This window comes from Hylaeus anthracinus, unplaced genomic scaffold, assembly GCF_026225885.1.
Source record: "Hylaeus anthracinus isolate JK02 unplaced genomic scaffold, UHH_iyHylAnth1.0_haploid 12000, whole genome shotgun sequence".
Taxonomy (NCBI): domain Eukaryota; kingdom Metazoa; phylum Arthropoda; class Insecta; order Hymenoptera; family Colletidae; genus Hylaeus; species Hylaeus anthracinus.
Window position 1 is genome coordinate 4911626 of NW_026534347.1, and position 72089 is coordinate 4983714.

The 72089-nt window shown below is 38.9% G+C and overlaps 1 protein-coding gene across 1 annotated transcript; it reads left to right on the forward strand.

Annotated features, from left to right (window-relative positions):
• Window positions 1–50209: 50209 nt before the first annotated feature.
• Window positions 50210–56404, forward strand: LOC128890380 (uncharacterized). Its single transcript, XM_054148819.1, has 5 exons — window positions 50210–50712; window positions 51430–52230; window positions 52450–52883; window positions 53238–54598; window positions 55079–56404. The coding sequence occupies exons 1-5, from the start codon at window positions 50210–50212 to the stop codon at window positions 55502–55504; spliced, it is 3525 nt and encodes a 1174-aa protein (XP_054004794.1). The 3' UTR covers window positions 55505–56404.
• Window positions 56405–72089: the final 15685 nt, after the last annotated feature.

Sequence of the window (72089 nt, forward strand, 5' to 3'; positions counted from 1 at the left end):
GCAGTGCACCGAAAAGGTTAAGATTACTTTACACTGTAAAAGAGGACTAAGTAGAACTATTATTATACACAATACTATTCTTATTCTATAATATCTCCACCTCAGCACCACCGTGTCCAAATTTTGCCAAATCTTACTTTTTATTTAAATATTATACGGTGAATTTGACTAGGTGATCCACCTAGTGTGGTCTAACACAAACAAAAACAATCCGTAGCACCACACGGAACATATGGTACGAATGTAAGGTGGATAGCTTCAGTGGTTCCAGTCGTGATAGTCAGACGTATGATACATACATACGCACTAACGTTTTTACATATTAACACATCTCGTTTCATGCATTATTCAATTTAGTACATGAAATATTTTTGCATTCGATTAAAAAAACTGTCTTTAAACTTGTCATTTGTTCGTATATCGAAACGTCGGTAGGTACAATCTTAAGAGAACATTGAAACTCCTACCAGATAAATATAAAACTTTGATTTCCAATCCACGGCAGTTGAAACGCATTTAATAATTCATTCTTTATTCGCCTACGTAAAGTAACCGTCGCTCAGTTCAAGGTGTCAATCGCTCACCAGGGTGCGATGTCGGGCCACGTCGAGGCACAATGTTGTCGAGGTTTTTCCGAAAGGTGAAATGGTGGAGCGACATAAGCAGCTTAGAAAAGCTGTACCCAACGGTAAACGGGTTATAGCTCGCGGTGCGAGCCGACTTTCGCGGTGCAGCGAACTCTCCTCACGTTCCCGTGGCACGAGCACGCCGGCCCTTAGCATGCAAAGGTTGCAAGCACGGGGAAGGAAGCGGCCACGAGTCGCTCGTATATTTCGCTAGCGCCAGCTTTCGTGCCGTTACGTTACCCCATTCGTGCCCGGCCGCGGTTGCGAAGCTGGATAACTGGTGGTTCCCGAGAAAATAGCTCCTTGCCTGTCTCTGACCGGACGGAATGCACACGAGCTGCTCTTCTTATCAGGGCTGCAATCTATTCGCGCTGGCCCACTTTCTTACACGTCCCTCGCTGTCTCTCCACCACCCTTTATCTTTGTTTCGGGCTCTGCCAGCGAGCTTTTCACTTTTCACTGCTTTTTCACCCCAGCTTCCTATTGTCCTTTATTTTACAGTCGAAGATGGACGACTGTTTGCTATACCCTCGACTCGTCTGGGAGAAACGGCTCTGAATCGCCGCGTTTACTAACGTTCGACACTGAAAATTGTGATATACGTAGCGGACGAATATAAAAGTTACTTTTGGTGAATTTACAAATATACAAGGGCGAATGAAAAATATTTGTAATTGGCATGTGTGATGTACGAGTTACGGTAACTCAAAATATATCCATCCATCGATTTGTTTCTCCGATTCTGGTCTTCGATATCGTGGACAAGGTAGCGTTCGTATAACAATGAAGCTACGTAAATTACGTGGAGCGTGATTTCTAGAAGAAATGACAAAGGTCGGTAACTACCTCCCGGTAACTGCATTCTCCGCCCCCAAAGGACGACGGATAGTCCGCCGTGCTTGAAATTCTAATTTTAATAGGGTTCCAAAGAACGATGGCAGGAAGTACTGTCATTATTTCTCGAAAGAATTCTACTTTAAGGTACGGATAACTTGCAATTCCAATGGAAGCGAATAAATGCGATAAGGATAGTTCGTTTTCCGGCATCCGACAAATGCTATTTTGCTGTTGCACGTGCTCCTATAAACATTTTCTTACGACTACTTCCGTAGATAGAATAGAATCACGGTGTAGTTGTTCTGCATGTTCTTCTCGCGAATAGTGCAATCTCTTCGCAGCGACTTAGTTACTACTTTTATACTTTCCTAGAAGGTACGCATTTTAAGAGAATTTTTCTCCTATTCAATAGCGTAATGTGTATTTAGAATGAAATAAATTAGAAATAAATTTTTCCAAGAATGAGAAATCTTGTTTGCAATTAATGAATCCTGTCGGAAGCAGCATGTTTCTTGTAACCGTGTGATTTTGGCTTATTTTAATTAATATTCGAGATTTAATGAAGTAAAATGGATACAATTCGTTTATAAATAACTATATATACAGAATAGAAATTGAGAGAGAAACACATTGTTTAACACATTGTTCAATCCTCCTTCTTTTTAACGAATTCAAGAAAGGATACATCAAATATGTATTCTAAAGGAATATGTATGTATATAAATAAATATAAGATTTGTATAAAAAAATGTTCCCATCATAGATCGTTCATTAACGGGTATTCACATAACAGGGATTCTACCGTATCGCAAAAACCTACTCCAATGCGTTAAACACATTTCTCAATAGAAGTTATAAATTGAGTATAAAAAGCAAAACAATAACAAGTAAAAAGACCTGAATTTATTGGCAATCATAGCGTCAACAGGAGAAACGTATAAGCACAAATGTACTTAAGGAATACAGTGCAAAGTATTACCATAAGAAACACCTAACTTCGTGTGTAATTTCACGTGTATTATTTCAGAGCCTATCAAAATTCTAACGACCTGTAAATTCTTATCGTGCATTCGAGGTACCTTCTTATCAGAGATACCATTTATTCACGCTGGCCCACTTCCTACTCTCGACTTCCCTCGCATTGTCTTGATGTACCCTCAAGCATATCTATGCGCCCCTGTATCTAACGTATCTTCAAGCAGCTCTCTCATATTTTCTATGTATCAGTGGATACAGTTCGCATCAGTTATGTACGATATAAAATATACTACTAAAATATACTACACATTTCTATTTCGTATCATGATTTTAAAATGAAACAAATATATCTTTTAGTATAAAAAAGGATCTCTACACTTCTTTTGCTATTATGAATTTCAACATGGCTTATTTGCGATTAAAATAGGAGCTAGCATGCAGAGTGTATATGTGGATGTTGGTAAACTATGCATGAAAGTTCCAAGTATTAGCTTGTAAACGCATCAAAATTCCTGTTGTCTCGAGGCAGTACATGTGTACGACAGCTATGTTCTGCTAACTGAAAGTACAATTTATTCTCGCTGGCCCATTTCTTCTTCCATTTTCTCATGCTCCACTCTCTGTTGGAAGTAGTTTTTGGGAGTCTATACATTTTACACGTACACTTTTCACCCTGCAACACTGCTTGTTCCTTGCAAGATGTTTAGTCAGAATTTTGAGAAAGTTCCTTGTTCATTTTATTAAGTAGCGGGTTATTGTACTGAGAAGAGCGAAGTATTGTTACGTTTATGGTAGAATATCCAAAGTAGCGAGGAAAATGATTCATGGGAAATAACAACTACTCATTTCACACAATAAACGCTACAGATATCTTTAAAGAGGTACACGTTATTGTCACAGCCAAAATTTGTAATTTTTTTCTCTTGAAGATTCAAATACATATATCTTAATCAATATTTTAATACACAAATTGTATTAAGATATATTTAAAAATGGTCAAGATATAGGTAATCTCCAATAATGTTTCATTCAGTGCTCGCGATGACTTGAGAATATATCATTTGACACAAAATGATGAATGGACGAAAGAATATATTTTTCAATAAAAACATCCTATTTTATTTTTAAAACAGTGATAATTTGGATGTGGTAAAATGAGGGTTGATTTCGAAAATTTCAAAATTCCGAAAAATCCATCCTCCATTTAGCAGACATTTACGTCTTCTAATAAAATAATTTATTTGGTATGTTTCAGGTGATTTGGTGTATCTTGACATAATGTATTTATTAAGTTTAAATTTTCATCCGCATGAAATAATAGAAATCGTTGTAAGTAACCACGTAATCGTACGCTATACGGCACACACGTGCTTTTCAAAATTAAATTTCAAAATGGCGCAATTGTGAAAGGTTAGGAAACGAGTTACACTCGATTTTGATGTCCTTATCGTACTGCTATCTACTTATACGATTATTTCCATGTGCCGCGCCTGCTCCTCTCTTCCGTTCCCGTTTGTTCCTTCGTCTGTAATTTCAGCTCTCTGCAGCATCGCCCGTACTCCTTTTGCATTGCACATAACACCAAATCGGATTTAACGACGCAATGCACACTAGGCGAAATGTAATTTCCAGGTAAACTAGCAGGAAAGGTCCCCTACAGACACGAGCATGATTTTACTATGTAGTATATACAGCCCTACCGTAAAGCTCGCCAGAAAACGAAGCAGATTAATTTAAAACCACACTCCGAGTACATTTATTGCGAAACCGGTTGGGTAACTTTAGTTCCGTCGTTAATAATGTAAAATGATTAAATAATTCAATTCACGTCGGCAAGGAAAGTTAAATAGTATCCATTCACCTCTGTGCCAAACTCTCTACGCGGATTTATATATAATGAATCCTTCAAATATTTGCACGTTAGAAACATTTAATTAAGTTAATTTTACGATCGAAGTAATTGTATCATGCAATCTCCGTGAATAATAATATTTCAGCAGTTTTTTCAATATTTATACGTTAGTAATATTTAATTGAGTTTATATTACGATCGAAATAATTTAAAAATAATGTCTCAACGAAAACTCCTGGGTTAAGAATAATTTTCGCAGTTTTAACGGCAATGCCATCAAACTTTCACGTTTCAGTAAAAATCGTTTCTCGTTCTTGTCAAATCAAACTCCGTCCAGGATATCACGGGACGGGATAAAGGGAAGGAAGACGATCAAAGTCGCGTCTGTTAAGTTCCACCATGGAGTCAATTAAAAGTTCTGGAAACTTGGAACCTTTTCGTCGTGCATACGAATCTTGCCAGCGTAGCACGCGGGAATTTTTCACTCTGCCGGATATTACACTTTACTTGTGCCGAAGGAGCCCCTATACACACAAATCATGACGTGTTAGTGGCGTCTGCGTTTTAAATTTACCCTCTCGAATAATATATTTGCAGAGGTCGGTGATAATATTAAAACGAAATGTGGGTAAAGTAAAAAATTGCTTCAATCTTCCTTCGCGATAAATATCAAACGATGAGAGAAAGATAAGTATGAAACGGGCCGTTGATCTTAAAAGTTGAACGAGTTCATTTTATTTTATTGTCAGATATTTAATAGGTTGCATTTAAAGCAAATTAAAAGAACCACTCGGTTCATCAACATTTGACTTTTGTTTTCAACTTTTTAAAATTTCATATTTTTACCAAGGTCAAGTTCAAGATTCATATATCTTACAAAGTCTTTAATCTATAAGCTTGTCAATTGCACTTAATACACATATCTAGATGAGTTATTATTACATGATTTTTTGACACTAAGAACAAAAATAACTTATACTTCAGTAATACGTAGCCTACTTTCTTCTGTCTTTTAATTTTCCGTATTTATAGTTTTGAGTATAATTAAACGTCAATATAAAAATAAGTAACGTCTAACACTAGTATCGATTTAGAAAGCCATGGAAGTCATAAGAAAATAAGTTATACTTGAATCAGCCAATAATAAACTCAAGAGCTAACAACTCATTCAACTCCGAAAATTCCTGCAACTTTAAAATGAGGTAGTTTGTGTTAGAAGTTAAAGTGTTAGGATAAAAGAAACAGTTTCGGTAACTCGCTAAGGTGAGAATAGAATTACGAAGTACGAAACTGAAGAAGTTTCGACTAACTTTACTGCAAAGCGTCTCAGATAATCACTCTTTAAACTGGGGAACTCACGTTATCAGCGTTGAAAACGCTTGAAAGCAAAGATCATATCGGGGATTAATGACATTATTTTATCTCATAAATGTTTCAAATATCGTTAAATGCATCCTGTTTCTGTAATACTAAGACAAACCTGTGCAAGGGTCCAATTATTGAGGCATGTCTGATTAATCGTACAGCTATACCACTGCAATTCCTAGTAAAACGATTGATGCTTTAGAATGGGAGTCCTGTTCGTATTTTTTCAGATATTTCTACAAGTGGCTAACATATTTCTTGGCAAACAAAAGAAATATTTATTTGCTAGTGGCTATTTTTTTTATATTAAGTTAGTTAGAAAGTTAGTTAGTTTAGGAAGAATCAGTATCAATATAATTAATAGAAGGAAAGAGACAAAGGAAGGGTAATTTCATATTTCATTGAAATCTAAAACAAGGAAAATGATATATTTCACTATATTTTTTATATTTATTATAATAGAACACTTACATCTCCTCTGGAAGGGGATTAAACATTTTAAAAATAGTCATTTGAGTAAATCTCTGTACGTTTCGTCAAATATTTTATTCGTAGTACAAAAAAGCCACAGGAACTGTTTAATGTTACCTGAATTACATCTATCCATCCACCATTTGGGAATATCGTACTAATAGGAAATGCAGTCGTTGGTACAGAAAGAGTATCTTGGTTTGGCAGAGAGCAAAGCGAGTATAGGAGTCGCCAAAGGGGCGTTTGGTACCCAAACGAAATGGTCCGACGAATTTAATAATTTTCCCATTCCGCATCGCCTCAACCGTCCGTTTTTACCCGTCCCGTCCTTTCGTCCCGCGTCACCTTTAGCTGCGCAAAACGAGCATCGTACGCGCAAATTGCAGTACGCTCTGGTAGTCTTTATTAAGCTGGACTCTCAGTAGCGCCCGAGGGACGCGACGTTACTCGAACTCATGAGACGTATATGCACATTTGGATCCTCAATTATTTAACCGGATGGATAAGGTAATTTTTCGAAACACCGGTGAGTAAGGTGCGCTTAGACAGAATTAGATTTATGACCGTGGATTCCTGTAAATACAGGTGAGAGGCTCAAGGGTTGGATGTATTCCAAATATGGGACTTGTGAGTGTTGCCATCCTTGGATGTTGGTGTTTTAAGAGGAGTGCTACTTACCGTACAAAATTAACGAAATCGCTTTTCAGTGATATGGATGCTGAACGCATTATAATATATAAACTAATGTCTATTTCTCTAACTAGGGTTTATCAATAATGACACTGTTGTTTGGTGATGATGCAGAGATGAAATTGTACTTTTATAAGAAATTAGAGGCGATTTCGAAAAAATGCATCGCGAGAAAAAATATACATAATATTCTACACTAGATGATGAGGCATAAGACGCTTGATATTGACTTTTTTAACAATATTAAAAAAAACTTGATTCTTTATTAAACGCTAGTTATATTGAAAAGAAGTTTTTACACTTTCGTATTATTATTTACATTTATTGGCGGAATAATGCATGTCGAAATGGGAATTTAAATTGGGTGTGAATAAGAATTGTTACTCACAAGAAGACAACGACCCAAAGCACGCCACTAAGAAAATGAGGGAATGGTTAATGCATAATAATCCCAAACAGCTGGTTACACCGCTACAGTACTATAAAAAAAAAAATGACAGAATTAATGGAGATGGAACTGAGGAAGGAAAAAAATATCTATTAAAGGAAAAATATCAAAGGAAAAATATCAAAGGAAAAATAATAGGAACTGCATACTTATTGTAATTACTAGATATTATGTATAACTTTAGTAATTATAATCTTTCTACAATAATTGAACCGTTCATTGCACAAAATCGATTAACTCTATAAAACAAAAAGTTGAGAAATGCGATGAAATAATGTTTGTCGTATAATGGTATTAATTTGTATTATTCAGAAAAATTATTATAAGTATAATATGTTATGACTATACCAAGTGCTTTGACACTTAAATTTAAGATTTCTTTAAAACTGGAGTTAACCGATTTGTGCTGCAAACAACTCAATCGTGAGTGTATAAGTTACACGTATATCATATTTATCATTAGATTCACGTGTCATCCACTGCGATCAATAGTGTGTGCCAATCAATCATATCTTCAGCATAAGAAGGTTATAAACGTCACATTAAATTATTTAAACCTGCCAGCAAAGAGAATAATCGGAGAGTACTTAGAATGCGCATACGTTGCTGATATGTAGTACACCAACGCTGAAAGAAAACATATTTTGTTGCGAAGCGTAACATCATATACGTGACGCCAAGCTCACGGCAACCGCGGCCATCGACAGTGACGTCGACACGTGTGTTCGCGTTGGATTTCGAGTCAAAAATAACGCCGTACGACACGTCGTTGTACGTGGCCGCCACTCGAGACCTTTAATGTCAAAAGCACAGGTACGCTTCCGTGTGTATCAGGTAAAGGTAAACGCGTAAACGCCGGTTCACGTCCGCCGACACGGCTCGCCACGCCGAGAGTTTATGAGGCTCAAGAACTACCGACGCCACTTCCCCGATGTATCAAGCGCCGCAAGCTCATTACATGACCCGCTGGATATAATAATTAAGCAGAGTGTCGATTCATTAAAATTGTCGTTTTACGATTATTATTCGTCGCCGAAAAGTGCCCGAGGTTCGAGTGCGACCAGGTAAACGAGGCGAATTACTCTCGTCGCCGCGTCGTCAATTATGCAACGAAGCACTACAGGTGAAGATTTTCGAGCCTTTGTGAACACGTTGATTATTAGAGGACGGAATAATGAGAACGAACGCGTCGCTGGCGGTATTCAATGCGTCCTTTCCGCGGCTCTCGGTTAAAGCGAACATTTATTTTATACCATTTTAATCGTTCCCCGTTTCCGACACGTGTGCATTGAGTGGAACTACCTTTTGAAGATATTTGACGAAATATTCGGATCGAGTGATAGGTGTGTTCAAGTTTCTTTGAAGATTTTATATTTCGAGCATTTTTAATAATAATACTTTCAAATAAATATCTCTCTCGTTACAACGAATTCCACGATTTCAAAATTATACTATTTAATACAACGTGATTCTTGTTTGCACATTGACTATAAATAACTCCAAAAGCAAACAGTTAAAATTATATAACAAATGCTGCAATCTCGTTAAATCCTGATCCTGATCGCACAGGTTACAGTTTTATCATAACCCGTACGCGACTCAAGTACCAATTTATTCGTTGCTCAGCGTTGAAAGCATTAACCGTCGCGCATGCTAGCACCGGGTGCAACTAATTACGCGAACCGATTCCATTATGTAAAGCCTAAAAATGCAATTGAACTAATGAGCGTACAGAAATCGGCTTTCGTTCCGTCGCATTGTTCAATTATGCATCCGGAATTCGGTCCTCCGTCCAATAAAACAGTGGGAGTGGACAATTTCGTCTTCGCGCGCACGCTTACGCTTGTGTACGTACGCGTCGGCTACCTGGTAAAGTCCTTAATTAAAGCTTTCCCTGGTGGGCGAAATCGCTCAAGAGTCGGATTAGTCCCGCGAAATCCCCATTAAACTTAAAATGAATTTCTACCGACTCGTGGATGCACGGAACACAACTGTACGATGGGGACGTGTGCACGGCCACGTAGAGGGTGGTTCTTGCGGAGTGACCGCTGTGATTAACTCCGTAGATTTCGAGTATAAAATTATTTAATTTCAATATTTTAATGAAACAAATTTTTATTTACTCTGGTGGGAAAATGGAAATGGAAGCGTATTATATGGAAGAGTATAAGAGATGCTTTTCTCGGAGTTTTATTAGTATTAAAAATACACGTTACAATATTTCCTGTAGATTGTAATATAAATTGTCGTAATATGAAAGTTGCAAGAAATAATTTTTAAGAAGGACCATTCGTTTTATTCACGTCAAGTTAAATTAATAAACGATGAATTACATTTGAGAATTTGCATGGATTAATAAATTACAATTGTACATAGTTTTTTTTGGAAATTTATCGGTGCACGAATACTTTCTACGCCGACTGTAAATATATTTAAATGTAATGTAAACTTCACACGATGGCCTAAGACTTTTCCAGAATACTGTATAACGCTAACCTGGGACGACACTGCTGTAGATTCCGTCGGTACGAGTATTCCTTAAAGAAATAGGGTTCTATTACCTAATATGTAATAACTCGTCAGCGTTGCCCCCGGCGCGGTATTTCTCTCCCAGAATCAACGTTCCGCCAGAATCGTGAGGGTAAAAGTGTGCAGAAGCATTTTTACGCCCACAGTGAAGAACGAAAGGACGAAGGAAGCAGAATCTCCAGGAGCGGTACATCCTTCCCCTATCCGAAGAAAATCGTGGATGGTGTCGTAAAAAGGAATTTACTGGGCGACTTATGTCCCTCCCTCTATCGAAGAAAGAGCAGCAATAACAGCGACCGGAGGGGGTTAAACCGCGCGACGAGTTTTCCGGTATGGTGTCCGAAACCCTTTAATTAAGGTCACTTGACGTGGCACGTCGTACCGCGTTGAATTTTGCAACCTTTCTAATTAGGGTGGGTGCGTGTTCGGGATACTTTTCTAATTAAAAAACTTTCGACCAGCGAAACACAGACCGTTGTCGTGCCTTCCAGCATTCTTCGCGAATTAATATCGCCGAGCGAATTTGCGGGGTAAACCACAAATTTCCTTGCCGCACTTGGCCGCTATTGTACACCGAGCTACAGGATGTATCACACGTTCATTTTACCTTTACGAAAGTATTCGAGACATTTCGAATTTAATGTTGTGTGCTTGCAAAAATCAGGATACGCGTCGATTTTTAAATAGAAATGCAGAAAAGATTCTGCTGGTCGATTTGTGATCTACTGTAGGTGATGCTTTGGAATTTTAGCTTAAGGAATTTTGTTACGAGGTATTGAACACATACGTCTTTATATTTCAAGAACATACATCATTTATTTTTAATATATATTCTTTTACTTGCATCATCCAGCAACGTTATTGTTAACTAATACAAACAGTGCTAAAACTTATTCGGTATACAAAACGTGCTCTGTTTTAAAATTTGTTTCACCGTCAAATACAAATTGTTACTATACATCTCTATATTCACCATTTTCAACATTTTATTTTATTTGTCTGACCTAAATACATTAAATAGAAATTGAAACATTTCCGAATTTCGTTACTTTTATTCGTGATTTTATTACATACCTATGTTTCAGCAAAATTCAATCGCTTACGCTGGCTTATCTTATTCACGTTTGGTTTCTTTCGAGAAGCTTGGCCTTAAAAATCACCCACTCGGAAAATTCGTCGGCATAATTCAGAATGATCATCTTCCTCTAACCTATGTATGACCACCCTAGGAAGTTTTCAAACTGAAATTTGTGAATCCATTTACGTTTCATAAACAATCGTATTACATTCTGTTTATATTAGTTTTCTTGGTCAACCAGAACAGTTTTTATTTCGGTGAGAATTCTTTAGTTATTGATGTTTGTACAGTGTTATGTATAAGTAGATTTGCTTTTTCTTGACAATTTGCAACATATATTTATTTTCTATTTTGTATGCATATACTATGGACAATAAATTTAAATCTTAAAGAATATCTACACTATTGATTATTGCAAAAGTATGACGATTGATCCTGCCATTGGTTTCATTTTTCCATGTTAAAGTAATGTTTATGTTAAAAATGGTACATCCTTTGAATATATATGATGTTCAAGTTGTATGAAAAATTACTATATTTCCCTTACTATTCATTCAAAAGCCAATTCTCTGTACAGGACAGAAACATTTTCTTTACTTTTCAATGTGGTAAAACGATATTATCTGATTCTATCTTGACTCTAACAATTATTTTAGTAGTTGATACACTACAATACTCATAGATAGTTGATTACTTTTTCAGTTATAATTCCGACGAATTATAGATATGTACTTCTTAAAAAAATCTTGATATCACAAAGATTTCTGTGCAAACTGAATTGAAAAATTACCAAATGTACTTTGTACCAAACCATACCTAAAATATTCTGAAAGTTGAACAAAATCACGGAAAACGCGTAATATTGTGCCTTCTAATGCAGTTTATCTCCTTAAGTGCAAAAGGGTTAATTAACCATTTTTTACCATTCCCCTTTGCAACGATTAACCGAAATTTTCAGTGGCAACACATCCAAAAACAAATTTTAATATCCCCCAAATCTTCCTCTTTACCTTAACGCGGAGTAACAGTTGCTTCAACCAAGGGGTATATCTCCGGCGAATGTAAATTGGCAATTAAGCATGAAAGTTTCGTAACGGCACTTGCGAGTACGTCCATGAAAGGGGTTCGGCTTGCGAAAGAAAGCGGGGAACGACTCCAAGTGACATCTCGAAAGTTTCTCATTCTTGGGACTTAAATTCGCCCTTTCAGGAGGCGGCTGAAGAACGAGGAACGGAGTCTCTTCATCTGTCAAGTGCAACCAGTTATCGAGTTACTTAAAGTGTTCCTTCTTGTAAACGCAACTTGCGATACGCCAACCGCAGTTGCGTCAAAGGGAAAAGTAGCGCGCGGAGGTTCGCGTAATCCGCGTGTAGCTTTTTGTTAACGTCGTTCAAACTGGCTACGCACGTGGGGCTAAACGAGTAACTTTTTAAGTAGTGCACGCCAGCGAGACACGCGAGTGGAGAGCACCTTAATTAAATCTGTGCTCCAATTACTTCTTCCTTGAACGTACTTTACGTCGTAGAAACGTCGAGGTACCACAGGTGTGCGAGACGTTTGACAGCGTGTACGTATGCATGCTTAAGTTCGTGTTAAGGGAGTAGGATTCGTTATGTAAACAAATCATAAAGTCGTGAAATAGTATGTAAATTACGTTGTGTAACCTTTCTTTAATAAATTGTAATGAGTATTAATTCCTTGGCAATGTTTGTTCCACGTGTTATTTATTGTATTAGAAATATCTGGATACAATTTTTATTTTCTTTATGAGGTTGTCACTCGTACCAATTAGCTATTATTCTATTTATTTGCATTAATTTTGAATCGTTCATATAATTCAAACTTGTGTCATTGTGAATGGTTGTCAAAATTTGGGCTTTAGACCAATATAAGGGTAAGATGTAATATGTAAAACATATATAATATACTGAATAATGTTTTAATACCGAGTAATAAATATTCTCGTAAATGTATAGATCGATAATTACACAATTTGTATACAATTTTCGTATCGATCTCAACGCAGCAAATCATATTTCTCTTATTGAAAGTTCAGACGGTATAAATGAGTTCAATTCACGTAACGACATATCGTATAAATTTATTCCACGCCAACAGTTGGACCAAATTCAATTTGCACGAACCAATCTGTCATGTTTTTCCGAGCGCTTGAGATAAGACAACAGCAAGCTGTTCGAAGAATGGAGAGAGCCGAGCATGGCTGCCCGAGGAATCAGCGAAATGGAGTAGGAATATGCCGACTAGCATCAGCCCGTCGGGTGAGAATAGTTTGCAAAGTTAGGAGGCAGTTAGATGGCTGTGGCGTGACGACATTAATAACACCTTATTAGCCCTAGGCGCAACTCGCATACCGTCTGAAGATAGATGAGATTGCAGTCAGCTCTCCCCTAGAGACTGCTTGCGCTGCTATCGAGTCGCAAAACTGGGGGATGCATCGTTTGCAGTACGACGACTTGATTTCGCCTTTTTGGAGCAAAGTTTCAGTCAGAACCAACAATGCCGAGACAGTTGATCATGTTCGCCCGTAAGAAAACTTCTAAATTCACAAAAAATGAATTCGCTAAAATGAAGTTTATTTTCCTCTCGATAGTTGATGAAATAAAAGGAAAAAGATCACGTATTCGTTCTTATTACACCCTATTGTTATCGAAAGATGAATTATGAATCTTGAATATGAATTTTGATTCAATTTGTCACTATGTAATTTATAAGAGTAAGCTTGGGTCTCGGGATTTGATTAATCGTATTTATTTCCTTCTTTAAAGGGGGATTCCAGTGTATCAGGTTCGAAAAGACGATTTCTTTTGTTGCATAGATCAAAGGGACAATGTTTCAAGAATGTGTTCCAAACATACCATCGCAATTAAGATTGAAATAACGAGATTACAATTCATTCCGTGAGACCGGTCAGAGTTCAAATAAATATAACAATATCTGTACATAAAAGAAAAACCTCTGGTTCAGCACTTCCATTTAAATTGACGACTTTACAGATTGTCAGCAATTAATCATTTGTGAAATTATGGCACAGTAGTCATGGCATAATACAGATATATCGAAATTCATAAGACTAGAAGTATATTGAAGATAAGCAGACGAACGAGTCACCGATGGAAGGAAAGTTAACGTCAACTAGAGCTTCCGTAATTCGGGCTAGCATTGATATTTGTAAATGTAAGGTTAGTGCGGATGCACGAATGAAATCTTAGTGAATTTACGACGCGCGTAAAAGGGGTACAGCCAATAGAGAATAGGACTTTATGAAGCTTTTACGAGCGAGCACAAAAAATATAAAATTTATACCGATGGCCATGAAAGGCACAATTTTGTCGCGTGGTGGTTTATGTTGGACTTTACGATTAGAGCCTCGCAGACGTGTATATTAAATTCTACAACATTGATGAGGTTGCGCGTGGCATTGAGAACGTACTTCGAAATCCGTTCTTGCAGTAACACTTGTGACTTGGGATTGTTAACCGAATACAATTAGAGATACCGAAGACAAAAGACAGGAAAAAATAAAGCAACAAAAAATATCCGAGTAACGCATATTATCCTAACGTATCCGTATAAAGAATTAACGTCGTTAACGATAGACTAAAAATAAAAATTAATACTAAAATAAAGTGTTCCTTTAGAAACTTTAAGATTTACAGTTTTAACTGAAACGACAATTAAACTACATTATCTTTCGAATCAAATTACAATCGCGTGCATGTACTCGAATATGAATGGATATACTCCATACCATCTGTGTTTGTATAAATACCAAAATCCCGAAACCCCCTTTCAGTTAACCCTTTATTACGCGTCGTACATATTTGGCAACTCTCCCCTTAATTCAGCCGCACCGTCGAGGATATTAGACGTCGATCGGTAATTACGATTAACGGTCTCCGTAATTCCCTCGGTCGAGGGATGTCCACGAATCGACGTGGAATAGGCGTGGACTTCTCGTTATACGCGGTAGGCACACTCGGCTTGGAAAAGTTCGCGCGAGGTCGTGAAATGGCGCTGGGTGGACAGAATCAAATAACAGAACGCGGTTTGTTTGCAAGCCACCCCCAAACGGCTGGCAGAAACATACAAACCGTTCCCCCTGAAAACAGTGGGTCCGCTCCGCGAGCCCTCCGTTCGCCGCTCACACCACCTGGACTCTCCCCCTTTCACCCCCCCCCCCCTCCGTTTTCACCCCCTTCGAGCTGGGCAGCGCGACGGCAGCAGGACACAGCAATCAGCGCGAACGACAGTGGCAACGCTCACCGCATACAGATATCCACGGTTTTATTTAGGGCTTTCGGTTAGAAGGTATAGGCAAGCACAAACACGGCCACGTAGAGGGAAATACAGCAGTCATACGGGCGTGGGTGTATTTATATGCAAACATAGATAGGCCCACGCGTAACGGGCGATTCTTATCCGGTGATCGATGCGGTTTTCTGTAAAATTTGAGAACACGTGGAATTGAGAGGAATGGTCGGTTGGAACGAAGACATAGTAGAGAGCAACGGTTCTAAACTTTTTTCGCTCGTTGCCTCTATCTGAGCTTTCGATGTCTCTCTATTCTTTGATACTCACAATTGTTGTTACGTTGCAAATTTAATAGTATACTAATTGTTTACGTATAATATAGTAACGAGGAATTAAATTGATGGGAAGTAGAAGTAATGATTAACGATAGGTTTACGGAGATTTCTTATCAGATTTTTAATACCGAAGTAACGCTTTAATAAATAAAGTTAATGTACTGGAATTAACTTTGAGGCTAAGGAATTAACTTTGAGGCTAATGTTATAAGTTCGCTAGTGAATTTACTAAATGCGAAGGACTAAGGGCACGAAAACTTATTATTAAAGTATAAACAGCTTCACCCGCAAGTTCCGTGACGTTGTCGCGTCGCGACGCAAATAGAGCTGCACTTTCCACTTTATGTAAAGTTCGTAACACAGATTATCGTTTTTGTGCCAATTAACGTTACCGTTCCATATTGGTAGCGTTCATCGATCGTCGGCCGGCTTAAAGCGTCGCCCATGAACCCTTGTACGCAGAAATTGCGTTGCGTCTCTTCAGCTCCCTGTACCAACGTCCATACAACGTATTCCACGGGCTACTACCATTGATTAAAGGACAAACAAGTCAATAGACTCCCGAAACTACAGTTCATGGAACTGCAATCAAATGCGACTAATTATTGTAACGATATAACCGAATATGTGACAATCGTATACTTCGGAACAATTGTAGCTGGAGCTAACAGATTTAACAAGACTGGAATGTTAGCTACTTGATATGTCTTTAATAATTTAAATACGTAACCTACGTTTTATTTTCCATTAAATAAATGAGATGTATTCCACGCCACTTGTGTTGCATTAAGAAAAGAAAATCTTAAAGTCCCTTTTAGAGAGCCGTTTGCTATGCATCAGCAATGCTCTTCGTAAGGCGTTTCGTGACGAACGAAGGGGACATCTTCCAGACTGGTCCCTTGGAGCTGATGCAGCAGAGAATAACATCGAGCAAGCGAATTTGTCCAATTTCAAAAAACAGCCTCGGTCGAAGGACTAGGACGGAAGGGTCGAAGAGTTTCGAGCAAGCAGCACCGTGGCCAATTAAACGAGAAACAATTGAGGGAAAGTCTTGGCTCGCGAAGGTAGTGCCGGGCCACCTTCATCCATGATTCTGAAATGGACTTCCTACGGGGTCTCCGGCTATACCCTACAAACCCTGGCCGTAAAATACATCTCTCCAGCGCGCTCGACGGTGGAATCCAAACGGCGCATTTGCGCAATGGGACGTGCAACCAGTGCACGAAGAGTGCTTCGTTCGTATACAGGGTGATTCTACAAACTGGGACAAGTTGTAGCTCATTTTCAAGCGTCGGTACTAAAGTTGATAAAAGAAAATGGTGAAACTCATAATGGACGATCCCTTCGAACGATGTAACCTTTTCCCGAAATTCCGTGGATATTTCCTTGTGCGATGTAAAACCAATTTCGAACCAAAGTATACTCTGGTATAGATAATAGATATTCAGTAGATAATAATAGATATTTGCATGATTTTTAGTAAAAATTTAATTTAATTAATGTTACATTGGTTTTTGAAAATTAAGACGATTAGGCTGTATTGAGAATGGAAGAAAAATTGTTTTTTGAAAAATAAATAATAGGGTAAGAAAAGAGTGAAATATAGGAATTAAAGCTGAGGATTGGGTACATATAAAATCCGTCCCAGTGTCCGGAATCACCCTGTATACTGCGAGGCGAGAAGCCTGCCCGGCCAGTAGCGAGAAAACCATAGGGAGGCAAGGGTTTCTGCGGTGCGCGCAGCCCATGCTGGCCGCGCGTTCCATTTATGGGATTGCATGAAAAATTCCGCACGCATATTCCGCGATGTTTCGTTTCCTTTTGCCAGGGCCGGCCTTGTTATCGTCGGTCGACCGTCTCTAAACCGATTGCTAGCACGCACTCAGCCGTACCCGCGCCACATACAGCCGTATATATGGCTGTATCCTATGGAAACCGTCCCCCTTGGGATCGCATACGTATACGAACCATTCCACCTGAAATCGTATAAAGTCTGAATTTGGATTTCTTACCTCCTACTTTTAAAGCCTCGTGTTTCCTTTGATCATCCAGAAAGATCTTGATTTCCGTAATATTTCAATGTCCGCGTGGGAATAACGCCTGCGGCATTCCGAGTTCGGAGCTAGACAGCTAGACACCATCTAGCTAAAAGATCTCGCGCGTTTCCTTCGTCTTCGCTCTCGGAGACTCGCGGTGGAAAAGAATGAACGATTTCAGGAATGTCGCGATTTTATCGTTTGTTTTGGAAATGAATCGTCCAGTGATTCTATAAAGGGTTTCCTGGAGTGACGACCGATAATTACGCATGCTTTAGGAATTTTTGTCCAAGTCTGTAAAATAAAGAATGATATCAATAATTTTGTATTTAACTTTATAAAATTTATTTGTCGATACAACAGTAATATAGACCCTGTCGATGTGACATACAAAGTTCAAATAGTTTATTCAATTATATGACTGTGGTTATCGTGTGAAGCAGAATAAACTGTTTAGGTGAAAGTATAAAGAAAATGACTCTTGTGTAAATCCAAGTACCCAAATATCCCCTTTTCTCGACTACTTTATATTTAAAAAAAAAAATATGAGCTTTCTAATTTTTATTAGAAAGGTTTCTACCTGACAATATTAAATTTGTTCTTAACTATTCCCCTATTTTGAACTATATGATGGACATTGTTGGGAAAAATGATCCAAAGGACTATTTTCGATAGAAATTTAATCTTCTGCTCCTCTATTTCTACAATTCAGGTAACCAAAACTTTCGAAACTTTCTAGTTTCAAATATAACGAGTTCATTCCAAACAGAAATTCAAATGTCAATCATTAGGAACGGGCGATTTTCAGCGAGGATCTGCGAAAAAAATAAATGTTATTTCATTTTACTGACGTATACAATTTACTTTTCACATCTCCAGTCGTCATTTCGTGAGGCAACGTTGCTTTTTGATTGTTTCTGAACGTTTTCCTATTTTCCTATGTCTCCCCTACGCACGCACCACCCCTGTTCGGCTCTCTCCATTCCACCAAGCTTGGTTTCACGCGCAGGTACCTCGGCATCCTTCCCTTTGGTAACGTCCAACCAATTTAGTCAAACAAATAGCGTTGCCGCAGCCCCGTTTGATCAAACGCACCATTAAGTGAAATAATGAAGCCAGTACCGTTACGAGATAAACGACCAATCGATACTCCTTGCGCTTCGCAAACAATCGTGATTACCATATTTTCAATCGTTTTTATTATGTGTATTGTCCGAGCTTCGCACTCGATCGACTTCTGGAAAATTGAAACGATCCGAAATAAAGCGAAGGTAACAGCCTATTTAGCGCAAAGTAATAACGACGGGCGTTATACAAATTATAATTCCGCGACCGAATATTGGTAATCCACATGAAAATATCTTGTTAATAAATTCTATCCCGGATTAAAATCTCGTCGTTATCCGTTCCTTGATTTATACCATACATTAAATTGATTTATAAATTTATTCGCAACGCGTATTGGTATCTCCGAAATTTGATCGGAGATGGAAAATTGGAAAATCTCGATATTTATGTATATGTTACATTAGGGAGGATATCGGCTATACTCGGTGTTACATTTGTTTAACGAAAGGTTTACAAAGGTTCGAGGTATCCTCGCTGGAAATGTTCGACAAAAAGCAGAATGGATATACGCGCTTCGTTAATAGAATTATCGAGTTATGTATAAACGGATCAAATTAAATTGCAGTTAGCCTTCTAGCCTCCGCGAAACTTGGCTATTCGCAACCCTCGTTTACGTTTATAGGAATGTTGCTGACATAAAACGTCGATAGTGTCACTTTGGAATACCCGCTGAATGGACTCCACGCAAACGAGCTGCAATCCACGCATCTCACGGATTCAACGATCCGCGAATCCCTTTGTCCTTGATTGACAGACGAAGGCAACGCAAGTAGGTTCGTTGGTAATGTTGTCGCTACGCACCACACTGCACTCGAAACTCATGCACTATTCATACACTTAAGCCGAAAGGAAAAATGATGAAATCGTATTACGATTTATGCACAATGTTTTCAACATACGAGTGAGCAGTAGTATCGGTCGACCGCATGCTGCATTATGTTCTCTCATTGTGCCATTCCACCCCTCGGTCGTGCTCTACGAATAATCCTCAACAACATAACGCCATTAATAATCGCCATAAATATTCATTCGTTCGCTGATTTACTGGTCGGCCGGGAGGGGCACGTGCACGATAACGTGGAATTCTACCAAAAAAATTGTTAATACCGCCTCCACGCACTCACATCACCCTTGCTCCAAGGATAACGACTATATTTTACTTTTTAAGAGAAATACAGGAGATGGTAGAAGTCCAAAGAGGGTTCCACACGACCCTCGGTACTTTATGGATCTCGATAATCGGATAATGCTTTTTCTTTTAATAACCACCACCGCCACAATAAATCTTTTCGAGTACCTGAACACTGCATTCGGCTGGTATTACCTTTGCGAGCTTTTCGCCAATCCTGTAGTATGGCTGGATCGTTAAGGTCTGCCTTGAATCTTAATTACGACCCGCGTTAACGTTCGCCTAATGTTTAGTATAATGTTTCGACGTCGGGGAACGAACCATCAGCTTCAGTTTTCGTGTTGGAACTCATTTTTTTGAGGGGGATATATTACTTCAGTACTGCATAAACGTAACTGAACTACGGGGCCAAATAAAATGAATTAATTAAATACAAAAGTCTTTCGGTTTATGGTATTAGGAGCGTGTGCACATTTTTCAATCCTGCTATTTATTCGTGGAAAGTTTCGATTCGTTTCAAGTATTTTTCATGAATAATTAAATACATACGTCGTACTTATTTTATAGCAAATACAAAATGGAGATTAGAATCAAACGTGTTTGAGTATTTAAAAAAACTAAAAGAAAATGAAGAAACTTATCGAGGAGTATCGAGGACGAAAGAAATAGCGAAAAACGAAAGAAATTTGCTTGCCCCCATGAACTTCATGAAAAGTCTCAACTTGGCGCACCACCGTTCTCATTACACGCAATAAAACGTGTCATCCGCGGGAATAAATTCTATTTATTACGGCAATTTGTTGAGACGTATTTTACAAGCTTATGTTAATACGTTCGTCGAATTTTCAGGCTGCGTACAGGGTGAATTATGATCGAAAATCATTATTCGTGATTCAGAAATGAGATGTAAAATGGGATCACGGTAATAGCCGGTGGCCGTCGGCAATACGAAATTCTCGTTATGACTCGACGATGGGAATCGCATCGCGTCAAGTTGGTCAGATTATTTTAATCGTCATATCCGCTGCGTAATTCTGGTTTAAATATACATGGTAATTCGGTTCGATGCGACCGAGAAACGAATGCGCGCCGTGCGAAAATGAATAGCAATCGGTAGCGGTGAACGATAAACCGATGAAATAATAAGGCTGGAATTTAATTCGATCGAAAAATAGAAATACCCTGTTAATTTATAGCAATCGATGAAATCGTAGTGACACTTTCGTAAACTGCAGTCACGTAGCGACTCTCTCTGACCCGGAATTTCGTGTATTTGCGTTGGCACCATCTATCAAACGCGAACAAAGCGGCTCGTGAATTGTTCGATCCAGGATATTTTTGGGCCGTGGCTGGTCTGAAAGCGGCTCGTTATTCTTCCTCCCCTGTCCCGCTCAGCGTATTGTTATTAATGTCATTCGTGTGTTCGTTGCCAGAACTGTATGGAAATTACCGTCATGGATCATCGTTATCCAAAAATCAGATAGTCAACTTGGATTCCATCTAATTACAAACTACCGGAGCTGTGGCGAGTGGTCGTCGATGCCGCGTGGAATCGAAACCACCGGCTTTGAGCTATTGTTGCTTGTGCTTTGTACACATATGCATGTATGTATACAGGGTGTCCCAGAATTGGTGTAAAAATTGGAAATTGGGGGTAGCTGAGAAGATTCTGAACGACAACTTCCTTTGCAAAAATGTCGGATGGTGCTTCGTTTTTTAATCGAAGTTAGTAAGTCGATAGTAAGATCTACTTTTAAAATATATTTTATACACGAATGGCTATAGTTCAATCTATAACACCTGTTTAAATGTGTTTCTTGATTCTCATTCTTTTTAACTCAGCGATTTGTTATCGTTACACGTTTACGCCCAAGTCGCTTACACGCTGTACTTTCATTTTCATGCAGCAAACTGTTCTACAACACTCCAATTTGTACCAGTTAGAGTTTAAAAGCGTAATCCCCTGAAACTTCACTTTCAACAATTAATTCACTCGCGGCCATGACTCTCGCGCAAGGCACCGAATTTCTTTCTAGCAAACCCTCATTTATTTTGATAGGTATGGTCCTGTGCTGCAACATATCTTCATTATAATATAAAGTGCACTCCTTCATATTTCATTGAATGCAGTTGCGAACCTCTTTTCAGCGAAATTACCACATATATAGGGCATTTTTAGTTATAGTCATTATTGTGAAAGTCGCTTATTTAACACTAAACCAACCAACATTTATTTGCAACTATTTCTATCGTGCTGGGACAAATGATTAGTTTTAGAGACACTTTTTTTAATTAAATGCATGAATATTTTACGTGGAACTGAACTGAATAATGCATGAAGCAATTGTATATAATTCATATGTAGCATATAAGAACTGTATACAAAAATTTGTTAAAAAATAGTAGAACGACATTGCAACCGATGTTATTTATTCTATGAATATAGTAACACATGGTAAGATAATATTTTTGTGTGACACTTAGTTTCACTATTTAGAGAAAAAAAAATCATTTTATTTAGCTTCAAGGAACTAATTTCTGAAATTCGTACCACTAATACTGGCCACACGTTTGGTAGAATGATCTCATTTTGCGGTACGATCGACGAGAAATTTATTCGAACACAGAAAATGCATCGCACTGGCGGATCGAAAGCGAACAATTTTTTCAAGATAGAAGCGCGATAGAAGCGAGCACGGTGTTAGGTTGCGTTTATATGTAGCACTGGATTAAAAGTGTCAGCCCCCGCAGGGCCGAGGGATGGGATTAAAAATGGTGGGCGTAAGGCGGATCAGAAAGAAGTCCATAACTCGAAATATCTAGGAGGGCGTATAACGGAAATTTAAAGCCACTTCGGAGCCGCGAAGGTGTCGCCGTATATTTTAAATTTTATCGTGTCTGTGTCCGAATATATACGGTGCTCCATCAGGCCGACGCGCGGAAAAAAATGTTCCGGTTTTGACAGCGTCCCGACATCCCGTCGACCGCCAAAAAATTCCCAGAAATGTACTCTTGATTTCGGGGAAACACTGAAACTGTAAACCGTGCCGGACGAGGGGACCAAACGGATGTACATCGCTGACCATACGAACGTAACGCACGAATTTATTGGAACGAAACGCAGAAACTGTTCTCTAGTGCTTGCACGTGCAGATAATATTGCGCCATTGTCCAGTTTCCTTGAACAGTGTTGTTGAAACTTTGATCTGTAAACTCACAAAACAGAAAAATATTATTTTATATAGTGAATTGAAAAATGCATATTGTATCAGATACAAAACCAGATGTGTTTAACTATTATTCGTTCAAATGAAATTAGCAAATTATCAAAGAATCGAGAATAATCAAGGTAAATTTAATTAATCTGATCATAGTATGTCGCTGATATTCTCACATGTATAACGGATAACGGTACGTCATTGTTCGCGTAAGTGGATAGAAGATCTTGATGCGAAGATCGTAGCGTAGAACAGATAATCTGCGGCGCCCTTCGTTAACCCAGTACGTCGTAATAGGACGCTTGGAGTAATGAGACCCTAAGTACCGTTATTCGATAGTTCGAACGAACATCGTTTGCCATAAGGGTTGTACGCATGCAGCATCGTTTGATTATGGCTCATCAGCACGACGGGATATTCGTGTATCGAACTTCCTCTGAAATAGAAAACTTCTTCTGGAAACAGTAAATAATAATGCGAAGCAAAACAAGATGAACATGTTTTACATACATTTACTTTGTGAAATATATAAAGTTGCTATTCCGCTTATAGTTATTTATTCTACAGAGTATTTTAAAGAATACATAATATTTTATTCGTGGTTATTATTATTCTTTAGAATATTTCTTACAATATGTATTTTAGATTGTGCTACTTAAATATAAAGGATGTTTATAAAATTTCTTTCTATCCTATATTTCTGTCCTCTCTATTAATAAAAATATTTATTTAAATATAATAAGACTATATTTATACGAAGAATGTATAAAATGTAAATATATAAAAGGAAATTTAGTATGAGAGAATATTTTCAACAAATACTAATACGTGAACAGTAAAATAATCGATTAAAGAAAATATATATATTATAGCAGCTTGTACTTTTAATATATTTTCTACGTGATTCAACATAGAAGTATTTTTTGTAATCTTTTTGAAGGCTTTCAATTGTTATATAATATTTCGATATCTTTTATTCAGTAGTGCTTTAAGTAAGGGATGCTATAGTAACATTTCAATTTCTAAGGATCATTATAAAACTTGTCGCATAACGTCTTAAACTCACTTTAACTATGGCTATTGTGCATCGGTGTATTGAAAGGTGAACCGGGCGCCATTATGGCGTGAGATACCATGGCTATTCTATCCATATACCAATTTAATGCGATAGAGTCGCGTTGCGAAGATGATGAGTTACGTGAAAGTAAGAAAAGCTAGGATATTAATATTTATCATAGGTTAATGAGTATTAAATAATATATCATTTCGATTGGATATCTCCAGACAAGCCAATCTAAACAAGTTATTATTTTACCTTTCGAAAGGGACAATTACATTTTACATTCCAATTTTAGTAAATTTGTTTACATGTTTAATAAATTCAACGATTCAAATTTGCGACGTCCAGCTTCCGAATTTTATTATTTTCGTCAGTACGCGGTACTTGAAACGTAAAATATCTGCCGGTCGCGAATGCGTTAATTCACTTAAACATCCTTACTCTAGCCACAAAACACAACTATCCTTTCTTACTTTGTGCACTTCAGAGATGCTTCTGTTTCACTTATCTCAATATCATTAATTTGAAAGTAAATACAACGCGATAAGACGAGACCTCGAAGGAACACAGGAGATTTGCTGACAGCCAACAAAACGCTTTATCGATTTAACGACAACATCGCACACGTTGTGGCGAGACAAGTTGCTCGAAATTAATTACACAGCCCGAGGTGATTTTCCTTGCGCCTCTAATAGAGGAAAAGGAAAGGGGATTGGCAATTTGACGTAATGAAAGAGCGAGCGGGATTCCTTTCTTTCTGACTTCCTTTGAAGAAGGATGCAGGACGAAGTCCTTTAACGGTTGCCCTAACAGGTGATTCTGCCTCCTCGAAGAATTCAATCTCTTTCAACCGCGGCTCCACGGACCAAGCTAACGCTCATTTCCGTTGGATCCTCTTCTCCTTCATGGTCTCCCTTTGCGCCTCCTTCAAAAGCACGTTGCTCGTGACTTCTATTAATTATATGGGGTGGTCCACCATTGACGGTACAACCGAGAAGTTGGTAATTCATCGTGAGAAATATATGTCGAAAAAGCAGACGAGAGATTTTGTAAATAGACCTCTGTTTTCGAAGAAAAGACTCTGTAGATTCATTGAATAAACATGTAATCAACTGCAACTCAATTCTGTGTTCCTTTATACAGTGCTGTTTCTTATATTATTCTTATATCTCTTATATTCTTAGCCTTGGTTCCTGCTATTCATTTATTTAGTAATCTAATGGGAAGTACCTTCTTTGATATAGCATAAGACACACAAAAAAGGAAAAGAGACTAATTTAATTTGGTAAAGTTAATACCTAAAGTTGTAGGATATGTTGAAAATATATTTAGTTATCCTGAAGAATAGTAACATTAATTATTTGTATACTTAATAATCGAAAATTGTATCTCATTTCTGCTGTACAATTTTTACTAACAACTACGTTGGGCCCATCACTACAAATATATACTTTTCTGTATATATTTAAAACATTAAACATTAAACTATATGCCTATGTCTAATCTAACCTAATTTAATCTAATCCTGTCCTAATCATTTAAAATAATTTTCATGCTCTATAGAGTAAAAAAAAATCAATGATACCGCAATGGGTGTACGATTATAAACGACAGTCACCGTAGGTCTAAAATAAGTAAATATCGAGAGCACTTTTGCTAACGTCACTGAGTGCTGACACGAAATAATTCGTTTGTTGTTGCGTAGGATTTCAGAATGTTATCTTCTACCGAGCAACTTTCGTTCATTTACGATCTCCTTTGAGTCAGGATTATTTAATCAATTTAATTGTACCGTTTGGAATTACGACCGCTAGATGACCATCTTAATGTGGGGATTCCAAAGCAGTCTCGAAGAAGGGATTAAGAGGGTTGCTAGTCACGCACCCCTTTAAGTCTGTCATCCCAGAAACTTTATGCTGATACTCAAAATTTGATGGAATTACTAGCGAGACTTCCACGTTTAATTATATCGTTTATACAATCGGTTATTGCTTCTAAAAAAGACACTATTCTTCGCTTTTCGTAATTATCTCGATTCAGTTGAGAATATTTAACCGAATAGTCAGCAAATTGGAAGTGAAACGAGTGTTAGTTGTTTTCTTTCCACGCATTCCTAACGTTCCCCTCAATTTTCCATGTATATTATAAAAGAACAGAGTTTTAAAGAAGGGAAAGGCTCGCACGAACTACAAAGCTTTCAGCAGTCGCCATTAATTTTAGAGTACGAGAATTTATTGAACGTTACAGAGTAGCTTAATTTTAAATTCAGCTATTTAATCGTCTGAATATCCAATAAAAGACCTTGTAAGCTTCGTAAAGATTCGCTAAACACATTAAATTTTAAAAATTCGTAAAGAAAATCTCTCATTTTCTCGAACCGGGCTCCTTCCTTAAAGGAAAAAAAACCGAGGCTAGTTTTCGCCGCGGTGTACGACGAGAGCCAAGATTCTAATAAGAAGGAAACTAAGACAGATCGATTTTCCGGTACCGAGAACCGCGATGTACTGTGCTAGACGCGTTATTACAACCCCTCTTCACACGGCGCTCCCTTTACCGATACTTATCGTATCGCGGAGCTCATGAAGCACTTGCAGTTCCACGACGTCGCTCGTTTTCCCAAGATACGCTCGTGTGGGGACGTCGACGAGCATCCACGACACGGACATGCCGAATTCAAAGATGGCGAGCCTCCTCAGACGGGGCTTAGAGAAAATTTCCGGGCGAGGGAGAGGGCCGGGGTGAAAAAGTGTTGGCGGTCGAAAGAGGAAGTGCAGGATGCCCTTGATGAGGGTGTGAATAAGTATGTCTCAAGTGGCTCGAGTGGCTGCGCTATCAGTCCGGCTCGGCACCATGGGCGAAAATTAATCCCGCGCCCGTGTATCGTGTCTTCTTTGCGGCTCTGTGCACACACGTGCACCTACGGGGGTTGCAGCGATGCGCAACGTTGCGCATAAACGGCTTCGACGGAGTGGAACACCGTTGTCAAAGTTACGTAACATATCTAGAAAAATTACAGACTTCGTGGTAAATACTCGAACGTGTGATTAAAATTACGGTGAATTAAAATTATTTGGTGTAGAAATTTCTTTTCTGCCTCTATATCCGAACATTTATAACTCTAGTTTGAACATGTATCGTCATCCTGATGAAGTAGGTAATAAGGTTCCATGTCCTGATCACTATACAGAAATGTTGGTACGTAATTTAATTACTTTGACAATATTTACGCAAATACGTAATTATTCTGGCAAAGCGTGAATACTTTTTTCTAATTTTTTTAATAAAGACGTTAGAATATCAAGATAAAATTACTTCAATAAATGAATTCTGTCGCAAGTGTCTTAAAACGGTGTAAAATTAATTTCTACGGCTAATAATGTACTGTGTATGTAAAACAAGCGTAACGAAAGCCGATAATGGTACAGGATAGCGTCGATTAATCCGCACAGGAAACAATATGCTGCAAATGAATTTTAGAGGCGTGTAAGACACGAAACCCCCCGGAGCTTTAAATAAGGGGTAATTATTTCTCACTCGATACCGCCGTCGAGTACTACAAGCCCGTGATCTGTCCGTGGTGGACAGATCCAGGATCTCATTACACGGCAGGCCTCTAATTGTCCTCGCAATTCGAATGGACTGATGTACGTATCCTAAAATAGGAGTACAGGACGTGAAATTGATTAACTGGTTGGACAACCTACATTGTACCATGCTAAAACGTACGCAAACCTGTGTAACGTGGCTATGTGTCGTGCATTAGTGTTCATCGATATTCTGTTTCCACGCTTTACACCCTTTTCCTCTACCCTGAGTGGTTGCAAAATTGTCTCGGAGTCGTCCAAGTATTGAACAACTGGATGCACGGTAACGAACTTCTTGTGAACCTTTCAAGCGATAATAGATAGAATGAAATTGTATTTGCAATTAAAAAGAAACACGAATTCATAGTGAAATATGTGTACATTCAAATGTGAAATTATAATGTGAGGAAATTATTCATTTACTGGATAACTTGGATGTCTGGAAGCTCTAGAAAGTTCAGTAATTAATCTTTTTTAAGCAACATTGTCTATATCTACATATATTATCATATGATTAATATAATATCAATGATACATGTACATACATTAGAGCAAACGGACTGTGGATATTATTTTTTCAAATTAGACGAATACATATTTCTTAAAATTGAACGAATGAGATATTGTTGAATGATCTAAAGTGAATATATGGAATTCAATATTGAATTTACATCATAAACGGTTACAAGAATAGAGTAAGAAGTCGAAAACAAAATTTCGACTAGAATAATATTTTTCAAAGCGTCAGCATTAATGGAATTTTAATATTTACGCGAAGGAAAATAACTACGCGAAGGAAAATAACTGCGCGAAGGTTTATTGAATCGAGCTATCGAGATTCTCCGCGAACTCTCTGCCACTCCTGTCGACTGAAGGAGCGACATTTTAAAGGTACAATTGATCAAAGATCGACGCCTTCGCTCTACACTGAAAATCGTTCAGAATTTGATGTAAAATTCCATTTCCAACAATTTTGGGAAATGTAACTTGCTTGCAACGTGAATTTTAAAGGACATGTATCGATAAGAGTTATTTTATACTTGCAGACTTTACACTTCTCCCAAAGAATTATTAGTTGGAATAATTCAAATACTTGAATCACTGCTTGTTAATATTTATAAACACGAAACAGTTTAGGCGTTGCAAGTAGTTTATTTAATATTTATGTTGTTATTAGTGATAGCTATAAATAATTTTTCTAAGGGAGCGTAGAATTTCAAATGAAAGTACCCAACCACGTTGACAAACGTATCGCGTTATTAAAAAACAAACTGCTAAAGCCTCTTTTGAACAACTCCTTATATTACATTACATCAGTACATAACATCGAAAGTAATCATAAATAAAATAATCATTATCTTTTATTTTCTTACAATACCTACATTATTTTAAAATTAAAATCTCAAATTTAAATAATTAAAAATTTTTGTTTCGAGATTATTTATATCCGCTGTAATCGTTCCAGTTTAACTATGTTGCAGTTGCCTTTAAAAATATCTAAAGTATTTATGAATTCCTACGTTATACCTGAAATATGTGTGGTATTCATAACAATGCCCACAAAAATTAAGAGATCTTTCCAAAACAACTCATGGAGGGGAAACCGCCCTTAGCGGTACCTGTCCCTTTCTGCCATTCTCGCGAAATTTATTCCCCGCTGAGAAGGCAAGGCACGAAATTCCATATTCAAGCACAACGGTGCGGCCAGCTTATGACTCCTGAATAATCTGATCGATTTACTGGATATCCGCTAAAGCGCTTTCTAATTCAAAGTTCGATCAGCACATTTCAGGATTACGTTTCCTCGACATCGTCGCGAACGTAATATTCGCGGACTCGATTTTGCTCCGGCAACAGAGATTCCACGGCACGGGGACGTACGTATGTACGTGTGTGTATATTCTTGAGAAACGTCGTAAAGGTACGTAAACGGAGCAGAAAGCTGGTGTCAACATGACGCGGAAGGAAAATCATGGGCCGGTGTTGATTTAGGACCGGTAGACGACAAACCCCGGGAAAGTAGGCTAAGCTTCACCAGACACGTGTTATAAGATCAATAGTTTTTATCACGATAGCCTGCAATGTTTTTCCACGAGCCGAGGGTTAGCAGCTGTGCCCTAAACACCACTATGCCGAAATCGGCTAAAGAAACGTACAGATTCCACGACCAACAATACGGGATTCGAACTCTATGATTTCGTATATAATTCTCGGTATATTTGTTATACCTAGACTACGGATCTTTATGAAAAATAAAATCGCGAACGTGCCTACAAAAATTTAACTTTTTACTTGAAATTTAACTTAATAAATAGGAATTTATTTTATTCTGCTAATATTATAACATGAACTTTACTTTCAATCTTCTGTATATTCTTGCATATTTGTGCGTTTTGTAGTTTCTTGGACATTCAAATTTCCTATAAATACATAAACATCCGCAGTCTAGTTATAATGTAAAATATGGTAAAAATGATGTGTGTTCGAAAAAAGAAATTTGATTTTTTTTATTTTCGGTAGTTTTGTTCGATTTTGTCACGTTCTACATTGAGTTACTATAAAATTATATATGTTGACAATGTACAGTCAGTCCGATAAGTATTCGTACCCTCTATGTTTGTTGAAGAAATTTCTCTAAATTAAATAATAGATTTCATGTTTACAAATAAATGTTTCATTGTAAGTACACGAGTAAACAGTATATATTTATACCGAAACATTTATATTTTCCCATATTTTTACTTGGCATAAATGCGTAAACATTGGCAGTCCAAATACATCGTATACAATAAACTGTGCACGATAATTTGAAAGTGGGTACGTGGTAGGTTCAATGTTAATTATATGAATTTTTCAATCAAATTTAAACTGCGTATTCCTGAAGACACATTTGATTTTAAACAAATTGAACAAATTCGATTTTAGCAGCAAAGTATTGGATTGTAAGTCCATGTCGATTTTTGGTAGGTGGTGCAAGTCTGAATATATCGGAATGGTTGAAAAGAAATAAACTGTATGCATCCCTTAAAAGATGGAAAGGTTATTGAACAAGATGGTACCTATGGAATTCGATAAATATATATAAAAATTTCAATGTGCCTTTGAGTTTTTCTTAAAAATTAGCACGAACTTTTTCAACAACCCAATAGAATCTCTCCTTTAAATGAGACACCTCGACACCCGTTCGCAATGAATCAAGGGTATTCAAAGACCGTAAAGTGTCACGTGGCTGCTTCGAAATCTCCACTTCGGTAAGTACACTTTTAACGGAAACTGGCGTTCACGGATCATTCGATAAAGAAAAGAGAAACTGTGACAGGGGAAGCTGCTTCTTTGCATTTTTCAATTTCCATCTGGCCCCGGACTGCTTTATCGCCGGCCACGGAAAGCTTTTTTATGGGGACAATCGCTGCGAAACATCTGCGGCTCAGACCGCACCGACGCGCCACAATTCCGAGGATTTATACAGGCCGTGCAATTTAATTCATCCCACGTTTAAGTAGCTCGTGGAAATTGATGTCATTCTTGTCGATATGAGGTGTCGTCCTTGTCGATCAATAACGTTATTCCCGATAGAGGGTGTACGCGCGTTCAATTCGAGATAAAGCGAGCCGGGAATGTAACTCGAAATTGGCTCCAATCGAAATGCCGCGACACTTTCTGGTAATTTTCATAGGTATGTTTTTCTATATAATTCGTCAGGATTATCTTAAATATCGTAAGCAACAAATACATAAAAACAATTTCTTTTTTTTTTTAAACCCAGAAAAAAGAATACCACCTTAAACCTGAATCCTAATTTCATACGTTTAGTACACGCTAAATGTCAATCAAAATAAATAAAATAAATACGAATTAAATGAAACTAAATTAAATTAAATTAAATACTAAAGTAAGTATTAAATAAAATTAAACAATTAAACAAATAAATCCCTGCAAAATGGAACAAAGGTACGGTAACAGTAACACGCGTGCACAATCATTCCCAAATGACCCCTGCCTCCCAAAAGACCAAAGGTACACTTAAAGACAAACCGACTAATCGCGCCCCGCGCACGAAAGTAAACATTACAAAGCCTCCGTCCCTTCTCTCCGAAGCGTAAACGATCATTCCGTCGGCGCGGATTAATTAATTCGCCGCTAAGAAGCTTCATTATCGCGGAACAATCGGCCCCGTCTCAGACGTCTCGCGCAGATCCGCGATGCATTAAGCAATTTGGTTACACTCGTCTCCGAGGAATCGCGGAACGAGTTCCTCGAGGACCCCCTCGGCAGAAGCGCCCGCGAGAGAGGGTCGAAGGCCCCCTGAGCTCCTTGCGCGGTGTTCTGAAACGGGGAGACTGTCAAAATTTTGCTCGGGTGACAGGTACAAAGGGGTTGGCCGAAGTTACGAGAGAAAAGGATGGTACCAGCCGGTGCTCGAGGTTCTGCGAGGCCTCGAAATCTTTACACCCTGGTACAAAGGGGTCTACGGTTTGGGAGGTTTAAACCTGCTGCTGGCATTTAATGGCGTCTGTAAGTTATACCTCGAAGAGAAATAGAGGGTGAGGGAGGGGAAGGGAGCGAACTGCGCGGGGATGAAGCACGTAACACACGGACGACTGAGATCGAGGAGTAGAAACGGGAGAAGAGGGTCGAGTGGATGCGAGTTGTAAAGATAGACGACGAGAATAAGACGAAAGAAAAAGGAGAAACGTATGGGAGGGGAGGGCGGGGGATTGGAATAAGGGAGGACGCGAGGTAGAGAGCTGGGAAGGAAAAGACACAGTTGGCGGCTCCCACACAAATTACCTAAGAAAGCGCTTCTTCAAGTATCAGTTAGGGTTTAGTTCTCAATCTCTCGACTGCGCCCGCGACCTCGGTCTTTTTCTGCGAGTAGGGGATAAATTTCGTAACCCGTCAGGTTAAATCTTCTGGTCGAACCGCAAGCCCCGGAAGACTTGACACGTTCTATCAGCGATCCTTTTCCATCCCACCCGCGGAGTCCTCGACGCAAACTTCGTCAAAAGCCGGATCTCTCTGATCGAATTACGCCGGAAAGAAGGGTCCGACTTTTGCCCGCTCGCCGCCCTTGATAAAGATGGCTGACCACGTCGCGGCGTCAAAGAACGAGACGTTTCATTAGGACCGTTGTAATCAAGCCTCCAGATTTTCGGAATTGTTGAGTTAGGGGTTGCTAGGTCGTAAGGTATAGTGGAGTAGAACCAGCAAGTTGGAAGAAAATATTCATTAAAGTACAGTAATTTACCTTCAGTAAAAAAGATATACGAGCTTGTCTCTGGACATATAATATGAACATAGAATAGAATTTAAATAATATATAATAAATAGAAATAAATAGAACAGGTACGGGTAAGTCAGACTTATTTATACTCTATTTTTAAAGCATGCACTAGAAACTAAAACGAAATATTATATATTAACCTTAACTGCAGCAAATACTTTGAATACCAAAATAAACACTCTGTAACTCTTTTATTTTGTAATTCCAAATCAAGAACGATTTATGTAATTTATTAAATACATAATTGCATAATAAAAAAAATCTTTAAAAAGTCCCTATAATCGTTAATTTATTTATGAAAGGGTAATGGTCTCTGATGCTTCCATTATTCAAACTTCGTTTAAATTAATTTTAATCAATGTCTTCACCTTGAGGAACACTATTTCCAGTTATTGATGTAAGAAGGAATCAATAGGTACTTGCCAATAACCGTGTCCCCCAAGAAACTAGAGAAAACCTCTCGGGTCTCGTTGTGTCACTCCATCGATGCGTAACTCTTTCTTTCGCGCGATATCGACACCTTTATTTCGCTTCTTCTTTTCTCCGTCGCATAAAAAGATTCTACATATCCTACCGTATTATTTCCAACGATCCATCGGTGTTCCTCCTGTTGAATTCTCAAGCGACTCGAGAGTATGTCCAGCGCGACACGTCCGGTTCGAATTTAGAGCTACTTCCACTCGAGAAAGGATCGCTGATCAGCAGGATAAAGGACGTTCGGGTAAACAGGAACAGAGTGCTTTTGTGCCATCGAACAAAAGCACGTCGCTCTTCCTTTCCCTGCATTCGAAGATGTGCTGGCATAGAGATGGCCAGTTTTATTTCGATATAATGCCACGTACGGGGCCAACGAAAGTGTTCTGACTACCAAAGGCGCAGGATTGTTCCTTCGGAACGTGACCAAGCGCGTTTTAAAAGCATACGTAATATTAAGTCATCCTACAAGTTCTTGCTGCAAACCGACTCAATATTTAATAAAAAAAGAAAAATACAGAAATTTTATAGTGACTGTACGATGACTATGTTAGAAACGTGGAAAAACAAGATTACTCAATTCGACGTGGCTATATATATTTTTTTTTATGTTTCTGTGGTGGCACCTCCTGTCCTCACCACTAGATGACCTGACTAGAACTGCACCTGACTAGAAATTAGGAATTGTTACATAGGAAGGGACGAAAAATTAATAATAATAAATAAAAGAAGAAATTATATTCCTCTCGAATAGGGAAAAATATTCTCATACTATTTATGGACTGACCTGATGCAAGCATCGAATTTCATTTATTAAATCATTTATCCTAATTAAATCTGAAGTATAAAAGATCCATACCTCGTAAACCCGACCCCACTCAAAGTTACAGACACTATATCTATAAAGTAAGCCACGCTTTACCAAATGGGAACGGCAAAATTCAACGGACTCGAAAGCACGTAATAAAACCAATAACTGGCTTGGCGGGTCCATCCAACCAGGGTCACTTTCGATCCACCCTCGGCGATTCTCTGAATTTCTCTTGGCGCTGCCATTTGGTTTTATCGTTCTCGTGCTTTAAGCTCATCTGGTAAGTGCTGGCCGACTCGCATGGGACGTCAAAAACGTCGATCGAGCCTTTCATTCGGTTCGATCAACGGAACCCCGCCACGACGCAGCCACCCGTCAGCCTCGAGTTTACGACAAAAGGACGGAAAAGGTCTGGGCACGGGGTGGAGAGGAGAGACCTGACTTCCGGTACCCAGCTTTCACCGTCCCCCTTCACCTGCCACGTCTGCTTTCTCAGATGGTGCACGACGGACTCCTTTTGTTCCCAAATTCCCTGATTTTCGAAACTCGCTGTTTAGCTGGAAACTGCTCGGAAACGAGTCGCCAAACAATCTTGGATAGTCGAGCGTTTCCAGTTTCAGGCGCAAACACACCGTACGAGACACTCGGGGTGTCTCGGGTACGGAAAATCGAAATGGTCGCGCGACATGTGATAGCACACTGATTAAAAAGAGAGGAACGCGGCTGGATTGTTATACAATTCGCGACACTTAGTTAAACGTGATATTTTCCCTGTACTATGTTTTACTTGTCCTCAAAATAATACGTTCTGTTCTTGTAAAATAATGGATCCTATTGAAAGAGGTTTAACCCTATAACGGTACTTTTAAAAGGGGTGTATTAAGAAACTTTTTATGTAAAGAACTGTGAGATGGATTGTTTTCGAAATTTCGTTATGTTTTATTGATTGTATACACAAAGAGTATCGGCCTCATAATGTCATTAACGTGAGCACTACAAAAATAATTTCAAGATTTTATGAGCAAATGTTTGTTTCATTGAAGAAAATAAAAATTGAAAACACCAATTTAAGAAAATGCGGCTAGGTCAGGCCATAGAGACGAGTATAATTGTAAAACACAGTATAATTGTACAGTACAGGAATCGAACTTAATAAATTAATTTTTGTATCGTAAGACTTAAGAATATTGGATTGTATTTAAGAATCTTGTTTTGTCCGTATATTTATGCAAAAGTTCCCGTGAAAGATATAACTCTGTCATCTAATTTTATTATGTATAATTTAGCTGTTGCCTGAATGTAAGAATACATACAAAAATGTGAATGTTTATGCTCCGCGAGGACCGTTAACGATAAAGGAAATAAAGAGCAGAGGTAAAGAGCAGTAGACGGGGTGAAAATAATTTCCTCCAACGAGCACGACAATGCTGATGATTCTTAAAGTAATTATCCCACTGGAAAAGGAGACGCAATTAGTAAATTATCAGAGCTGGCACGCTGAAATGATATTAAAACGTCAATACGATAATTTCCGGCTGCGAGGTTCGCACGTACTCGACGGGCCTTTCGAGAGCTTGGAAATCAAGAAAACGCGTGTCCCCTTCCCGACTGGTTTGCTCGAGTGTGGCGCACGAGTGCATACTAAAAAATAAAACGAAAAGAAAAACAGTATGGGAGAAAAAGCAACGCCGCGCCGAAGCTCGCGTCATCGGCGCGTCTGCGACACGACCACGTACCCAGCAAACACGTTAATCATTCCCGACACGCTCCCATGCTCGGACGAGAACGGCATGTCGTCGCATTAACACTCGTAATTAAATTAAAAAATTTAAATAACACGGTCGTCGCCAGACACGAATCAGCTAACCCTCTTACGAGGCACCTTCCAGCGTTCAACCCCATCGGTCCTCTCCTGTCTTCTTTTTCTCCTTTCGCTGGAACGCAACCCTTCGCCAGAGGCTCGTTTCGACGAGCGGACCAGCTCGAAAGGAAACGGACGCCAGTCAGACTTTAGAAAGCCGTAGTCAAAGGGAAACGAAAAATATTTCCAGTTACAGTGGTTTCTTCCGATCGAAGTCTCGACTCGCATGTGATTTAATATTTGTATGGAGCTCCAGCGAGCAACGTTAACTCAAGAAACGGATTTCGTGCGTTTACAGTGCTTCTGAATACGACAAATGTATGACAGGAGTGAAGGTTATATTATTAGGCTACGGATATTCATGCAAATTGAAATTTTTCATAGATAATGGAAAATGATCGAAACTTAAGCGAAAGTATGTTTTATCTACTAATCGATGAACCACGTATAGTATTATTAATATTTTATATATTTTTGCAGTTGCGAACATTGTTAGAGATTTGTACATATTTTCATTTATATTTAGTTTGAATGCATAGACATTTCCAGTGTAGGTATCATAATTATTTATGAAATATACAGGGTCGGCCGAGTAAGTGAAACAATTAAAGGGGAAAGATAAATGGTTTAAAGTGTACTATATTTGTAGTACTTTATTTTTATAATTGCAATGGTGCATGTGTATCAGATAGTTGCATTGCTTTTTAAATGGCAATGTATTTTTTTTGCATACATTAAATCCTTTCAAGTGCACAAGGTTAAATAATCTTAAAGTCAAAGCGGAAATCTCTTTTCGCGATCACATTTGCTTCGAGGCTCGCAAACTATCATCTTCAACATCGTCTTCAATTCTAACAGATACATACTAACATGTCCTGTTCCTCGCGACTCACTTTGTACAGATGCGAGTCACAGAGATCCAACTGTAATTATTTCCTCAGTGCTCGCTGAACCGACAGAACTGTTAGAAAAGGGGTAATGCACTTCACGAAGCTAGATATAAGGAGTACCCGGTCCTCAAAATAATGAAGCAGATATGCAAAACTACTTAGGACGTCTCGTTTGCCCTGGCTCTGCTTCTTGCTCTTCCGGGGACCCGTCCACCCGTTCTCCTCATCGTTTCGTCTCCCTCTGTTCTCTTTTCCAACCTCGCCGCGTTTCGTTCGACCATCTTTCCTCCCGTTTCTTCCTCTCGCAACGAAACGACTCGACTCGACCTTTCGTTTCACCGCCCGGTTGGAATAGAATAAAAGAGGCGTAATGCCTCGCTATTTGCATATTAAATTTTCCCCTTCATCCGTACGGCTCTATTCAAATGATTATATTCTTCATCGTTCGCTTTGGTAGAAAGCGTGGCCGAGACCGTGGAAAGTGCGAGCCCGTGATGCTTCTCTGGAAAAGCTTGAACGGGAACGTTTCAATCTGCCCCGACACCTCGGTCTCTCATCAAGTAATTGCGCGGAAAAGGAAAATTTCACATCCGATTTACGTCGAAAATTCGCAATAAAGCGAGAATCCCGTTGGGAGTATCTCTTACGATCCTCGATGAATTTGTCTTTGAGTGTGTAATTTAGTTAGTGGTTCTATCGAATCATACCACAGATTCGGAAGCATGTAGAGCGAAACGGAATTTCACGATTTAGTTTGAATATTTCATGCATTTTAGAGAGTTTATAATTCATGAATATTCAACGTGTATCTTCAAATACATTTTTTAAGAAACAGTAACTATTATTTACTATCTATTCTAATTCTTCATACAAATAATCCGGTTCCATTTTTTCTAATTGTAATATACGACTTCTTTCGCTGTAATTCCATTACATATACAACAAAATGAAATTTCATAATTTCAATGAATTATCATTTCAAAGGTAATTGTGTAATTCAATAGTAACAGGAAGAATTATTTGGATCTCTGTGCGGTTAACAGTAACTCAGTTCATTTTTTCTGTTTTTGTTACCAATTTCAATACATTTAAACACTGAAGTAGTCAATATGTAAGTAATAGTTTTGTAACGGTAATTTATGATTTTAAATCGTATTAGTGGCAGTAACTTTTCAGTTATTATGAATACCAGCTATCAGCCATGAAAAACAATGCAATCCTTGTAAAATGAGAAGTGAGAAAATTTAATCGCCTCGCGCCAACTGAAAAATATTCCGTGCCATTATCGTAACGACTACTAATAGAGCGAAAACATATCGTCTTTTAATACCAATTACCCGCGATCCAACTTGTTTCGTGAAAACGTAATATGAAGCACGGGAGATTTATGCAAATCGCTGTTACTCGCTATGAAAGTGGCGATTTAGCAACAAAGGCCGCGGGGAATGTAGGTTAACGAGAGTGGTATTAGACCGCGCGAGTCAGACGTAATATCCAGTTAATCTCGAGCCGTTGCCCCTGTTATATATACATGCCATACTTGCAAGGGGTCACGTGTTATTAAATAACGCATGTAAATCTCCGAGGTAAACAACACTGCGATTCACTCGTTATTTTAGGCGATATTTTTAATTCTGTACTTTCTTTCAGTTTAAACTATGCTTAAATTGGCCCCTCGAGAGTTATTCGTTCCTAGAGAATTCATGCTTTATTATTTCGTAAACGATATTACATTTAGTTATGGATTAGTTACTTTATCCACATTATCTTCTCGAATAATATGTATAGATTCGTCGATAATTTTTTGTAATGATTACAATTTGTATATTTATATAATTGTGCCTTGTTTGTCTAGTTAAAGTTATATATTTATTTGTTACTCTTGTATCGTTATAATACTAACATTTTACATTTTTATACTAAATTAAAGGTAGAAACGTTTATGAAATAAGTTGAAGTGTGCTTGATCGGACTGCTTTTGCATCAAGATTTCTACTGAATTGGTGTTAATGAGTGAATTGAAGAATAATATTAAGACTTCGAAAGAAACAACATTAAAATATCTACGTAAGTTAAGTATGCAATAACAATTTAATAATTAATAGAGAGTCGAAATAAAAAGTATAGAACTTGTAATACAGAAGTTCCAGGAACAAGTCAAACTGGTTAAAAATTTGACTCCCTGATCTAATAATATCTAGGTAATTAAAATTAAGTATATATATATAATATAGATAATTTATTAAAACAATAAAATCTAAAGCCCTTTTTGGAAAACACTTTATACCAATTATTCAAATATGTAAACCTGTATATACCTTTCTTTTGTGTAGCTAAATAAGCTTGGAATAAAGCTTGAAGTGCTTAAATAAAAAAAAAACGTATGGCGCAGTCAATATGAATCGCGTACATAAATATTGATCGTACATTAAAGCACAGAACTATATACATATATGCACCGACAACGTTACCGGTAAGATTGAAATAGGATTCAAATATGGAATTCCACGTGTATTATTAGTCAGACTTTCATTCCGCGTTACGTTCGCTATAAATCGGCGTTTTTGAAATACCAAGCACTTATCGCAACAGAGCTCGCGTCGAAACGACACGTGCGAGTTAGTAACAGCGTCTACGAACGCGGGAAAATGGGAGAGAAAAGAGGGAAACTTTGCACCGGTGATGTTAAGGCGTTTCAGTCTCCGTGCCGTCGCGTAATATGAGAAGATCACGCGATAAAGTTTCAGTTCCTTTCCTTCGCTATCGTCGTCGTCGTTGTCGACGCGGTTGTTGTCAAAAGCTCCTTTACCTACTCGACGCAGCTAGAAAACACTGAAGAAGATCGGACGGCGTCGCCTGGTCAGGCTTGAGCACAATTTTTATCTAGATAAAAATGTCAAATAGCGAATGAAAGAAATAAGGGAAAACACACGAAATAAATCGAGGATAATCTGGAAACCGTGAAAACGGAGTAAAAGCTTGTATGTTCCCTCTTTTTATGAGTCATCACTTGCTCGAATAAAACTTGCCTTTATTATTTGGATCTAGCAACCAACAATGCACAAATAATGTTTTACGCTTCTGCCCCTTGCTTTATCTGTTCATGAAACATTTATAACAGAAATCTGTTTGGACATGATCAAACCACATTTATCCAAGCGAATCACGATACAAACTCTCCCATCAGTACCGAAATCGTCGATAAATCAAATTTTATACATAGATACAGCACAGACCACACCTGACAAGGAAGGCTACCGATCGAGAACGTTGCCAAATGTATAGCCGTGGAAAAACTCGCGAAATAAAACTACGTTGTTATAAATCTAAAATAGCTATCTAGGTCTAAATAGGCTAAATAGCTAATTAGGTTTCTATTTTATCATCGTGTCTTTCTTTTTTATGGTTGTCTATTTTTTATTTAGTGAACATTTAATTGTCAATACAAAAGGAATGACTCAGAAATACGAACGAAATCATTACAAAATGAGAAGATTTCATGCATCAGAAGAAGTTTCTGAGAAATTTATTTCTCCCATAATTTTATTGCGATAATTAATGGTACTTTACTGTTGAATCTATATCATCACCGGAATTGTTCCCGTTCACAACCCAGTTTCTTCTTTATTGTAGTATCGTTTCTCCAGATTGAAATAACTAAAGCTTTTGCTCGCGCTTCGGGGTTCCAGGAAGCGAGCAAGAAGCGTCGATATAAATTTCTAAAGCGTGCGCAACGACCGTGTCCTCGTAACGCTGTTCTATGATCCTGGGCAATACTTTCTCCTTAGCGTGGACAAGAAAACCTGCTGTAATGTATGAGCAAACCGTTCGCGGTGCAACCTATGAAATCCGCCCGAAAGGTATTAAATTTCAAAGGATTTCATTTTGTCAGCGCGAACGCGACAAAGCTAACGCTCGAGGGTAACGAACTGGATCATTGCGCAACGCTTGCGCTTACTAATTAGCGGTTCGAATCGTTCGCTCTTTCATCTTGCGCATTATATTATTTTCACGGCGGCCACATTTCTGCGAGCAATAATATTTTACGCGCCTGTCACGTGATTAAATTCGCTGTATTAGATCTGCCATTTTCAATATTGTATTCTTCACCTTAAATTCGAAGTCAGCAACATTGAAAACATTTTTATGTTCGTCCGTATGTAAGAATATGGAAGACTTCTTTGAGAATTAGAAACAGAAAAACTGAATAATTATGAATTATAGAATAAAGAACGTCGGTTAATAAATACGTTTCATATTTCACCCTTTGCGGTCGTATTAAATTTAGACATGGGTGACGTACTGGTTGGAATTAATTTCTAAAGAACGAGCAATGATACATACTATGAAAGATTATGGAGGATAAACAAGATTTATTAATTCTTTAGTGAACTTCAGATACATTTCCAATTTAACGATATATATTACAATAAATGACCATGTATTTAGGTCGACGAATTGTCATGTTATAAATAAAAATATATGAGGTTCCATTAAAAAAAAACTTAATTTCGTCACTTGAATCAGATAACTTTTGTTACTTAATTTTTTTAACAGCTTTATCTCTACGTGAGATATTTAACCCTTCCAATTTCAATGAAACACGTCGTAGACACATTTAAATTCAAAAACTTCTTCGATTTTTGAACTTTTCGACGATCCGGACCACTGTACCTGTCATAAGGTCAATTTCTGACTCGATAAATCAAGTACTTTAACGGGAGAGATTAAGCTCTGGGTTCGTTCAAAATATACGAACTTTAAAACGCGTGTATCGCGATTGGAAAACCGCCAAATTGTTCGGGTTACCCTCAGGAAATCGTCGAATCGTTATGGCCCTCTTACTGCCAAACATATAGAACAATCGCTATACGATAATTGAATATACCTGTTAAATCCGTGTCGCTCAGTCGAAAAAAAAAAATGTTTTCACGATACGCATGAAGCGCGCGCCTTTTTGCACCGCGTCGCACAGTATGATATTTCAGCGATCTAGCGGGACAAATAAAGTTTAGTAATTTTTAATAGAATGTATTGTTCGGCAGAACACGTAAATATTATTCCACAAATTAAGGTATAATTAATTATTAATAGGGTCTGAACTTGGAGCATGCACTATACCAGTATCCTCTAACGACATTTGGCTGGATGTATTAAATTTGTATGTTTTCCAAGATATTTTTACATATTTTGTTTCTTTCAAAGTCGATTTTATTGGCCTTCTAACTTCTGTGACAGTTTTTAACCGCATGTTTTCTGCAGCGACAGATATATAACATACACTCTCGGTACATTTATTTTTGTAGTGAAATGAGAGGTTGAATTATTGTAAACATTCCAAGAATGTGAATGTAAAATCCAGTGGCGAGAGAGCAGCAAAGAGGTAATCAGGTACTCATAGAGTGGAATCGTATCTCAATCTTCGATCTTGGCAACACAGGCGGAACCAGGAACAGAGGGATCGAGAGGAACGGTTCAGCGAACAAATCGCAATACGAGCCGCACGCGTCTCTTGTCCCTCGGATAAAATCTGACCGGTCCCGGTAGACTCCTGCTTTTCCGGGGAGTCCAACACATCGATCACGTGCACGCCTAATAGCAGCACGTGTTGGTGATTACGCTCGAGGGACTGTGGCTAGATCGGGTCTAGGTAATTGCCTGAGCATCGAACTCCCACCCGGGTCTCCGATCTCCATCCACCGTACCAGCAAACCCCCATACACACCGGAATCCCCGCATGTAGGAGCATCGATGGGTACTGCTCTGCTCCGTACGCGATTGATTGGTTAACATGTCTGGCTGGCCTCCAGTCTGGCCTTGATTATCTATCTCTCCACCCTGTCTGCAGCTTACTCACCTCAGTCCACTTTCTCTTACCCCTCTATTCGCTGCACGCCACCACCCCTGCTACCACGACACGCACCGTATCATTCAAATTGCAGTATTAAGCCCCCCCCCCCGCCCCCCCCCCCCTCGCCTGCGCCCCTTTCCTAAAAACTGTCCTCCCAAGGCACGATGAAAATCGCGCGTTTCATCGTGGCACCGCGTAATTGAACTAGCCCCAACGCGCCGAACGAAGAGTCCTCCCCGTCGTTCTATTCGTCCACGATTCTTCCTTTTATATTAATTTAGCGAACCTCCTCCTTCTCGCAACACGCCACTCGTCGCTTTTACGTCCGCTTTGAACGGAACGATCCGGAGAGCTGCGCGACTCCATTTTACGAAATAGAGTCCCTTTAATTTTTAATTAGATTCCGACCCTTTCATCTGGACACTGATATCGTTCTTTTATTTTTTTAATTAATGGGAGAATATTTGTATTCGGTTCGGTGGGATCGGTAGGATAAATCGTAGGGTGAGATAAATAGGTGCGACAGATCGTAACTTTATTCTTAGTGTTGTTAGATTAAAATGTTGAGAGAAGATATTCGCTGGACTACATTTTTTTTTTTTTTTTATAAATGCAATGGTGCATGTAGATTCCATAATAGCATTTTCTTTTTAATGAAAATGCATATTTTTGATCGTATAGATTGTATCTTTTCGTCATACTCCCGCGTTTATAGGTACGTATTTTTTTTTAAATGTAATATTAAAATTGTTTCTATCATTTTTTAAGCGAATGTAACGTACGTGTATAAATTGCGTTTTCAAGAGAGATGTTGGGATTTTGTTTTTCGTGCATTATCGTTCACGTATAGTACTTAGAAATGATTAACAAGGGATTAATATTCTTATTAATCTATAAATAATGTTCTCACTTGATGCAAAAAAATTATTTAGGAAAATAAAGTAAGTTACTTTTCAATCTTTTTTAATACATAAACACAAAGTGAAATCTTCTCCATCAAATAGCGATAGAGGAAGGAAATTGAGTTTCATGTCGAACCTGTTGATTATTCCACCAGTAGAATTCCTGCAGGGATTTACATGCATAAATCAATGGCTATGCATTAAACACGTGGAAATAATAATGGATGTTAAAATTCCTGTACAAGTAATAACATAAAAGTTTGAATAAATTTATGTATGGTAATATACCGTATCGAATATACGCGGTGTTTCAGTTTGTAAGTCATTCTTTACACGATTACACACCCTATACGTAACGCAATACACAATAGTCCTCGGTTTGGTACTTATCCATTTGTTATCCTGTTCATTATACGCCGCATTAGCGATAACATCTAATGGTAGGTGACATTTACGATGGCAACAAATCAACTAGCAGAACCGAATGTGTAAGATACGCGTAACAATGCAAAGTGTTTACAAGTTTACGTCGGTTCATTTTCGTACACGCATTTATAATTTATATTTCGTAATAAAAAGGAAATTCGTGAAAGTGTTTCTACAGTATAAATCGTTTTTGTGATTGAGCTTCAACTATTAACAAATATACGTTTAAACACCTATAATTAATTTTGATAGGTTCAAATGTAAATCTGATTAGATTTTTAGCCAGTTGATTGGTAGATTTCTCACCACTGAAATCTTAAAATAAATTCTTTTTATTGCATATTATTTCGAAGATTATTTAAATAACGAAATAATTCGTTACTTGAAAACACAATTACTCCTAATGAATAGATATCACTTTCATTTTTAAACGATTATATCGAAAATAACATTATTTCTTATTTTCATTCCGATTCAAATTTGTCCAGGTCTGCTAGCTGTCGATAAAATTTAGGATCCATAGGCTAAACATGCCAATTTCAATTTCAATAATGTTGGAGTATCTCCGCTTGCCGACAGTCGCCAACTGGAACCCACGTTCCTCCTCGATGAACGTTTTTGATGACGCTAAAAAAAAGAAAAAAACTACGATGACTCGCGTGTGCCGCAGGTATGTTGGTATGAAAAACCGTCATAGAAGGTAACTGAAAACGGCACGCAGGGGTCCCCAACGGTGTCTTTCACAAAAGAAAGAGGCGCGACATCCCGTGTCTCGTCCCTTCCGAGACGCGTTTTATTTTCGGGCTCGCAAAGGGAAGCATTTTTCCACGCAGTCTGAACACGTCGCTAGGGTAGGCAGGTGTAGGTGTCTATTAAAGCACAAGAGTGACATAATACTCGCCACTTAAAAAGGGTTGCCGTGTGACCAGACAGCGCGAGGGGTGTCTGGTGTCTCAAGAGCCCCACTCTAGGGTGTACCATCCACATCCCCCGGGGTCTTCCCTTACGCGTTGCGTTAAGACAAATGCCTACCCTTAAGCACACGCATACATATGCATGGGCCACCTGCATGTATCAGCACGCGTGTATCCGGTTCGGTATTCAGCGGAGCACAGCGAGGAATCGATCGGTCGTTGATTCAATCGAACGTCTTCGGTTACTTTGATTTCTAAAGGAAACGGACGGAGTACTTACCCAAAAGGAAGTTCATTATCCTTTGTTTCAAAGGAAAAACTCCAAGAGGTTAGATGGTCTACTCTGAAATACCAAACCGTCAATTTTATAATTTGATCCCGTTCCGCGATGCGCCGTATCCGTCCAGATAAAATTACGCATTAAATTCGGAATAAAAGTAAGCAAAGGTTCTCGCGTTTCAGACGCAGAGCCCCCGCAGGACCTGCACCTCCACGATAAAATTCAACCGGCTTCCGGTTGTTCCCCGTCCTCTCGAGACGTTTCATTTCGCGGATGAAAAGCACCCGCGGATTACCTTTACAAAATACACGGGGATTCTGCGTTTTCGCGGAGGCGGCTTGATCCCCCAGAAACGTGAAATACAATTTTATGTCTCGTTTGTTGAAGAAAGAGCGCGGCAACCCCTCTCGCCAGACGAAGATACGGAGACGTGGGCGAAGAAAGAAGAAGAAAACCGGGAAAAAGGAGCGAGCAGGAAGAACCGAAGTGAAAAGTAGAGAGAGAGAGGGAGGGAGGGAGAGAGAGAGAGATAGAGAGAGAGAATGTCTACTCCTTTCTGCGATGCGTGACCCTACCTCGAAGCCTAACCAACCCCACGCGTAGGTTATGCCACCTCGAAGGGTGTAAACGTACTTGCTGTACGGATACATGGTGTCTCGCGAGTATCTCGCCATCACGGAGATGCTTCATGGTGTCAACTTCTGATAGTATCGAAATTAATCAGAATAAAAAAATACGTGTTACGTGTTGTGTATTTTCAATCGGACATTAATTTTTTATTATCGCACCACGGAGAAAAGGAATTTTTTAAATCCGTGATTACGTTCTGACCCCAAAAACCATAAAAAAATGGAGCTGCCTCGTTATTGCAGCACACACTTCAATTGTAGTACCTAACATGCATACGATTAGTTTTACTTTATTATTGCTTTGTGATGGGACGGTTATAATCTCAAAGAAAAACTAATTTAATGAGTGAACAAGTTCGATCTATAGCGATAGAAATGCGACCTCCAAGTAATCCTTAACGAACACATCGAAGAAGTTTCTGTGTCAGCTCGCAGATCACCCTGTATATGAATGAGAAGACAGGATTGGCGCTCGTGACGAAGGGAGACCGAAAAGGACGCGTCAGAAATTCCACAAAATTTAAGCCTCCAGACATCCATCACAATACTCGACAGTCAACCCCTTCCCCTATCGTAGTGGCAGACTACACCATGCTTTCCAAAGCTGCCAGCCCGTGTTTCAGCCAGAGTGTGACTAGCGTGATTTGTCACTTGACTTTGCTTCCAAAAAATAATACCCCCGGCGGCATTGTTGTCGAGCAACTGGAAATAAAAGTGTAGAGGATTTCTAATCTCAAAATGCATCACGTATCGGTGACTTTTTTTAGCGAACGGATGCTATTTTTTAACACGTCGAAACGAATATCGTTCCACTCGTGAATATTATCTCTTTTTCATTTTTATATTACGTAAACGAAATTATCTATTGCAATGTAATTGTATTCATATTATTTTATTTTGTTCGAAGTATTAAATAGTATTAACTACTAACCACTTACTTGTATATTATAAAATATGAAAATTCTCTTATTTGGGCTCCTCTCAATTAATTCGCATAACAGAGATTCAATTATAACGCAATCTTCCTTAATAATAAAAATAATTACACTTCTTCTTTTCTTTATTAAATATTATATCTGATGACTTTTAACGGTATAAACGACGAAACCCCCTCGATAATATAATACTCCATACCGGTCTCAATACTCCACATACACCCTACCATCCCTATATAATCTCAATTTATTTTAAATTAACATGAAATATTTCCCCGTCTTTCCCAACAGAAGCCCAAGCAACGAAAAGAAAAGCACGTTCAATTCACCAAGAAGTCGAATCGTTCAGTCTCTAACCATTAATAAATCCCCGACAAAAAATCAAGCCACTAAGCTTCCCATTTCACTTCAATTTCCGTACGTCGAAGAAGTTATTCATTTTTAGGTAAAGGCACAAAGCTACGAGGAAACGCGACCGCGAATTAAACCAGAGTGCCGTGAATTATAATCCGTCGCGATTCCTGATCCGCGGACAGTCACGCTTTTTATCGACGGATTATTATCCGCGGGGGAAACAATACGAAATTATAACGAACGTCAAAATGCACTTTACCCCTTTTGTCGATCCCGCGTAACCGCCAGACGACAGGCTAGCGAGTTTCTGCGTTACAGCGAAATATTCAGTATTGTTCGCGAAGCGGTCGGGGCGGCGGAGGAAGGGACACAGAACAGGGACTCCGTTGTCGAGGTAAATTTTTTAAGCGTCGCGCATCGACCAGTTTAATTAGAAGCGAACACCGCTATTATTTCCGTGGTTGTCGACACACAGCCGACGGCAAACGTTTCGCCGCGAACGTTTAAGTCCTTTCAATGATTTACTTCCTTTTCCAATTCGCGACAATGTGGCGGTGCGTGCGCTGGCAACCGGCGCTTGGCGCTTTGTATCGCGAGAAATTGCGGCGACGTAACATCGGGGAGAATTCATCGTGAAAGGAGGCAAGAACAAAGGTAGGAAAGAATGCAGATGCGTGGAACAACGGAGAGAACTGGTGTACCAGTAACGTGCCGAAAAGGAGAACAGCGATGGTCTCTTTTCAATCGTCGGTGTTCGCGAGAGAGCAAAAGGGTGCTGCTCGTTAGCTCTGACAGAGTTTGTGGTGTCCATTGTTGGGCAAATGGGAAATATTAGGTTGCCCGAAAAAACAACTGCTTGTCTAGATGCTACAATTTAGCACAGTTGTTACGTACGAGGGTCGTTCAAATATAAACCGGAATTTTTTAACACAACTTTAAGGGTGATAGATACGAATAATGGAGAGCCTTATTTTTTTACGTACTTGTCGGTTGAGTTTAAGAAAATGGAGTATCCTCTGGCTGAATTTTTTTAATATCGATAGCACCTGATCTGGCGATTACAATGCTGGTCATCTTGGCCCACACTAAAAACTACCCCAAACTTATTCAGACAGTATTTCCGTGTAGACAGTATGTTCATTAACGGTACTCGATATTCTAGCTCCCATTTGACGTCTCAGCGATGACTTTTAAAATTTAATTCCACAAGTTACAATTGTTCAAACTATAATTTCCATGGAAATGGAAGGATTTTTAGAATACGACGTAGCATATTCACATCGCATTCAGCGTGCACGCGATACACGCGCCTGTGACCATGATGTTCGCAATATTTGGCAAATATTCATAGAATTCTTCTTTTAACTCGCGGATGGATAGACATTCAAAATATTTGCTGAACGTGCTACGAAAATATGGAATATTCTTCGCGTGCGTCGCGCTTGTTTTCGGTATCCCCCTGAATATTCCGCAGCGCGCGTCCATCGGTCACAGGCGAGCGTAAAAATACACCACGATAACTGCGCCGCGCGATAACAGTCGCGAATGTTTCCCAACCTCTCATAACCAAACTTTCGGCACCCCCTCGATTCGGCAATGACAACTAACCCCGACAAATTCCAAATTTTACAAGTTCCAGAGTAAACGACGACACGTCTCCGACTTTCCAGCCTGTTTGGTATTCGACGATACGACTCGACCGTCTAGGTAAGTGTTTTCAACGCGTATCGTAGGTCATCGTTGCATGTATTCTCCAAATTTGACAACAGGTCGCGTCTTCCGAGGTAAATGTTGTATAGGATTAGAAGTGTAACGGGTAGAGCTTGTGAATGTAAGGAGAAAGTTTTATTTCAGATTCTTGATACGTTGAGGATCACGCAATTATTAGATATTATTTTCAAATACATGTTTGTGAATTTAGGATATGTGGATAGTTATCAATTACACAGGTGACCTGACGGGTAAAAATCCCCTTTTAAGATATTTACCTAAATGGCAACGTTTCTGTTACAACTTTGTTGTAGGTTGAAGCTATTTCTAAGCGAATGATCAGAACGATTATTAATATCTTTATAGATACATTTATTAAACAACAGTAGCTATCATAAGACATATTCTAATTTTTACACTATTATTCGAATATTTAAAACATACATCAATTTATAATAGTTTGATTTTCCCTTGATCGTTATTTTCTCGGTAAAATTATTATCGTTTGTGCGAGTTTTCATGCAGTAATAATGTTTATGAAATAATAAAAATAACTTTTGGTCATAATTTATTTTATTTACTTAAAATGCGTACTTCCTGCGAATTTGAATAATGTAAATGTAAATTAATATTCGAAATAAATGAAAAATCTTCAACCAGGGTCTATGAAGATTATTCATATCAAATATTGTCAAAAGATACTGAAACTGAGAAATACTTGAAACGCAACGTTGCATAGAGTGGAAATAATTTTGTTTATGCAAATTCATATTTTCACAGCTACAGAAAGAGAATCGAAACTTAAATGAAAGTAAGTCTCATATTCTGAACGGTACAACGTGTCCATTACTCTTAATATTTTATATACTTCTATACAAACTCCAGAACTATCATAAAAATCACCATTTTTCACCATCCCCGATTTATAACAATGCAATTCACGTCACTTGGAACGTTTTCAGATCATGATACACGTAATTCCTCGCTCGAGGAACGCAGACATGCTCAGCCATCCAGGGAAGCTCAACTGACGCACGCTATAGACCGAGCCAGACCCTCCCCGCCTTTTCCACCCGCGAGCGGTCGTCCTTAATTAATTTATTTCAAAGATTATTGGCCATTCGCACGCGCCCTTTGCTCCGGCACACGGTAATACAGGTAATACACTATGATCGTCCAGCCGTTCGATAATCGCACAGTCGCTCGAAATAAACGGGCGCATTGGCTCTGTTTTCGCAGCTGAGCCGGTCAAATGGACTTGGATGGGAACGATTATGCCGTGCAACGCGATCGCAAGGGTGAACCGAGGCTGGAAGCGACGAGCGTTGTTCGAAAAATTCGCTACAAAGAGAACGAGGAGGATACCGCCTCGAGGAAGTCGAACTGCTCGCTGGAAAGCGCTGGCTCGCGCGATTTCGCCGAGAATCGAATGGATCGCGAGTATCAAACGAGCGGCCAGCAAAGTGGAAATTACGCGGAGATGTGCGAACACGAAAGGGGTGGAGGGAACGTTAGCGACGTGAACCTGGTGAAATTCGACGACGAAAATGCTTGGCAACGCAAGGATTGCGATCCGTGGTACGTCGGCCACGGATCCGAGAAAGACGCACCGGCGTTCGATGCGGATGAGGGCTCCGCTTACGGGGGTTGCAGGAACGGAATCAACATCAGCGTGGTTTCCCAACGGGAGATATGCGAGAAGAAAATCGAGGTCGAACCGAAGTATAACGTTTCGTTCAAGAGCTGCTACGACAGGTAATTGCGCTCTCCGCGACCAAAAGATAGCACACATTTGTTAATTTTAACAAACTTTATTGAATAATCATTAGACTGCGAATGTTTATGAAAATTCATATTCTTACAGATACAGATGATAAATTGAAATTTAAGGGGGTATTCTAGTTTAGTACTTTCAAAATATGGTTTTTTTTGTATTGCAGGGACACAGAACTGCCTGTGAAAATTATTTTTATTATTTATTGTAACGAAGCAGAAATATATAATATTTAAAACAGCGACAAAATAAAATAGATAAATACTGCAAGACAGTACCTGTCCATCTTATCTTTAAAGTTCGTAAATTCTTGTTAACCTTTGAAAATCCCTATTTATGTACATAATAATGCCTGTTTACATTTGTTGCGTTTTAGTATTAATCAAATGTTTGACAAGAAACGAAGGAACCGCTCCAATTCTAAATCTTCTGCCAAAAAGGAAAAATGCAGGTACAGTAAACCATCATATAACGCATTCTAATAATCACAATTGTATTCAAGCACCACCTTGTACATATAACACGAAATAAACCAGTCTCATTTATGTGCATCGACTCCTACGTATCACTTATCACAGTTTCCACATAACGCGTCACGAATTACTCGCTCTCTAGGAGGATCGCTCGTATCAGCCTTACGTTCACCAGAATGTTCAAAGACAGAACTTTGCGTTAACAATTATTCTTATCGAACGCAGACTGAAGCAAGAAGATCCCTGTGGGAGCTCGACGAATTTTCGCTGCACGTTCGAGAACTGTTGCGGGAATTGCGAGTCCTTCATCATGGAGATCCCACAGTCTGACTACGACGATGCTTGCCAAAACTGGCAGAACATGAATTTCGAGCCGGAGAACGCTTGCTTCGACGATTGCTGTTGCTCCCAAAAAATGAAGGTGTACTCCTCGAACGTGAGCATATCTCCGACCACACGCACGGAAAATCCGTGCGCGACGTGCGTGGAAAAGGAAAAGCGTTGCCCACTCGAAGATCCAAAATATCTCAGCAATTGTCGCACGTCCAGCAAGCAGTGCTTGCAACGAGTGCACTTCACGAAGCCTCGTCATTCCGCGTGCTCGTTCTGCTCGAGGAAATGCACACCGTCCAAGGCCAGTTTATTCGTCGAGATCGGCGAGAGCGTGGCAGATGTCTGCGGTCTGAGATTGGGCCAGATCTTTCAGGTGTGTCAGGAGTCGACGGAATCGCTCGAGGACTGTCCAAAGCGAAGAGAGCGATCTGCTGCGAGGAGAAATAAATCGGACTCGTTGAGAAGCCGCAGTAAATCGAAGAAGCATGGCGACACTGTTAAAAAATGCAGCCTCAATTGCAAGACTCGACCGGGAGCCATGGGACGCAGTTTCTCCGATCGAATCGATTCCATGGAGAAATGTTTCGACCAGGACGCGATCGATCAACGAACCCTGGCAGCGATGGGACTTTGCAATCCAAGAACGAAGCATGCGAGGTCCACTGTAAGCTTTCAGGATCAGCGCGAGTGCAGGTAACTGACAATGTTCAAGAAAACAGATGGAACTGATCGACATGCTTTTAAATATAGTAATTCATAATTTTATTAAATATAATTTTGATAACTTGAAACATCATGTATTGTAATAACAAGCCAGCTATGATTTATTTATATTAGGACCTATTTTTTAGAGTAATCTTTAGAACTAAATATGGATAAAATACGAATCATGAATTATAAAATATTTTCTAGAGCACAGACGGATAGTTGCGTCTTCGTCGGTAAGAAATCATCATGTTGCGACGAGCAATGTGAAACGTGTGACAGATCCCTATGGGAAGATATTCGGAGAGGGAAATTATGGTTGCAACTGCAAGACACGTGTAAAAATTTTGTAAAAGTGGCGACGACCAACATTGGCCAAATAATGAAGCAGACCTCCAAAATAAAACGCTCGAAGAAGTCTGCAAAGGATCCTCGCGCGTTTCAAACTTGCGCAACAAAATGTGACCGAAGCGATCCTTGCGCGGACCAAACCAATCCGCCAGAATGTTTACACGAAACAATATGTTGCGAAGAAATATTGTCAGACAAACCGAAGAATTATGACGTACGCTGTTGTCAAAATATTTGTTGCTCGGCTAATGATATCTCAAATGTCGCTGAATTACCCGACTGCCAAAAATGTATGTACCATAATTAGATATCATAAGTTAAGAATCCAAATTGCAAGAAAGAATATATTAAATAAAATCTGTTTAAAATTAAATTCAAGAAATATTTATTTCTACAATAGTTTCAATAAATTCCTAGTTTCTCTATATTGTCCGACCAACATAATTCATTAAAAAAATATTTATTTAAAAAAGTAATTTAGTTTTGTTGGACTCCCAAATGTGAAACGGAGCAAAAGGTTTCTAATTTCACTCCAAAAAATTTATTTCAACTATCTATCGAATCCGGCATTTTAGTTATGTCTAGTCGTTGACGTCCAATGAAACCGTCGTAACGTTGGAAAAACCGGAAGTTTTCGTTTTCAGATGATCGCTGCAACTACCGCAACACTCGAGAACAGACCGTATTAAATAAGGGTTGGCATTCCGGTCCTCGCGACGAGGACGTTCAACGAAACGTATATCCACCGAACGGAGAACCCATTACGGATTCGCAGCGTCCCGAGTACGGTGAAACTCGCAAAAGGGGCGGCAGCGATGGGAACGCTGGCCAAAGGAGGAAATCCTCGAACTCTAACAGAATCTCGAATTCAACTGCGAGGAGACAGTCGGACGCGTCCCATAATCGCGGGAGTAGCAGCTCCAGGAACCAAGAAAGGCCGAGACAGGTCGTCCAAGAAGACAATAGCTCGATTGATCAGCAGGACGCGTCCATGATCGTTCATCCCGACCAGTCGGGACGCACGGTGACGTTCATGGACGTTCAAGTTCAAGCAGATACTATAATCATGGAAACGGAGCCAACGAATTCTCCTTATAGCACGAGGAGTGTACAATTTCAGAAGAGGATAAGAGCCATGAGACAAGTGAATACGATTTCAGCGGATAGTCCCGAAATTGCGGGTCAGAGAAGGCCAGCGATAGGGGCATCAAAGACGTCGAAGAAGCAACCTGCTCTTCCACAGAGGAAGTCCTCTGTGCAACATGGGTTCGCAACTTCCACGCCGATTAGGCGAGAGAACGTTCCAAAAGACAAGACAGCTGTGTCATTGTTGCCCTTGACCGACACCGGAGTTCAATGCGAGCTTATCAAGTCGCATAGAGTGATATGTAGCGATAGAGAGGCTGAAGAAACCTTCGGCGAAGACGCGGAGTCTTGTATCTGCCCACCGCAAAAAGCAACGATTCCTTCAACAGCTGCGGAGACGCCGCAAGTTGCACAGGAAGTGACTAATGGGGCAGCAGCACCTGCTGACGCTGGAACAACAGAGGGTCCGATAATTACGCCTACATTAAGCGGAGATGCTGATGTAAATGAGGATGAGGCCGTGGCAGATACGTCTGTAGAACAGACTGTGGAAGACGTTGAAGATGCGAGTGCTGCTAAGGAGCAAGATAAGGTCGAGGAGACACTTGTAGAGGATGTTGCGGAGATAGGTGGTCCTTCTGCAGTCGAAGAACCTACTGGTATTTCGGAGGATGTGCCTGCTGATAAACCCGCAGAGAGTGGACAGGAGGCGCCAGTTCCTGAGAAAAACGTCGAGCTTGATCATACTGGCGATGACGCGTTGACGAAGACTGATACTGCAGAGGCAGCTCCTGAAGTGGCGTATCTTGAGTTAGAGAAGACTGAGACTGATGCAGTGGATGCAGTTCCGGAAGTGATTGATGCCACGGTGGAGGAATCACAGACAGTTTCGGAAGAGGAGAGAGCCAGGGCTGACCCGGTGAGTATAATTTTCGTAGTGGGTTGAAAGTTAGGTGTCAAAAAGGTTATAATTGTTTCAAACTGTTGTTTAAAGATTTGATTGTTGTCAGAATCGAAATGATGTTATAATATATATATATATATATATATATATATATATATATATATATATATAAATAATAATAATAATAAATATTACTAATTTATTAGAATTACATCAAATATGTACGACATATAATTTGAACTCTTAAATGTGATATTCAATCTTAAATTTATATATATTTATTTATTTATATATTTGTATGCTTTATATTATATTATACATATGAAATATTTTTATATTTATAATATCATTATATCTATATAGATTGTACAGTACAGCAAAAAAAATTGTAGAGTACAGCAATAATTTTCACGCGTCCAAAATGATTTCTCGTTCCAGTAACTCCTAATATTCGTAATGTTTATCAAATTTAATCGATGCAATATATTTCTACAGTTAGCTCCGTCAGCGATTGAACCCACACCGGAGAAGGCTCAGACGGTAGATGTAACGCCAAGAGAAGTTGATCCTATCGTAGACAAGTCCGTGGAAAAATCTGACACGTCAGAAGGGATAACTACTTTGACGCCTGCTGCTGATATGGCTGCAGCAGGTCTGCAGAGCGTAGATTTGTCGATGGAGCCGTTCGAATACTCGCAGGAGTTCGAAGGCAGGCGTAACTACGTGAGCGTGGAGATGCAGACGTCGAGCACGATTCTAACGAAGATCCTATCCGAGTACCAAGTCGGGAACAAAAAGAGACGTATACTGATGAGCATAAAATTGCAAACGACCTTAGACGGTGACAACGGGCACGAGCATCCAGCGAAATCGAACGGCGCAGAAGTACGGAGAACAGCTTACATCTTGCTTCCGTCGTAACCAATCAACGGACGAGTACTGCTGAATATTCATCCAGAACATGGTTACACCGGAGGCAGGAATGGAAATTAATGGTCAGGCAGAGCGGAACGATGAAATTGAATATTCTATACAGGCCGCGAATGGAACGAGACGGAACTTGACGCGTGACGATTTGCCGCACAATAATCATAAACGAAGAAAACGGCCGACAAACGGTAGAACGACGCGTCCGAGACCGAGAGTGTCGAAAGATTTGATGGGCAACGGTGTGTGCGCCAACGACGAGAACGTGGCCAACTGCTCCACGGATACGAGTGATCAACAAATTCGTATGTCAAAGTTTTTTTTTTTTTTTTTTTTTTTTTTTAGCAGAATATTATAATATTGGGTTGTTCAGAACGATCTGAAATTTCGTTTGTTCCAAGTCAATGATTTCCAGTGTTTACGATCTAGGCACTTCCTACTTCCTTTATAATCTCACCCTCTCCCCCTTTTATATACCACTACAATTTTGATTTATACAATAACACTTGAATTTTTATATATCATGCATTCGTTCTGCAATTTCGTTCATTTCAAGTCAACAATTTCCAATGTTTTCAATCTAGATACTTCCTACTTACCTGCTTCTTTGATAACCTTTCCATTATATATTTTGTGAATGAAGAAAATAATCAACGAATTTGTACGTTCCCATAATGAGATCACATTATAGTAATACTAATAGGTTGCAATCTCTTTTTTTTTTTAGCTGGGACCTGTGCTGGACCTTGCGGTCGGAAGAAGCGTGAATGAAAAGAAGCTGACAATGTAAACAATGGTAAGAAATCGAATCAATTAATCAGCTACTCGTTTCAAACTAAATTCGTAAGGGGATCCATTTAAGACCAGTGACTTAAATAACTCATTTACTTTTAGTGATAGAGAAAAAGATTTTAAACAAATGTTGTTGATATGAAAATCTCATTTTCTACTTATCTGTGCTAGAAAAATCGAACAGTGTAAAATTTGGACTAAATTAAGTTAAATTCAGAAAATATTAAATGTGAAACGTAATAAATTTGAAAAATATCAAATTTAATTCAGTGTTTTAGTTAATACATCATAACTAATAAATATTAAATATCTCAGAAAAAAACTTTCATAAAAAAGAATTGTTGTCTATAATATTTAATACTTATTTTAGTTTCCTCGGGAGCAACAAACACATGGCTAAGATAAACAAAGCATCCTCCTTAATAATTTTATTTTGAATTATTTTATCTGCTTTAAGACGGGAAATTTAATTTTACAGAAAATTTACTAATAAATTTCTTTAACATTATAACATTAAACTATCTCTATTAGAGCGCCGCGATGTATTCGAATATATCATAATGATGAAGAGCTGTAATAAACGGCTACATTCATTATGCAAATGAAGTAGTAAATTATCAAAGTTCATTACGTACATACACAGGACGTAATCCTACATAACCTTCTAACGTGGAATGAACAACACGAATATTAAATTGAAAGTGTAATTTCCAAGAGTTATAGTCATTCATACAGTTCATCGAAACATGTTGACTAATTCGAATAAAATCAACAATTATCAAGATTATTGCTGCAATTCAACAAGAATTTCGCGACACGAGTCACAATAACATTATCTGTCACGTTTCAAGCAAGTTTCAATTTCGATAACGTCGAACAATGGTTACCTAAAAAATCCTACCCAAAATACATGTAACAATCATCATAAGAGGGAAAGAACATGTTTCATAGAATGTACAGATAAACCTGCATGAATATATTTCTCAGAAACAGAGTAAAAATGTCCCCAAACGTTTCAAAAAATTCTAAAAACATTCCCATCAAACACGACACCGACGATACCAAAAGGAATCCAACGCAATTACCGAAAAATGCCCAAGAAAATCGCCCGATAAAGTCCGAAGCGCAATACAGCCAGAAGACTAGCGATCGATTGAACGCAACCGAAACGAAAGACATTGCAACCGAAGCGATCATCGAAACGGATAACGTCCACGTAACTGCGGACATCTATTCGGCAACAGATATCACCGATTCACCGCAAAAACCAGGAATGCTCGTTTCAGAACGTTACGGCGGAGAATGCGTGATTCTTCGCAGCTCCAGGAGCAAGACCGTCAACACAGAAGGATCGTTTGGCTTCGTCGATCGATGCCTGAAAATTTTTTCAGGGTTCAAAAAGAAACGGGAGAAACGCTCGAAAAATGTCGAAACGACGGCCGACCCAGCCCGAAAAAATTTCGAATTCGCGGACGTCGAGGCGCCACGTCGAGCAGCGTTACAGTCCGGCCTGGTAAAAGTCGTTGAATCAAAAAGGTGGCCGATGTTATGCGATCCGACGTGTCCGAATTTGATCGTGACTCGGGCTTCGCAAACCGACGGCGATGTGAGCGAACTCGCGATGACACTGGAAGAGCAGGGTGACAGCGGACAGATAATCTCGTCGAGGGTGGCCTCGATGACTGTGAAGCAAACGGACGGGGAAACGGTGTGCACGAACACTGTGGCAATTTCCATGACGCACGCGGCGGAAGGTAGGCCGAGATCGTCGCCACAGGTGAACCTGTCCACGATACCGGAAGAGGAACTCGCGGGACAGGACGCTGCGTCCGCGGCGACTAATCGGGAAACGGAAAAGGAATACTCGTTGTCCGTGGCGTCGAGTGGTACGCAGGATGTAGGATCCATGGGAGAAGAGCAAACGGAGGGGATGGAAGAAGGTTACGTTGAAGAGGCAGCAGTTTCAAAAATGTTGAAAACGGAGGACACACTGGCGGACAAGGGAGAGTTTGATAGGTTAGTGATTCGAAGAAAGCACGGTAGTATTAAAAAAGGAACTGTATTTTACGAAAGAAACAATTTTACCTCGAGTATAACTTTTGGTAATAAATTTTCGAAACATGTTAACAAACTTTATAAACATGTTAACATGTTAATAAACATTAAAAACATTCATGTTTTGAAGTTATAAAATATTATCGTACGTAATTAAAATTGATGGGCAACGAAAGCGGGTTTAATTTAAAGTAAATAACACTAAATTAATACAAACTTTTATTTAGTATCAAAAAGAACAAAAATAAAGAAAACAACATGTTGCATGGAAAAAGGTTTTCGATCGGTACTTTGATATTTCAGGTCGATGGTGCTACCAATCGTCATCAATATTGTTATCAGAGACACTATATAATTAAAACATATACTTGGTCTTAACTAAAATTATTCGGTAAAATGTCGATTAGCATGTGACTTAAAAATCACACGAGTCCATAGAGTTAATATTAATCTCAAACATTCTTTCGCCCACTACGGTAGCTCCGTCCAAGTACCAGTCTCGGAAACAGGAGACGCCGAAGAAATCTCTATCCAAGAGATAGACTCCTCAATAATGGAGGAAGCGGATGGAACGGAAGAAGGCTCCATCCATGAAGAGTACACCGTGTACGAAACCCAAGACGTCGCCACTGATGCGTTGGATCTGAATCTGAGCCAGAAGACGTTGTCCAGTAGGAGAGAAAGAAGAGTGTCCGCGAACAAGTTCGAAATGGGGACGATAATATCCAGCCAATCGATTTACTTGAGTGACGCGCCGCAGAGACGAAAGCATTGCAGAGAGATTTCGACTCGAATAAGCGAGAGTATCTGTTGTACGACAGGAATAAGGAACTGCGTCCCTTGCTGGCCCAACGTTCTCTGCCCGACCAACAATCGTGTCGTGCAATGCGAAATAAGTGGAAATATCGCGAAAACGTGTCATTCCATGAGCAACCAGCAGGTCTGCGGCGAATCCTCGGAACATACAAGCCTGTGCAGTCGTTGCATCAACCATGCCACTCGTTCTTGCGACGAGGAATCGACCAGACGAATGGACTCGAACGAACTTTGGTCGACAAGCTATCGGTCGTCCAAAAGCAACTCAGCCTACGGCTCGATTCAAGAGCCGTTTACGTGCCATCAGCTAGCCAGGACAAATAATGCCCACGGGTACTCGATGGCTGGAGAACCGTTCGAGAATTGCGCGCGGTATCGTTCGATTCGTAACAATGCATGGAATCAATATTACTTAAACTCCAACAAAGCCTACAATGGTAGTGCAAGATGGAATAGCTGCTGGTGCAACAATGGATACAGTTTTCCAAACGCGAATGCGTTCTATTGTGAAGCTAGGAATCAAATGGTTTACCATGCGCCGGCTAATTATTCGTACTCTTATAACGCGTGGTACTGAACGAGTGGAAGATCGAGATAAGGTGACATGCGTTAATGAATGACCTGGTTAGTTTTGGATTTTGAAGGTACTGGTTTTTTTTTAGAATTTTATTTGATAATGCAACTTTGAGTTTACGTAGTGAACGGTACTCGATTGGATAGTTTATGACTTATTGATGTTAATGGAAGATTGAGATAAAGTGACCTGCGATGATGCGAAATGAGTTGTAGACTCATGCCTGGTAATTTTAGGATTTTGAAGGTACTGCTTTTTAAAATCTGAATTTTCATATACCTTATACTTATCTTTTTAGAATTTTCTTTGGTTTCTGTCACGGTAGAGAAATAATTGTCGTGTATCATGGAGCGAAGCTAAATTTTAATTATTCGTCAGGGCGTGTTCGGAAAGTTTGACTAAACAAATTTCTTCCTGCAGGAGATGCCGCAGCATCATAAGTGGTCCTGGTGGTCAGCAACTACGAGGGAAGGAAAGAACGTGGAAGTTTGTTGCAAAGTTCGTCGGCCACCAACGTACCAGAAACTCGACTCAAGCATCCGCTTGAAACTGAAACCTGCGTACGACGTGTAATTACTGTCCGGAGGCTCGTTGTCATGTCGCCGAGTATAATAAAAATTCTAGGGAAAATACAATTATCGTACCGCCTTATTACCAGCCTTAACAAGACATTTTAAAACCGTACCCCCCGTTTGTGCGCGAAACTTTGAAAGTTGTCAAAAATTCAGAGACGGGGAAGAGGAGTCAACAAAGTTTCTTTTAGGTATAGGTTTATTTCAACACAATTGCAATTAACTATTTAATAAAAGTTTATTTTAAACATTGTTTCACAGGCATTTTGACTTTCAGGAAACTGTTAACTGTTACTGTTAATTGTAAGAAACGTGAGAGAAATACAATTATATCTATGTTGAAAATGTATATTGTTATTAGAATATCGATTGGCTGTTTTCCTTCGAAGAGTCATTCTTTAAGATTGTCGTAAAACCAATCTGCATTATATATTTCCCGTTCTTGCATTGCAATCTAATTATACAACGGACGAATTCACTGAGATAAATTGTTTCGAAATCCAATTATATGAAGTTCATTGAGTTACAGATTCAGGAGTCGATAATTCATCAACTTTCAGATTTAAGAGGAAGCCGAACTTATTTTAAAATAATAGCGGAAATTTGATAAAACTGTGAGAATAGAAATTTTATATAAATATACTTTTTTAAGAAAACAACGAATTTAATGTCACATTTTATTATCAAAATGATAACTTAGATTTTATACAGGTTATTGTAACAAAGCAGACTAATATGTATTGAAAATATTTCATAATTCACTGCCTGTAAGTGCTGCCAAAACCAGGCTAATCGATGAATCGTACACCTCGTAACAGAAGTGTTTAAAGAACAAATAAAGGATTCGGTCAACGACACGAATTCGAGGCAAGTTCCAGCAGTAAACCATCTTGCACGAAATATAAAACACTTGGATATTTCGTGACAACAAGGTCTTAAGAGAGCATTCCGGTACCGTAAATGGCTTCCGCGGTCAACTATCCTCTAGACGAAAACTTCTTGGGAAGTTCACCGCGAAGTTCCTCGGTCTCCCAGTTACAGGAAACCGGCCTCGGCCACCTCGACCGAACCGAAAACTGCACGATGCGCTCCTAAACTACGTGCTACTTCGCGAAATACTGTAATTTTGTCAGAAAAACTAGATCCTTCAACTAAGAAAAAAAAACAAACAAACGTGAAAAGAAAAGCAACTGCAGGTGCAGTTATCGACGAAACTCCACGGGAAGCTTTCTGGAGCACGTAACCGGAAATATGAGAAGACAGGTAAAGATGTCACGGCGCACGTGAAACGATATCTTTCGAAGAAAGTTGGAAACTCTTCGGGCCACTGAAATTTCGACGGTGTGCTGTTCGGGAATATTTCGTGGTTGAGAGGGCGAACTTAAGGGAAGATTCGCTGATTGATAAGAATATTTCTGTGTGATAAAAGAATAAATGTTTACTGGAAGCGTATATCAATAAATGCATAAAGTTTGAAGAAGTTATTATACGCAGTATCTAAGAAAAATATCTGAAATAAAAAGCTTTTTAAAGTTATCGACGAAGACACCCCTAAATATTCGATTCAAAAGTTTTACTCTTTCTGTTATAATTGATAGACACTTAGATTTAGCATTTTTAATCAAAATGTTGCCGTGTCATTAATGAAAAATTTTCCGAAAGGAGTTTGATTATAATATTTCAAGATTCCAATATACAATATATATTACTCCGATGCTCTGATCGTTTTCGTTTCATTGATCAACATGGAATTGGACAGATTTGGTGATCCTCATCGGAGCAGACGGCACTCTATGCCGGCACTTGATTAAACGCGACACAACGCCTGTATTCAGTATGAATCCCAGTGTCTCCAACGGAAAATAAAAATGTCACTGCACACGTGAAACGATAGCTTTCGCGGATAATTGAGAACTCTTCGGTGTCCTGAAACGACGCGGTGTTCAGGAATATTTCGTGGCCGGGGTAGAACGTACAGGGACGAGAGAGCGAGCTTAAGGGAAGATCCTGGTACCTTAAGTGGCTTTAATGGTCAGTGTCCATTGAGACGAAAATTTCGAGGAAGTTTGGGCCACGAAGTTCGCCAAAAGCCGACGTACAAGACACGCAACCTCGCGACGCCAAGTCCTGAGTGCCAAGCATCACTTAGGACACGTGAGGTAATCCCGAAGAACACGTTCCGCCGTGTGGCCATCCTCGTCGTCGGTAGACGAAAACTCTGGCGCCGAGTTGAAGTACCGCTCGATGTCACGAATCCGCAGAGACAGGATGCGATTCGCTAATTCGGAGATGGGAATAAACATTTTGAGTGATGGAAGCGGTCGAATGCGCCACGGGAGATATCCTTTTAGTTCAATTAAATTGAATCGAGTTAAGGGGTCGAGAGACGATAATTCGTCAACTTTGTAAACTTATGGAGAAGTTGAATTTATTTTGGAATTTCCAAGCAAGAAGACGACGGAAATTCGATAAATATTTCGAGTGGGATACTTGTTTTCAATAATAGATAAGCAGAAACAAATCGAAAATAAGTTACAACACTTTTGCACTTTACACTTTAAAAAATTAGAATATTATTAATGAAGACATACGGAGCAATACACTCGTTTCAGTCCGCAAAAATGCCTTCTTCGTATTAATAAATATTTGATAATTTGTATGCAGCAATCATATCAGCTTGAATAAACGTAATTTACCGAACTGAAATTTATTGGGTAATGAGATGATTACGAATATATTTGTTTTGACATTTTACGCCGGAAGTTGATTAATTTATTAACAATTTGTTACAATATACTCAAACATGGCTGATGCTCAAATATGTATCGAAACGATATACGGAATGTTACTGTAAAAGCAAGAGAAAGCGAATAATCTCTTGATTAAATATTTAACATCATAACAGTGGTCAGACTAATTTCCTCGTTTAATTAATATTAATCTGTACCGATCGCGGTGTGCGTTGCTCGAAAACGTTTCAATATTTTACTATAACCGGCGATGATCTAACCTAAATCAATACCATTAATTGAAACTTTGTGTTGATCATGAAACTATTAACTTGTTTGAACAATTCGTTGTATCGGCCTCGAAGGGTGCTCTGCGTTTCGAAACTATCCTCATTGGAGTTTCTAAGATTTCGGAATCCCGATCTGAACGAAGAACAAATATTGTCGAAGATGAAAGACCAGGGAAAGGATCCGCAGGAAATTCTAACCGAGCATCGAACGCAAATTGCTTGCGAGCAAAATTTGGAAACAGTTTTCAAAAAACTCGATATCAGATATCGCATTACTAAAAGGTAGGACAATGAATTAAATATTGGTTTTTAATGTCCATTGTATCATGTATGAGGATTGAAAAAACGATGTATTTCTTTACAATTTTCGAAGTTGCTCTTTGTTTCGTCGTTACATATAATTCAGAGTGTAGTTACATAAAGACGATAAACATTAAATATTCTCAAATTTAAAACTGTATTTCACAAGTAGGAATGAGATTCTCAGAGAAAAACAAATTATTGCTAATGTATATGTATTTAAGAGATTTTTTATTTGTACATGTATTACAAGTAACCCTTAAACAGTTGTCTCAAAATAGACATGTAGCCTTGACTTAAAGTTGTGCTTCTTCAAATAGCCAACTCCTCCCTTTTAGAATCTGAAGTTACCAATAATCCTCTGGGTAGAACAATATCAATGTGAATATAGACACGAATATAAAGTTATGCGCTGTTTAACGATGTTTACTACGATATCGTTCCATACTTAACAGAATTTATATTCAATGAAAAGATTAAATTACTCGTCGCGATTGCAATATTTGAAGATACCAGTAATAATTCCTCTAGTGCTCTTACTTATTAACGTTTTGTTGATCAGGATAACCGACGCGGTGAAATGCGTAAATTGGGCAGATTTGGTGATCCCCATTGGCGGAGACGGCACGTTCCTCCTAGCCTCCAAGTTGATCAAAGACAACACAAAGCCTGTGTTCGGTATCAATCCCAGTGTCTCCGGCGGAACTAGCATTTTTACGCTTCCATCCAAGTACGCAGTGGATATCGAGGGCATATTTGAAAAACTCCATTCAGGAGAATACACGTTATTGATGCGGAGTCGCATACGAACTGTAATGAATGGGGAGGGACTTTACAGACGACCTTTTCACATACACGAGAAGGGTCGTAAACAAGGAGAGAGAAGAATCGAGTGCGTGCATCATAGAAAAGTTATTCTCTCTGATCTAAGCTTGTTCTTCCCTGTTGAAAATCAATATGTGCATTTTCATTCGCTGCCATACGACGCTTTCACTAAATGAAAATACACTGGGACGTCCTTCTTATCATTCGCGAGTCGAAAGGAACAACAACGCTTACAATTACTTATTTCTTTTTTTTTTGTATCAACATTTACTGAACGTCAATATTTGAGACCCGACTAGACACTATGTCGTCGCTTTACCTAGTGCGTACAGGGAATATGTTCTACTAACACTACAAAGCTGAGAATTTGGCTAGGCAACTTGATTGGTTGTTGCGTAATTACGTAATCATCATTAATAAACTCAGCTCTGTTCTATATTTGAATCGAAAGACCATCAGAATTTTTTTTCTTGAACAGAAATAACATTGAATTAATATTACATAATTGCTATCTTCTGAAAAGGCTTCAAATAAGAACCCTGCACTGCTAAAATGAGCGCAAAGAATCTTCATTCTTTAAATCGTATTTACACAACTACTAAGTTGAACAACTTGACTCCTATGTTCCGAACATTTTTATAATTACATTGACAAATTGGTTTTCCTATCCCCCGCTTTAACTTTTTAATCATTTACCTTGTCCAAATTAAAGTGCATTCACTAAAATAATTTTGAAATCGGTTTATTAAGTTGCGAGACACTCCGAAACGGAACAGAATGCAAATTTGTTTCGGTACTTTTAGAAATTCGTTACATTCGCCGTGATCAGAGTCTCCATTTGTCGCGAAAGTTCCTCGAGCTTAAAGTTCGCATGTTTTGGACGATGTCGTCTGAAATTAGGTTCGTAAGAGCGATAAAACGCCAAGAACGAAGATATTTTCCGCGAAATAACTCGTTTAACGGAGTTCTTTCGTCGGTATCTTAAGTTTTAAGTAAGCTATGCACATTGCCGATTCTGCGTTTTCATAAAGACCGTGATGCGTCTTCATTTCGCGGCTGGCCCTCCTCGTGAAGTAGTTTCGATTTATAGCCTCGCGCGTATTAGAACTTCGGCAGTTATAACTTGTAAATTACAATACTCTCCTCGGTTACGACACTCACGAAGAAGCCGTAAGTTCTCGATTGTATCTTAAATTAACCAAGGAACATTCAAACATTTCTGCTCGTTTCTGACTGGCAACAGTTTTAATAATTGCTAAGATGTAGGTATAGTTAATGCCTGACAAAAATACAACACGTAATAGAATATCTTATTCCACGAATGAACAATAACATTTCAATAAATTTTTAATAATTGCTAAGATGTAGGTATAGTTAATGCCTGACAAAAATACAACACGTAATAGAATATCTTATTCCACGAATGAACAATAACATTTCAATAAATTTGTCTAGTGGCGAGTAATTTATATTCCAGTTGAATGATTTATGTTGCGATTGAGTGAATTATATTAAAAGTAAATGAATTGTTCTAAAATCAATTAAAATTAATTGAATTCGCAGAGCTCTTATACGATCGACGCAGAGCAAAATAGCAGACGCTCTTCAGCCACGTCAAAGAACTTTGCCTTGGTTAGCACTGAACGAAGTTAAGTTTCCCTTCTCGGTCTTCCGTGAAGTTCAGCTTACCGAAATAACTGATTCTGTTCACATTCAGGTATTCATGGGAGAATTTTTGGCAGCGAGACCGATAACGTTGGTTGTCCAAGTCGAAGATCAGGAGTCGCATGCGACCCGATCTTCGGGTATATGCGTGTGCACTGGCTCGGGCTCGCGGTCCTGGTACAAATCTATGAACCATCGACCCCCAGATACCGTTCAGAAAATCGTTGAACTAGCCACGGGTAAGAAATTGAACCAAGAGGAAACCAGCGATTTATTGGTCAAATACCACCGAGCACTCCTGTACCCTCCAGGTAGGAAACTCGTAGAATATTCTTATCGACTGAAATCGAAATAGGAAAAGGCGAACCGAAGGTTCTCTATACATCGGCTGAGAATTTACATGTATCGATCCAGAGTCAAAATGATTTTGAAATATTTTTCATGGCAGAATCACGAAATTGCTCTTTCAATATTCGTATGTCGAATATTTCATTAGCGCACCATCGTGAATACATGTGTATGAATTTATTTTACAGAGAAGATTTGAAGAAAATTTATTTTCTCTAATGTTGTCGTGAACAATTAATACCCAAAAAGAGTATTTTTTCTCGCCACAATAATATTAATATAATATAAATATATAAATAAATATTATAATTAGGAGGCAGAAATAATAATAGAAAGTAAGAATTTGATACGATCATGTTGGTAATTTAATAGCAAGAATTACGAAATTTATTGTTGGTTCATGCTAGAGAAGTTGGTCGTATGACAGACCTTTCGAAATAACAATTTCTCGATTGCTACTTCGCAGAAGATCCACGAATGACGTACATGATACGCGAGATAATTCGTGCGTCGCGTTCCACGGGGTGTTGTCCAGATTCACGAAAGTGCAAAAAACTGACAGTGAAATCCTGCGGCTTTGATGCTGGCCTGATAATAGACGGAAGCATTTCTTTGCCGTTCAACGATGGAACGTCTGCCACTTTCCAGATCAAACCTGAGGACTCTCTTAGGCAAATCGTTGTAACATAATACCTACTCGTTCAGTACTAGCGATACTAAGATGGAATTCTTCAAATAAAATGAAAATATTATCAACAAAATTCTAGTTCAGGTATATTTTAAAGTACTAGTGCAAGTATTTTCGTTCTTTGTTTATGAATGTATTGTAAGAAATGCTTGTGTGAGAACGAACGTTATCGGTTTCTTGAAGTGTTCATTTTCAAAGAGTATTTATTTAATCAATTCCTTTACGTTCGATCATGACTCTACAATAGGAAGAAAGTAATTCAATATACGTATTAAAAAAATTCCATACAGTCAAACTCATAAGTATTCATACCCTCTTTATCTATCAAAGAAGTTTGTCTAAATCAAATAATAGGCTTGATGTTTCTAAATAAATTATTTCACATTTTTGAGAAAATCTTCCACAATAAAATTGTGTACACTTCTTTCAATAAAAAAAAAAAAAAAAATTAAAAAAGCAATACTCCCTTTAAGAAACAGAATCGGACAAATTCCACACTCGAACTCTCTCATCATAAACTATTCACACTCCGAATTCAACGACCATACCGTATATCTTATCGTTGCTTCGAGACTTGTCTGGCCAGTTGATGCGCAATTCTTCTTTCATGAAAAATGCGAGAACCAAGGGGCAGCATTTTCTTGCGCAATCTCCCAAGTTCCAGCGTCGATACAGTAGGATTTCTTATTTATCCATGATGGAGAGGGCGCGAGGCAAAGTAACAAATAATTGCGCGCGTTTGTTCCGAAAATGAAGGTAGTCAAGGGCGAAAAGATACGAGGGACCGCTTATTCGGTAGCAAAGGGCAACTTGCGCTCTCTTTCTGCGATAACTGAGAGGGTGGGTTACCTTTCCAGCTCAGTTTCCCGTTTTCTTGCAAGGAGGGCAGCTACGTCCAGACTTCCATTAACCCCGTAATTTCGGTTTCGGCTGAACCGCAGACACGCCGACCTTCGAGATCAGGTGTTTATGCGAGATAGTTGTGTTGGAATATACAAGCGGAGATACTCACACATTCTACGATATGTACAGGGTGGTTTGCTTATTGCGATGCTCAAATTTACGCTTCGTGATTTACAATCATAGACAGAGGTAATGAAACTTCGTTGCAATAAATGTTAGAGTATTCAGAAAAATAATTTGTAATTTTAGGCTTTTTGGTACGTGTAGGAACTATAGATACTTGCTGATGGAAGATTAGTTTCGCTTGTAATTGGCTTCAATTTAGCGTCAATTAAACGTAGAACACAGAACTCGACGACGCACCCTATATATATAATGTTGCTCGAGGTCTCTAGCTAAGTGCACTGTTTTCGTACTCCACTGAGCACAAACAGTGGATACTTGAGACATACGCCTTGCCCTAATTGCACGTCAATATACGACGACAAAATCGCGCGTAGCTGACAAGGGAACATATCCAACTGTCGCACTCCGATTTTGATCAAAATTTATGTGGTAGGTAGTTCTCAAAAAAATATTTGACACGTATTTTTTTTATCGGCAATCGTCCATGTTGAAGAGGTGAAAACAGCTCCTAAAGTTGAGGGTGAAAACCACGTTTTTTTAAATATCTAGAAAACTATAGGAACTAGGACAAAAATTTCTTTTTTAAATACGGGCTTTTGAATGGGTGATTTATGTATACCAGAAGAAATTATACAGTCTATAATATTTAAAAAAAAAAACCGTTCAGAGTAGTTTAATTATAAAATTAAACTATCCAATGTTATACCATCCATACAGAGCATACCCATCGTAGATTATCCCGTCTTCCACTGAAAAATTCTTCTTCTGAAACCCGTAATTGAATTCGTTGGGAAGCAAACACGTGTAACCACTAATCAGAGCGAATTCTTAGGATTTGGGGAGGGGATCGTTAACTTATTAAGACAGATTCTCCGTTCGAATGTCTGCTAGGCCAAGAACCAGTCTCATTAATCCCTACGAAAGACCCAATCCGTAAGAACAATAGAGATATCCGCTCCAGACGGACTCATCGAGGGCAAACAAACGTACGGCCGAGCAAGAACAACGGACGACATCGACCAAGCCCTTTGTACTTCGTAATTGAACGCGTCTGTCTTCTCAGCGAAAGTTTTTGAACTCTTTCAACCTTATAGCATCTCGGCCAAAAACGGAGCTGAAAGTTCCTTGATAAACGAAATTTTGTCAGCCGAAATTCTCCTATTATGCCCACTTTTAGAGTCTTCGAAAAGACGTGCAACGTGCGTGCATCGAGGTACGGTTCAATATTTGCAAATTTCTGGAATAAAGTGTTTTTCAAATTCTGCACCACGAGTCTCACACGTTGTTATAGGTTATAGCGTTAAAGAAATGAAACTTTAAACATGGAAAATATTAATTACACGCTACACAGAATTACGTGAAAATTGATTTAATCTATATCTTTTACACGGTACGTATAACATAATAATTATATTTCTTCCATAAAATTTTAATTTCTTTGTAAAATCATGGTTTCCCGTCTAGTGTAAATACAGAGCAAGAAAAATCAATACCGTGGTTCTTCAGAGGTATAATCTACACCGAGCTGAAAATAGTTTTAGCGCGAATCGAAGAAATTAGCAGGGTAAACAAGAAACCAGGAAACTCGAAACTCGATTCTCCCGTGGTCTGAAGGCATATTTAATTGGGAAACTGAGTAATATAATATCCAAAGTTTGATCAAGAGTGAACGAAAATGGTTTTAAAGCGCACTCGTTGATCGCGCTCTGTATATTCCTGCACCACATTAATGAGGCGGTATCGTACCTCCAGCATTTCCAGAACTTTCTCGAAACTCTAATAACTGAAACGGAATTTAATAAAGCACAGTGCGAACGGCGTAATTGACATTTCGCATTCTATTTGCGTATCCTCGCCTGAACATTCGACCTGAATGAACCGTACCCTCGGTTACTGGAAATACTGGCCCTCTCGCTCTGTTTCTGTGTTCCCTTCTTGTGTTCCTTAATTCGCCAACGAAATTCGACGCGTTGGCCGCAATAACGAATCTAAACACTCATATGCACTATTTTGGTACGTTTATTTATACGTATAACAAATCTGAACACTCGCACGTACTATTTTTTACATGTAAAAAGCATGCTGTTAACAGAAAATTGATACAATTCATAGCATTCGTTATGGAAACAATATGGAAACATTCATTAGTGATACGGAGAATTTCCTAATTTGAAACAAAAGACTGATATCGATAGCTTCCATATTCGCGTCAAATCTCAACGTTCGTATCGTGTTTCGGTTTTGGACATCTAAAAAAAAAAAATCGGGACAGTAAATTTAATCTGGATGCACAATGTCGATTTGAAATTGTTTTATTATCATGCTGGTCGTTCGTTCTGAGGGCACAGCACAGAATTCGTCAAAATGCAGAACGAGATGAAGATATTTCTAGGCCTGATGGCGATCTGGTCGATCTTCGACATTCTCGATGTCCTGGGCGTCACGACATCAAAGACAGTTTCCGGATCTGTAGAAGAGAAGTAAGTACGTAGCATGCTACTTTAGTAATCCAATATTTCGATAGAAAGAAAAATTGACACGATCGGTATTTTTAACCGACTTCGAAAAGGAGGAGGTTACTCAATTCGACATGTATAGTTTTTTTTTTTTTTTTTTTAGATGATGTATTCGTAGATTATTAACCAAGGAATTATTCTACAATTATGCGACGAAATTAACAGAAGTCATTTCTCACAGGATCGGCTATTTAATGAACACGACCTATAATGCTGCCAAAACTGCGTTACAAGAAGTATTAGACACGCTCCACCAGTTTCAGTGACACTGATCTCCACCAGTTTTGAGAATTCCTTTTAAATTCATAGGAGGAGGAATTTTTGTACTTGTCTCTGTAATGTCGTTTGCAAACATGTAACATTTAATATAGAACGTAATTTGTTTGCAAAGCCAATAAAAATGTAACACGTACTCGGTCGTTATTTTTATAGTCGGTGGTCCTTTCTTTGCGATCTATAATCCTGCCAAAACTACGTTTCAAGAAGTATTACAGATACTTAACCTTTCAATGATAAATTATACATTGGACCAAGTTTCTACAAGAGTTGTAAGAGTTCTTGCGGTTTAACAGTCTTCCAGTATATCACTGAAGAAAGAAAGATCAAGTAGAAAGAAAAGCATTGAGTCAGACGAGAACCAAACAAAGCGCTGTTGTTGTCTGTATTTATCTGTAAATTTGAAAAGAAAGTACAGTTGCTGTTTGTATCCTCATGAAAAATATGCCACATCTTTGAAAGAATCGTATACAAACTTTATATGATTATTTTTATACGGAGAAAATTAATTCCAAGAGAAAAGTCGTTCGCCATTCACAAAATTAAAATATAACTGTGAGTGTCTGTTTTGAATAACCCAACAAGAAGAGCAAGTTCAACGCGGTATATCGAATTCGGAACGGAAAGAAGAAAGTTATTGGCCGCAAAACGCATTTTCACAGCTTTTTTCTCCAATTACCACCTCCGATCTGCGTCTATGAATGAACCCCGAACGAGCGTTTTAGAGCGCTCTCGTGCTGGCTGGGGGCAGGGTGTTCGGAGCGCGCGCGTATTTTTCTTTGGGCTTTTAATTAGTCCGGTCATTAATTAAACACAGCTCACCTCGTTCGGGCCCCCTTGCTGGCGCCCGTCGACACCACTGGCCCCTACCCCTGTTTTCCTGTTCGCCATCCACCTTTTCCGGGCTGCTTTGCTACACTTCAGGAATTTTACCTACGCCCTCAACGTGTAAACACACCGGCGCCAATTTATTTCACCGCGGGGAGCTTTTTAAAAGCGGTGTACAGCGTGGCTTCCGTCTCTACGTCGTGCTCCATTTTCTTCCTCCCTCTCTCCCTCGTTCGTCTCCTTTTCTCGTCCTTCCGCTCTTACCGCTCTGTTTCC

Excerpts from the sequence above, each read along its gene's own strand:
- LOC128890380 (XM_054148819.1), top strand. The coding sequence starts at position 50,210 with ATGGACTTGGATGGGAACGATTATGCCGTGCAACGCGATCGCAAGGGT. Across the intron at positions 52,231-52,449 it reads CAGGATCAGCGCGAGTGCAG|AGCACAGACGGATAGTTGCG; the intron begins GTAACTGACAAT and ends AATATTTTCTAG. Across the intron at positions 54,599-55,078 it reads AGAGAGCCAGGGCTGACCCG|TTAGCTCCGTCAGCGATTGA; the intron begins GTGAGTATAATT and ends ATATTTCTACAG.